The following is a 72,089-nucleotide window of genomic DNA, read 5'->3' as shown; positions in this document are numbered from 1 at the left end:
CCACTCTGCCACCGGCGGGGCACCGCGCCCCGTCGAACCGCAGCCACTCCCGAAGGGTGGAGATGGGCAGAGGGCAGCGTCCCCATCCCCGCGCTCGCGGCAGGAGCAGGCAGAGCGCCGGTAACACCCGCACAAGCTGAGCCGGTCGGTGCCTCCCGTCGGTGCCCCCCATCCATTCTTCTCTCTCCATCCCTTCCGTCCCTCCTTACAGCACCACTCACCGGAGCAGCACAGACAGCGAGAGGCTACCGAGGAGCGCCTGGGTGCCGGCGGGGCAAGAAGCTGCCGCTTTATAGCCTGCGGCGGGGCCGGGCGGGCCGCGGGCCGGGGCAGCCACCTTCTCCTTATTTGGCCGGCTCGGCGCCATGGCGGCGCAGCGCGGCCATGAATGGCGCAAGGCGCGGCGCGGCTGCCCGGCCATCTAAGGCAGGTGCGGAGCGGCGCGGTCCCGCCGCCGCATGGCCAAATAGGGAGCCCCCCGCCGACGTGGTGGGAGGGAAGGCTGGGAGCTGTCCTGAGGCCCTCCGTGGTCACTCCGAGGCAGCGTGAGACACCATGTGTGGCCCGAGGTATCGGGGATCTGCCCTGCCCAGATGGCTCCTCACCGCGGGGCGTCGAAGCCGAGGCACTGAGGCACGGTGTAGGTGGTGGAGGACGTCGAGGGGGTGTCTTTTCCCCCCTCTTTTCGTTTTTGTTTCCAGCAAATACAAAAATCCAGTCTGTCACCTGTGTAGTCGATGACCCATGAGGCTCTTTTGGAAGCAGCAATGGAGGCGTCCCTGCTGCGCGTGGGCAGCATCTGCACTGCCGCGGGAGAGAGCACTGTATGCCGAACTTCTTTTAAACTTTGATTAGCACATGCAGACCAAAATGGGGCTCCTCTCTAATTTGGCTGACAACATCTAAAGCACAAAATGGGAGCTGTTCTTTCACGTTTATGCATATATTGAAATCCGCCATTTTTGCTCTTCTAATGCACACTGAGTTGATAATGCATAGTGATATGCATAAGGCAGAGGAGGAGAGATGGAGATAGCTCAGACAAAAAAAAAAAAAAAAAAAAAGAAGTGTTATTAATGTAATATGGATGTAATATGGCAGTTGTTTTCCTGCTCAGTTGTTGAAACATCCACACTGATAATTTGTTCCAACGCTGGAACCCAGAAAATCTATCTAACTTATTATTATTTTGTTATAGTTAAAAATAGAAATATGGGAGAGGCGTCCCTTAAGTGGGCTTGGCATGGTATGTGAGGCAGAGTCCCAGAGGGACTGCACTGAAACAGCAGCGTCCTTCATCCCTTAGGAGTGCTGTGTGTAATGGCTCAGCATTGGCCTGCAAAAGGCACAGCAGGGATAAGAATGGAGATTGGGGGCAGAAGGCAAAGAGGGAAGAGGTGAAGGAGGGAACCCAGCCAGCGGCATCAACTGCTTCACACAGGTTTAGATTATTGGTGTCACCTCCATCATATGGCTGTACCTTCAGAGAGGTGGGAGAAAAGAGCTTGTGAGTGCATCCCAGCCTGGAAGTGCTTTGCTGTGAGAGCTGTCTGTGCTGTGACTTGGCTCTGACAAAGGGTACAAAGCTGGGAACTGCCACTCATTGCTGAATCATGTCCAAAGGGGGTGTCAGAAGCTCTTAAACTGTATTTATTCTGAAATCAGAGATAGTGGCATCAGTTTCCTCATCTCTAGCACAATTAATGAGGTAGTTAGCTCCACTCCAGCCCTGGTTTGTCTTGAAGTTGTGCCCAGTTATGAACACAACTCTGAAGCAGAGGTAGCAATAAACTTCTTGGCCATTTCTAGCTCCTGCTTTTCTGTAAGTGCTCTGGGGAAACACAGCCTGTTTCAGGTGAGACACTATCTGTGCGTAAAGGTTGTGTGTATTTTCTACATATATATATGTAGGAATATATATATATATTTCTTAGCAACATGAGAAGGGGAGGTGTAGGGCTGTGAAATACACTGACCTAAAAAGGTCATAGCAGGGAAGAACTGTGCGCCAGTGCTACTGCTTTGGGCAATCTTCAGCTCTCAGTCTGTAGGTATAGGTGAAAAATCATCCAGAATTAATGGTAATGGGATAAGGACTCCAAGTGAATATGTATTTATCAAAATTGACATAGTTTAACAAAGAGTTGAAAATATTTTGGTGATAGCAGTGCCTATTTGTGTAAGAATTCATGTATCTATGCCAGAGTGTATAGTATAGCACAGACTATGTGTGCAGAGAGTACCATTTCAAAGAAAAAATCACATGCTGCTTTCAATTAAGAAGAACAAAAGAAGGAAGGAAAGAAAGAAGGAAAGAAGGAAAGAAGGAAAGAAGGAAAGAAAGAAAGAAGGAAAGAAAGAAAGAAAGAAAGAAAGAAAGAAAGAAAGAAAGAAAGAAAGAAAGAAAGAAAGAAAGAAAGAAAGAAAGGAAGGAAGGAAGGAAGGAAGGAAGGAAGAAAGGGAAGGAAGAAAAAGGAAGAAAAAGGAAGAAAAAGAAAAGAAAGAAAGAAAAATAAAGAAAAATAAATAAATAAATAAAGAAAGAAAATAAAGGAAAAGAAAGAAAGAAAAAGAAAGAAAGAAGGAAAAGAAAGAAAGAAAAAATAAAGAAAAATAAAGAAAAATAAAGAAAGAAAAATAAAGAAAAATAAAAAATAAAGAAAGAAAAAAAAGAAAGGAGAAAGAAAGAAAGAAAGAAAGAAAGAAAGAAAGAAAGAAAGAAAGAAAGAAAGAAAGAAAGAAAGAAAGAAAGAAAGAAGGAACATTTTACTCTGTTGTAAGTTGCAACATCTGTTTCTTCTTTTTTTTTTTTTTCTCTAGCACATCTTTTCTACAGAAACCTTACAATGTGAGGGATTGGCCAGCTTCACTAGCACTAGAGATTAGTTTACAGTGTTATCTCAGCTGTTCCTCCATGCAGAGGTGTTACAGTATTTACATAGAAGCTTGCTGCTGATAGCTGCATTGAATTCCTTTCCAATCAGACTCTCCTGTCACATCCTGCATTCCCTTTCGCTCTGAAACTGAGACAGAGTGAGCTCTTGCTGCAAAATCTGCACAAAATAATCTGTATTTTCTTGTTTCCTTTATAACTAAATATCGGCTTTCTCTATGCCTTCCTCAAGTTTTGGATTTCTAATCCTGTAGGACTCACATCCAGGATTCTGATGCACTTCAGAGCTCATCAATCTCTTTTCTTCCTTCTTTCTCTCTCTCTTTACTGCATACTGCAAGGTCAAACAAAAAGGGCAGCACACAATGCACATAAATCCAAAATCGCATCTGCTTCTTCACAGCCTTTGAAAAGTCCCCAGATAAACTTATACCTGTGGCCAAATTCACCTTGTTTTCTGCAACAAAGTGCTAGCAGTGCTTCAATTAAAACAAACAAAGAAGCAAGAACCTACTGAAATGTGTTGCCTGCCATCTGGGGCAAAAACACTCTAGCATCTGACTGGCAATGGTCCCATGTGCTGTATACATTTCTCCTGACACAGCTATTGGCAGCACTGCGGTGACAAAGGAATAAGCAGTAGTGTGGATTGTGCAGGCAAATCTGCAACAAACCTGAGCTGCAAATACCTTGAAACAGCCTGAACACTTGGGAACTGTCTACACAGTGCTATTGGTGTAGCACAAATACTGTCTGTGATACCAAGGCAAAGCTGTGTGTGTTCCCCAGCTAACAAGATACTGCCAGGACTCAAGGAAGCAGAACATGAATAGGTTCTCTCTGCATACTAAATACACAAATAAAAAAAAGTTACATGGTTTTGTGATTCCCCGAAATCCTCTCAATTGCTATTTTTTGGGTTAAAAAACCCAAATGAACAAAACAAACAAAGATGTTTAGCAGAAAGATAAAGCTTTGATTCTTTAAATACTTTGAAGTATCAAACATCACCACCAAAGTCAGATTATTTACAGAGGGTAACACAGAAAATGGAAACGTAGAATGACTCGTTTTTGTTCTTTTTGTATCTGTAGATGTTCCCACAAAAACAATAAACTTTTCATAACACATCAACCATGGCATTATTTTGATTTAAAAGTACAGTGTATATCTTAGAACACAAGACTTTTTTTCTCACTTAAAATCTACTTTTTCCAAATCCAATGAATCATGAGGTATAAAATCTGTCCTAGCACAGAGCTGAATGTTACCTCTCTTAAGCCTCAGGCCAACATAATATTTGGAAGAAATTTTACTTTTTTAGAAGTAAGGCACAAATACCATTCTGACAGGTTTTATTTTGTCCCATGACAGCTGTTTGGAGCAATACATGCTTTAGAAATACAAGAAGCATCACAGTAGTCTTACTGATGGGCAGGAGTCCTGATGAGATGAGAATGTTAAACATACAACATATATCATGAATGCCACTGTCACTACTGAGTCACTGTCACAAAGGAGTTGTGCATGGTTATCTACATCTATGTAGCTATGAATGTGACTGCACGTGGAGATAGACAAAGAGAAGCAAAACATGACAGTTCTGCAGTTGCCAGCAACCTAAAGTTGTTCCCTATTAAACCCCTTATAGTACACTTTTACAATCTGAATTTGAAGCTCCCAAGTGAGAAATCTTTCTCCTCTCATCCTAGATGACAGTCTCCCAGTGTAATAACCATACTGTCAGGCAGACTTCTTGGAAAGTATCTGATGAATTCTCCTTTTTCATTTATGTCCCATTCATGCTAGTTATAGCCCATGGTTCATACTTAATACATTCCCTCAATACCTTCCCTATTGTCTCAGCATTTAAAGCCTTTGCATAGTTGCAGTCTATTGTTATCATCTCTCTGCGTCTCCTTCTCTCACTCACTTGTGTACTGCTGCACATCTATAATTAACCTAAAACATCTCAAGTGTGCTCTGAAATGACAGAGTAATGAGGTGGGCACTGGGAGTGGAAGATGTAGCTAAACCATCATGTTAGGAAGCTGAGAGAAGTAGGCACAGGCAATATCAATAGAGGTGAAAGGAATGTATGCTTACGAGTTTGACCCTCCGCAGTCATTATTTGCCACATGACACTTGCAAAGAACAGCCCAGTCTCTCACCCCCGTTAAATACCCCCTGCAGCAGAAAGAGGGCTCAAGGAGAGCCCAGAGACTCTGCAGACACAAGGCCAGCACAGGAAGAATTTCTCACTTCCAGAAGCACTGTTTTTCTCCCACAAGCTGCAGCATAGTAGGCATGACAGGGGTAGGATGCCAGATTTTTGTGCTGCAAAGGAAGGCTGCTTGGAAGTTAAATGCAGCTCAGGAAAGCTTCTGCAGCATGGACTCCTTAGGCTGTCATTGGCGCTAAGGGACACAGAGCAGTTTAGGAGGACAGAAATATGTCTGGAACACTTCAGCAGTTTCCAGCATCTTTCTATCTTGGTTGCTGATCCTGCGTAGTGTCTCTGAGAGATTACCTGCCTTCCACAAGAATGCTGACAGGCAGTTTCTCTAGCAGGCTCCACATCTCATTTCAGCTGTTTGGCTTTTTAGTTAGAAAAACATCAGACCTAAACACCAGGAAAGATGGGACATGAAGAACACCTGTGTGTCTGTTTGTTCAGTATCACCCCATCATCATTAATGAATGTCTGGCTGTTAGCACAGCACCAACAAATAACAATTCCAAGGGTAATGGCTAGATGTACCAAAGCTGGTTTGAAGATCTTTTATAATAGGTATAATTTAAAAAAACAAACAAACAACAACAACAACAAAAAAAAAAAACCAATGTTCAAGGGTATATTCTACCCAGATAATTTAATTATGTGGTTGTTTCCATTTAAACTATATTCCCTTCTCATATGTGACTAGAAGAACCTCAAATTTGCAGAAAATCCAGCAAGCAGGTGTTTCACTTATAATATCAGTTATGTAGATTAATGCCTACATACTTAAATAGGTCAGAGAAGATCAGTTAAAGACAGAAAAAGAGAGAGAGGAAGAAGAAAGAAAGAGACTCCAGAAATGGCAGCCAAGTACACTTCAGTCTGATTTATTTCTTACTCCACCTTCAGTCTCCTCTACAAGTATACTGCGCTCTTGTTTCTTCGCTATGGTTTCTGCACCTGTCCTGGTCTAAAGAAAGTCATCAGGACTTCATAGCCTGTGTACTGCTTTTCAAATTTAGCATCACAACTGCTACCAGACCAGTGCCATGAACGGAGGCAAATGACCCCTGATACCGATGACCCCGTCTGGTGGCATTTCTAGCACACTGCCATTACCTTTAAATATAATCTATTTTTCTGCTGTGAGCTACTTCAAGTCACAATCACCTATAATGATTTGAGTCAAAGTCAGTTGTTAAGAACTACTCAGACTGTTGCATACTAGGAATTGGATCTTTTTCCTTCTTCGTTGCTTCCCATATTCTCCCTCTTCATGTAGTTTCCTTATTTTACTTATGGTTTACATACATCTCATTTTCTATTTCATCACTCTCCTCATGCAATTCCTGTTTTCATGTGTTATTTGTAAGTCTAATTCAAAAGAAACAAGAAACAGCCTTGTTTCCTTCCCCAGATAACATGTACTTCTAAGAAGATAAAACCTAACACATCTATCTTGTCTTTGCTAGTATATCACCTAGGACTCTCCTTGTTTATAACCCACCCCATTGCTTTGGTGTCACCAATCTTCATGAGCTCTCATTTGAAATCCACTGCAGTGAGTTCAGTAACCTGAAACAAAAAGAACCTGAATCTGCCAGCTGCTGCAAAGCCTCGTGTGCTTTTCCAGATTGTTTCTCAGCTGACTTCTGTTTTTCAGAATCAGAGACAGATGTCTCAGAATTATAGGAAAAGGAGCAATTAAGCAGTCTATTCTAATTGCATTCTAGCAAAGAATTAACTTTTAATGAATTTGTTCTCAGATATGAATACGTAGGGCTCTCTGAATCTGTTGTGTACACAGAAAAACTTAGTCACAATATATCCTAAGAAGTATCATTTTACAAGACTGACAGATTCTACTGTTTTTGTCAGGAATACTGAGATATTTGATGAATATGACAGAAATGTAATGATCCCAATTTACGGTTTTGCAAACTTGTAAAACAATTCATATAAAAATGTGAATTATTAACAAAAGATATAGCTGGACCACACTATGGAGAAAACACCACAGTAGTAGTAGTAGCAGGGAATTAAAAAGCAGGAGTGGAATATGGCTCAGAAGTATTTGGCAAAATTATTTTTCTCCATTAAATAACAAACAAACAAAAGAAACCCAGATATTTCTTTTTAACACGGAAACATTTCACTCAGTTTTTCAAAGAATGTTTTTAAATCAGCTCATCCCATTTTCCTATGGGCTAAAAGAAGAAAAGAAGCAAGGAAGGAAGGAAAGAAGAAAAGGAAGAAGGAAAGGAAAAAAAGAAGGTAGGAAGGAAGGAAAGAAAACAATATATTTAGTTTTCAGAAAAACTGTATCTGAACTATGAACAAAACATTTTAATTGACAGAAACAATACTTTTTTTTCCAAATTCTTTGAGTACTTTCAGAATTTTCAACTTTTAGCAAAATTTATTAGAAAACTATTTTTATCTAACCTTTTTAAAAGAATGAAGAAATTCCCTCACACATAGCAGTTTATTAATCGTAAAACCTTGTCATCAAAATGAAGTTTCTCTGCAATCATGCTGGCCATTAGAATCCCTTGACTACGAAGAGCTAGACAGAAGTTTGCAGGAATGGAAAAAAAAAAAACCTACTTTTTCTTTTTTCTTTTTTTTTTTTTTTCAATAAAGCAGATTTAAAACAGACTTTATGCAATATAAAAACACACACAAGGGTAAACATATTTATTTTGACTATATATCGTGTTGCAAAAGCAAATTTTATCTGCTTTTAACAATTTATTTCTTCTTATGTCCATTTGGAATTGAAAGTGAGAAAGAAATCTTCACTGAAAAATCTAGACTTCCCAGTAAAGACAACAGGTGCATATATTGATTAAATTTTCTAGATTTTCATTAGATATTGGACCAAAACCTGTAATGGTGCCTTCATAATATAGATAACATTTTTGTGAATGTAATGGCTGCGATACTTCTACAAGTTTTTGTGAATGGTGAGTTGTATTTTGTGTTTATAAAGAATGTACAAATCTTTCCAGAAACAGTTTCCTACAATGTGTTAAATATCAGTAATATCTTCATTTCAATCCAAAACTCTCGTAATACATTCCCTACAATTAAAAGCAGTTCATAACAGACTGACATTTGCCATTTTAGCAATAAAATGTGACACAATTACAGTACTAGCATGTGCATAACATACTTTTCAGATCTGTGAGAATGTTTACTGAGCTAGTTCTACTGCATACACACAGGATAAAAAATACTACGGAAACAAAACAGAGTTGAACCAAAATGAAAATAACAAAAACTGTTTTGAACCATTATGAAATGCCTGGTGATGGAAAACATTTGAAGGCTCTAGAAGAGGATTATTTCTAGAGTTTAATAGTTTTCCAAATAATATTCTAGAATAACATTGGGGGAATATTATCTAACAGTATTATTTTAGCTACTGAAGAAAACAAAGCAGGGTCTACTTTATTGATTGATTGATTTGTAAAGAAGCTCTATTTTGGACAAGGCTAAGCATTTACCAAGACATTAATAAGAAGTTTTCACTGTCTCTTACATACATTTCCTTAAACAATCAACACATTTCATTCTTTGCTTAACATGCTTCATTAAAATCGCAGAAATATTTTGTAGCTGTGTTTCTGGAATGCTTGATTTCAAATCTATTAAAATACTTCATTTCAGTTACTGCCATCCTTAACATAGGACGTTAATACATAGTAAATACTTATGCTTGATACCAAGGTGGGAACTGGGCCCGTTTTGTCTTGCATTCAAGTCCCCTTAGCTTTTCATACTGTCTTGCTTATAATAGAATGACACTTAATTTTCCCTGCCATTCAGCTGACTTTGACAAATTTGCAGTGATGCCAATCAAAAATGTGGATTATGTTCTTTGTGTTACTTGTGAGACATATTCCTTCACAGAAAATATTTTGAGAGAAAATATTTGAAAGATGCTATAAAACAAGAGCACTGTGAGACATCACCAGTGTGACAAGAGATACTGAAACACTGAAACAATGAATCACATTTTCAAGTGATCCTCTTGTATGTTTCTCCTGAACAAAATTTCTCTGCTAATATTTTTTTTTTTTTCAATTTATTTACAGACTTATCCCAACTTACTTCTTTTTGAGTTTGACTAGAAAAACATTCAGTGGATCAGCAGGTCAGCCTCATAATTTCTTTCATACTAATTTCTTGATGTTGAGGACAAATTACACAGAATATTTGCATTTCTTCATCCTGACTAATTATACATTTTATTTTAGAATCACATTGTTTGTCTAGTAAATTATTCTTGAGCTATAAATAGACTAAGTAGGTGTTAAGATTGAGTACGACGTGACATTGGAAAAAAGAAAATAATCCTAAACTGTTTAAAAATCAAACATAAATTAGCATTTCATATAAAGATTCTCATTGTGTCCCAAAAGTAAAATTGGAGTTGTAGATAGCAGCAACATACTCTTGCATTTTGAATACCTTTCGGGCATAGCTATAATTTGTGTTTATTGCCATTCTTGCTATAAAGAATGGTCCCGACAGAAACTGTCCTGAATTTGGGAACAAAGATCAATGTAGGTGTGGGGCCAAAACATTAAAAAACCTGAAAGGACTTCTAAAAAAGAAGGTTAGAATTAGAAAGTTAAAATGCATATTTAAATAACAGGTCATCTTCCTAAAATCTAGCAATCCAACATCAGAGAAATACCAGATGGCATCAGTGAAATTCTCATAAGCAAAATTTCACCATTTAGATCAGCTGGGGAGAATGTTGCTGAAAATACAGTTTTAGTCTGTTGTCTGAGGCACAGTAGGTGTTCAGAAGAACAAGTTCATTATGGTGCTTAGGATGCTAACGTCACAGCTGAAAAGAGCACTGAACCTTTATAGAACATCCCAGGAGACTATTCAAGCCTCAGGACTGTAACAAAGGGGGGAAACAGTTGTTTCCTCTCTACCTCCACCTCCTCTTCCTTATCCTGGTGCACCTAAAAAGACAATCCAACAGAAACAATAAGGAATAAGTCCTTTTTAGATTCTCGGGAGAAAATGATGCAGATAATCTCTTCAAGAATTCCAGGTGCTGATTCCCAAATGAGCAGACTATAAATGCTAGCTGCACCAATTGATGCAAACTAGCTACAGAAAAGAATGAGGTTTCAGACGTGTCCCAGGACTTAGTACTAAAGTCATTACTTCAGCTTTTCTCTGGCATGTACCAGTGCTTAAATCATCTTATGTATTGATGACTGCTATAAGAATTACCTACACTATTTACCTTAGTGCTGTACCCCCAGCTTAGTGAAGTGAATTCTAAGTATCCAAACAGAGGAAAGATTGGCATTAACTACAAAAGTTCAGAAAGGTTATTGAGAGAAAGAAAGAAAGAACTGAGAAGAAAACAAGTATACAGAGGTCACACAGTAACATTTGAATTGTTTTCAAAAAGCTTATTTCTATGCAAGAAAAAAAATATATGTCTGCAGACAGATATTTCAGTGTTTTCAACAAAAATTTTGATTTTTATCTAAAGTTTATTTCAATACTTTTTGATTATGTGGAAAGAGAAAAAAATATTCAAGCAATTCTGTTTGTGCTGAGTCAAACACAAAAGTATTCTTTTGTCCTCTCACTTTGAAGGCTCCCTATTGACAGCCCTACATATAGTTTTAGGGATTGAGTTTGCATTTGTTCCTCCTTCACTCTCCGTATTCAGAACACATATGATGGTAAGCCTGAATCATATATTTCCAGCTTTTACCTTAAAGTGCATGTTAGACGTTAAAACTAATTCATACATTTCAGCTATGTACTGTGCCATAGCAGAACTCACAACTTTTCTGTTTAATGATAATGCACAAGGGGAAGTTAAATGTTTCAGAGTACAAAGTTACAAAAAAAAAAAAAAAATCAAATCTCCTTAGTCAGCATTGTTTTTACTCTGATCTTGTCCTCTAACAAAAAAATTCTATGTATCATCACCTAATTTAGCATAAGATGATGCTAGATATTTGAGGCCGATTGAGGACAAGGGTCTTTATGAAACGCTATTCCTGTCCAAGCCTCAGGTTTTCTTGTTTACTAGCTAAGATTCATACCCGGAAACCATCTTCTAAGGGCTCAAACCTCTTGCAGTTCTGATTGAAAGAAACAAATAAAAAAGACTTCAGTTATTGCGAACTTTACAATGTCTTTTTTTTTTTTTTTTTAATTGTAGTAGCTTACTTATAAACATTATATGTAATCCTCTTCTGTTCTGAAAATAGCAAAAGAAATTATCCATCATAATTATATGTCCCTATGTCAAATTGTAAAAGTGTAAATAATGGAAAGATTGGAACTTCTCAACAAATTAGCTGTACTTACATACCTTTGCAGCATACATTCTCTTTCTGGTTTCATTTTCAAAAAGAGCTATATAATTTTGGGACTTTTCAAAATATCCAACCTCAGATATCTCAAATTACGTTTTACATGAAAAGTCTCTGACCAAATAGTTACAGTTTTGGCAAAATTCTCTGTTACTGTCAAGGCCACTTTCCAGATGCCACAGAGATCCATGTCATCAATCAAAACTCTTCAAGCTGCCTTCTAGGTTTTTCACCTTATAACACTTCTGGAAATACATAGAAAAATGTAAAAATCACTATCACAATGTCAGCTGGTCACTATAGTCTATGTAATACCTTTTGAAGGAAGAAATTATACTACCAATGAAAAAAGGATAACAACTGGCAAAAAAAAAAAAAAAAAAGAAAGAAAAAAAAGAAAGAAAGAAAGGAAGGAAGGAAGAAAGAAAGAATAAAGCAGGAGATGCTTCAGTAAGTGTGTTTACAGAAGTTCTTTATTTATCTAATGTACTTGAAAATCAGTGCAGTGAACCCACATCAGCAAAGTTGTTCCACTGAAAAACCGCTGTTCACAGATTAATACAAAGTGAGATCATAGAACAAAAGATCACTGAGGTCTTTTTTAAAGGAAAGATAGTAAGAAAGAACGGAAACATGTAAAAATGAAAAGATACATGCTATAAAGACATCAGAATTTCACATCTCTTACTATTGAATAATGTGTGCTGTAGAATAAAATATTCACAAAAATAAATTTCCAGTTCAGAATCCACTCTTTTCAAGTGTCATAGTCAGACCCATTAGGTGCCTTCCATCCCTTAGGCAGTATTTTCAACCATTTAAGCAGATTTTGACACTCAGCTCAAATCTTGCAATACATACTTAGCTACCTTCTCCATTTACAGTGTCATTACCCATCTTCAAAACAACAGCTGCAACTTGTATTGTAAATTCTCAGTGACAAACTTCTGAATTGTTAAAGTTTCCAGACATCCACAAGAGAAATATACATAGTGAAAAACTTTTAAAAAATAATAAATTATTTAGAACTGGAAAAAAATGTAAGATTCACAGAGTAAATTTTGAAATCTTTAGCACACAGCTGAATGCTTGTTTTACGCAGGGCTGTCTTCAATGCTTAGCAGAGGGGCTTGCCATTACGCACATTCTGAGCACACTGCCTCCCCAGACATGCGCCCTTCAGTAGTACTTCACTTAATTCATCCAGTCCTATTAAAGTAGCAAGAGGAGAAAGGAATCCATGGAGGGCACACAAGGCTATGCTTATGGGCCAGCCAAGAAACAGCAGCACAATGAACCAAAAGGATCCCCATACTATGCAATTGCAGTTCATCATCTGGAACCTAGTGACATTAAAAAAAAAAAAAAAAAAAAAAAAAAAAAAAAAAAGGTAAACTTTGATTGATTGCAAATGTATATAGAAATATCTAGATAGAAATCAACTACTCTATTTTGTTTGGGAAATTTTATTTTGAGGGAGGAAAAAAGATATTTCCAGCCATTTCTTACATTTAACAAAAGTGTAATGTATCAAAAACCAGGTCATGAACATCTCCTGGGAAACATGCTAATGAGGTAAGGAAAATATCAGATTCCTTTCAATGAGTAGTCTTCTGTGTAAGAATGACTTGGATGCAAATACTTAAAATAGCTCTACAAGCTGCAATGTTTTTTTAATGCATGAGAAAATGTGGCTATTAATTAAAAAACTCAATTGAAGTTGAGAACATAATACATTAGATAATCATTAAGTCCAGAAAACGGCTAACCTAAAAAGTTGAGGAACTTTGCAGGTTGTCAACAGGCAACCAAGGGATTACACTGCCTATTGCTAATTCTATGGTTTAATACAAAACAGGTTGCACACCAATGGAACTAGCTTAATTTTTGCATATCATCTGGTCCTTTTCATTTTTATTTGCTAAGCTTTAAGACTATATGTTTGGGTTTTTTTTTGTTGTTTTTTATTATTTTTTTAAAATGGATTCATCAAACCTATTATCCAATAAGACTATTAACAGTTATCTCCCCCAATGGCTGAGAAGTGTTGTGAGCTGTCAGAGCACTTTGTTTCTGCATTGTTCATTTTTTTCAGCAGTCTGGGAAAATACAGATTTAGTTATACATTTGAAAATGCAGTGCAGTCCAAAATACTGCTTAGCATTTCCAGCTAGCCTTGTGAGATATGAAGAAGCTGGATAAACCAAGAAGAAAAAAAAAAAAGGCAATGAAAAAGGTAAATTGACTATAATTAAAACACTGGGCCATTTCTCTTGGTTTTACTTGTAATCATTTTAAAAAATATAAACTGTTTATATACTATGTAAATTCTTTTACAATAAGCATTTACTATGTATGTGTTTATAAAAGGATTGCTAAGCACCGACATATATGTAGGTGACAAAGAGAATATAACCATAAGTTAGGGTAGTGAAAAGTATTATTACTTTGCCTAGTGAGTGATCACTCTGTAGGTGGTAGAGTATTATTGAGTTGGACAGCTTGCTCTAATTCATACTTATACTTACAGATACTATAAAATATATTACAGATACTTATAAAATAAATGAGGAGTGCAGCAACAAGTAGTGCTTTCAAACTGTGAAAGAGTAAGCAATGTCATGAGAAATAACCAAAACAGTTCCATTTACTTAGCAATGTTTTGTTTCAAAAACATTAAAATATAATCAGAAAGGATAAAATAGGACCAGAAATAATGTGCTCTTAAATAAGGTAACTGTAAGTAGACAGAGCTGCTCATCGACTAATTTCATACTAATATTTCATGCTTACTGTGACAACAGCAAGACATAGGACATGATGGCATGCGCTTAGTTGCTGACTTTATGCTACTTCATGATACTGTACTGAAAAGCATATTATTCATTAACAGGAAAGCCAGAAAAATACAGATAACAGCCTTACGTTTAAAGCAAAACTACAGTGCATTAAATGATCAGATTTTCTCTTCCAGGCATTCACTAAAGCAGAAAATCAATATGAGCACATTGTTTGACAAAAGCCCTTTTCCCCGCTTGAACTTGACCAGCCTCTGGTAACTGACATGGCCTTGGCCACTGTCTTCTGTCTTACGTGGAATACAGTGGAGAACAATGCTAAAAATGACAAAACATCTTCCACAAATTCAGGTATTCCTACCAATGCCCTTCCCTCTCACTTCCCGCACCACTTGCCACTTGGGTGAATTTGGTGTGCAAAACCCACAGAGGAGCAGGGCAGGTCCTCAGGGCTGCACATCAGCCGCCTCCTCAAAGCAGAGAATTCTGCTTCACCAAGGCCAACCTGGCTGCTTCCTCACCTGGTGTAGACTTTCTGCTCACAGAGATGGAAATGTGTACACTTTCTCTGCTTAGTCTCTTACCCTCTGCTCCCTTCAGCACCACCTGCTGCCAGCACCCTTGTGACCGTTGGAAATGTAACTGAAAAAGGTTAAAAATATAACTGTATCAGTGCCCAGTAGTTCCCAGTTTTAACACTGCAGGTAAGCCGGCTGAAGCTTTAAACAGCCAGTGAACTTAAGCTGAAGAGCAAATTCAAGTAAAGAAATTGCCCAGGACATAGCCAAACACTAGTATTATATCTTCAATCTCATCTTTGATACACAGGTGCTTAATTTTGTTGCTTTGTTTCTCGCCCAGTACAAAACTAACAGGCAAATCTTCACTGTAAGCACGTAGTCACTGAAATAATCTTGAGAATTAGTGCTCAATCTCCTATCATCTTTCATGAACCAACTAGGTAAACAGCTAATTAAAACTGTCTGCAGACATCTCAGGTGCTAATGTATCCAAGCTGTCCTAAATCTGGCTTCAAGCCAGACAAAGAAGGGAAAATAGTCTGTGGTGTTCCATTGAATGACTTTCCTATTCTGAGCAGATTTTAGTATCTAGATAGCCCACAAAATTTAATAGAAACACGATGAATATGTTCAAGATTTTTCTGAGAGTTACCAAAAAAATCATTCTAGTTGTTTATGTCTCCAAGATAACTGATTTGAAAAGGGTGCTGCACCATGTACTGCATTTTCTTAATCTGCTCTTATCTATGCAATGTAGATTTGGACCTGGGGGAAAGAAAAAAAAAAAAAAAAAAAAAGGCTTTTGAGACTTTGCTCCCACCTAATCCTGTCAGGTTCTATGGGAGACATTGATGTATGTGGCCTAAATTCAGAATTGGAAGCAACAAACTAGGTTACCAGCAGTTTGGCAGTTTAGGCAGATTATCTTAATACATATTTCTACTTACATGGACAGTGCTTTTCACATTACATCTTTCACAGGCATACAGTATCGGGATGTGTCTTTCCCCTCAACTCCCTGTAATGCAACCAGATCGCAAAAATACAGCAGCAAAAAGCAGAGACACTCAGCCAGCTAAAAGTTACTGAGTAGGAAGAAAAAGGTCCAGTGACCAGTAGGCTGTGATCATGAACTCATGCCAGATGATGAAGAGCAGAGGGAAGATTCCTGCTTAGTACTTAACTGGCTGACTTGAGAAAACCAGTTTTTTTCTTGAATGAGTATGAGGAGTTACGAGCAGTAGTTTGTTCTCTACCTTCTTATAGGAGAAAGGCAGCTTAAGGGGGAGACAGGTGCCACAAGGGAAGTTATTTGATGGAAGCAGTTGAGGTTAAGGCTAAAGGCATCCATAACAAATGAATGCACTAATGGAGATCCCAGGATTCTTGCTGTGTTTTTAGCATTGAGTCCCTCCAGTACTCTCATGGAATCACTGTACTCTAGTAATTCTTTTGAAACAGACGGAATAGCTACAGACTGGACCCTGAAATCAGCATTTGAGATTGAGACATCCCATACCCAGATAAAGTTATATTTGTATATAGGTTAACTGAGCATTTCTAGCTATGGCCTAGGAAAAGTAATATGAAAATTCTCGACTCAGTTCCTCATGAGTTTGGATAGAACATGCTCTCCTCTAGTACTCACCTTCATTGGTGGAATTCAGACAGGTTGTTCTCTTAAACCTTCTCCAACATTTACAAGATCATCAACAATAACTTACATTGGTTTTTCATTCCATTATATTCATCTTGGAACACTGTAAGACATCATTACTAAATACAGTAAAACAAATCCGAATAGAAGGTTTTTTTTTAATTTGAATTTTGAATTTGCAGGACAAACCTGCAAATTTACTGATACACAAGATCTCGTGTATTCATATAAATACTGAATTTATATGGAGCATTTAAACCCATGTTTGCTAAGTTCTTCTGTACAGTTAATAAGGGTATGTGTTACAGCTTGGTGTTGCAGAAAGCGACTGTGCATAGGATCAAAAACCAAGCAAAATGAGTCAGAACCAGCAGCAGTCCTTTGTGTCTCATTTCACTGCAGAGCTCAAAATGATAGAGCTGGTGGGTGAACACCACAGGAACAAGGAGCATTCTAGGACAATAGCCCCATCACTGAAGTATCTATGTATGTAGGAACAACGTTTACTCATAGTATGTTAGAGATCAAGAGAGTTGAAAAACAGAGTCTATGAAAACAGAAGTAGAAAAGTCCTTGGCTGTGTAAGCACCGCTTTCCAACAACTAAAATCACCAGTGTGTTATCACCACTCTTTTCATCACAGATCCTTATCACAACTTCATATGAACATCTAGAGCGAAAATTAACCCTATCCCAGCCCAAGCCATGACAAATAGTAAGACAACTCTTCTACACTTGGGCTTTTCTTTTTCCCTAAGTCTTGTTTCAGTGCTCTCACATGTGCCCTCAAGCTAAAGAGGATTACTGGTAAGGCGCTTTCTCCTCTCTCTGACTCAGCATGCAAAACATGGAATTTCTCATTTTAGAAAACATGGTATTTCCCAATAGAACATGATTGCTGCTGCCAAAAATCACTCCCAAAAATAGGGCAAGTCTGTACTGCTGTGGATTAAGGTCAGAAACAGAATCTTAGTGTCTTTGTACTGAGCTTCTCTCAATCCGCTTCTGCTGCCCCTAGACTACTTTCTCTGCAGTAGTTACAATACATTATGTCCCTAATGACTGTCCCATCTAAAAATAAGTGCTCTTGACATACAAGAGATGTCAAACTAGCACAGCAGGATGCTGAAGCGTCTCTGGATGTGTAGCAGGGCTTCTCTTACACTGGACTGTGGCAATTTAGGAATTCACAGTTGATAAATGCAATAAAGGCGGCTTCTTTTTATCTCTTACAAACAGTGCCAAGACTGATATATTCCTGACCCTTATTTGGATCACTAGCTTACTCTTTTATGGTATTCTCTGGAATTGCAAACTTCTAATGTTTCATTAGGCAAACATACACTTTATCTGTATATATATCCTATATATAGCTATGTATATACTTTTTCAGTGACATTATAGATGAACTATATAACTGCCAACAGTCAGCTCAACTTTTCGCTTACACCTACGTTTTCCTAAAAGTTAATTACACATGCATACAGAAACACACTGTTTGTTCTGATACTGTTTGTTTTTCAAGCAAAGAGATAACGCCTGAACTCTGGAAAGTTTCTTACTCATAGCTAAAGTAACTCTTATTTTGCTTTTACCTTTTTTTTCCCAGACATTAACAGTAAAGCAATGGGCTTCTCTGCATTACATTGATGTTATTAGTTGATTCAAAGATCCTCGTCATTTTTCTTTTTTCAAGGTGAATGAAAATCATGATGGAAGCTAAATTAAATGCAACTGTTTTTCTCGATAGCACTATATTACATTACCTCTGATATGGGCTAGATTAAGCTGATTAAAGCCATTCCAGAGCAAGGCCTGGAGAAATAATCTGCCCTTGTTACCTACTATGGGAGGGAGGAAAAGATCATTTTCTCATTCCAATAGTAGTATTTAGTTTTCTGAAACAACTACTTACAGAGAGCAAGTAGCATTACAGCTATTGATTCTTCCTCTTGCATCCATTTTAGGTAATGATTGTGTAGATACATCTACGGGTAAGGAAGAATTTAATTTCTGAGAGCTGAGAATTGTACCTTTTCAGAACCTACATAAAAATTAGGCAAATACATGGACTTAACAGAGGATGCTGAGCTGAAATCCTTTAAGGAAGTTATTTTTAAATTCACAATATTAATAGCTTTATTTTAAAATGTTTTTATTAGTACTACAGCACAGAGATTTTCTTTTGTCTGGTACTTAACCAATCAATCCTGAGAAAAAAGACTCTAAGAAAACTACACTGAAAAGCCATGTAACAGGAAACACGTAAACAGCCTCCAAAACTACCCTGAACACATTAATTTTGTATTGATTGATTCTGCAAGGAGGACTACCATGTTTGGCAAAGGGAACTACACTGCCATATGTCTTAATGGCATTCACAGATTCTTGACTGCTGTGGGTTATGATTCATTTGTTGGCTAGGACATTTACTTTTGTCAGCTTGCTCTACGACTTTCCAAGTGTCATCTAATTTTTGTTTTAATAGAATTGTATGTGTTGTTTATCCAGTAAAGTGAGCAACATCAACTGCATTTTTTTTTTTTTTAAATGTCTGATTTCAAAGAATAAAATGACTCTTCCTGTCAGCAATCTTAACTTCTAGTCCTCATCAGGATACTTTCCTTGAGGACTGATATCCTTTTATGTCTGATGAAACAGCAAAGACCCTTTCTCAGAAGGAGGTGAAGTGGCAGGATGCTTTTTTACCTTTTGGAAAAAGTTAGAACCTTATCCAACACATACAGCAGAATTAATGCAAATTCGGAGCAGGCTAATACATGTCATCATAGGGTAAACTGCTCATTAAGACCTCTAGCTTGGATTCTTTCCCCCCTTGACAAACTTTTAGGCTGTTTTACTTCTTTCTTGCAAAGAAGAGTCAATAAAACACCAAAACTAAACATATTTTGGTGTGAAAAACAAAGTTCATCCTTTACCAAAAATTAAATGCAGAACATTTACAAAAAAAAAAAAAAAAAAGCCACTACACTTAACCTTGTATTCCACAAATACAAAGAACTTTCTAACCACTGCTACATGGTAAACATGACTTCCCACATTTGAAAACACTTTCGCATCACTGAAAAGTGTAAAGTTCAGTACGTGGAAAGTAGCAGCAATGACCTGCTCAACTTAAGTCAACTCAGCAAAACTTTCCATCTCTAGTATAGGCAATGCTTGGTCCTTCAGAAAAGTATGTATTAAGGCTGTAATGTTTTTGCAATTGCTTTTGATTCAGTTGCTTCTGCTCTTGTGCTAGTCAGCAATGAGCTCCATTACAACACTGCTCGCCATTTTAGGGCAACACATTTGATTTTAACATAGCTGTTCCAAGAGGATCCCGTGAGTCAGAAGGGACCAGATACATAGGCTCGCACATGGAACACAGTATTACATAGGCTAGGTGTGCTAATACACCAACAGAAAGATTACACTGCAAACCATATACAAATCTACATCTTTACAGACTCTTCCAGATTTGGTTGCTTTTTCCCTGTAGTATTTATTGATGGAATCCCTGTCAATTAAACCATCAATTTTAGACAAAAACTCCTCCAGAATCCTTTACTAATTTTTTTTCCAAATTATTGCCTGGCTCAGATATTTGTAAAAATGGTTTGGAAAACAGAGATGACAGACGTCAGCTGAGCTTGCCGTATGTTGCTTGAAGGCCTAGTATTATTCTGCCCTGCTTGAACACATGAATGTTACCAAATAAAGCTTACTATCCTAGTATTATACACATTGCTGTTTGTCCTCCAATGGCAAAGAATTTACATTATTTTTCACTCAGAACAAGTAATGAAATAACACAATTTCAGTCAAATAGCAGTAGTTCTTTTTTGTGTGAATAAAAACTTAAAAGAATATTCAAGATCCCTCTGGGTCTGTGCAACCTATTGTAGTGTACCTGCAGGGGAGTTGGACTCAATCTTGAGATCCCTTCTGAAACCTGCAATTCTGTGATAAATATCTTCAAATGTGGTAATAAAAGCTTGTGAGCTAACGAATTTCTGACCAATTTAGTGAAGAAATTCTTCTGGCAACTTCAGAACTGCAACATTTGAAAACCAAGTATTTCCCCTTTGTCAGTAAAGATGTTCCTAGAGCTACCGTTTTGTTTGAAAATTAAATTTGGGAATTCCTAAGCCTTCCTGAACCACTAGATAATTTGCAGTTGACAGATATTCTTAATAAGCTAGGGAAAAAGCTTTCACTGATCAGTTTATGAAAGATGTACATTTAGAAATCACTCCAGAAAACATACTCACCCATTACATTTCTAATATTGATATTACATCTTTTGTGAATCCTGCATGCAAGGAACACCTTTTATTTGCTTTCCTGATGGGGCTTTATCCTGTTGTTCTCTTAAAAATGAAACAGATCTTATTTCAAGATTCTAACTTAAAAAATAATGCTGTTTAGAAGTTGCATCCTTACTTCTTGTGTTAGGGACAATCAAGCAGTAACAGCAGCAGCAGTCAACAATGAAACAGTTCCTACAAGTACCTGGACCTTATGACATCCTGAGAGCTTGCTAAACTCCCAATTCAATAAAACTCTTTCAAAATTTCAAAGTGCCATGGTAATTTCCATTTCTCGAACTTGCAAATAAACAGCTTACTAAACTCAAGCCAAAACCTACAACATCATCTCAGTGTATATAAACACTGTACCAGGTAAAAAATTATCCACTGCAAAATATTAAGCAAACTACATTGTCTGATTAATACTAAATATAGGTAATCAGTGAAGTTTAACAGCTAACTCATGAACTGAATTAAAGGCTTAAGAAAAAAAATCCAAATTTGTGTAAAAGTATCTTTACTAAAAAACTTATGTATATCATTTGTGGTGAACAAACAAATTACATTACTGATACTGACAAGAACTCAGTAGAATGACTGCCAATCATCTTTTTTGCCCAAAAAGCATTCAGTGAAAATAAGGAAACAAGGTTACATCACACATGAAATCATTTAAGAAGAGTCAATGTAAAAATAGCAATCACATTTCTAACTGCATTTTCCCATTTGTTTTCCAGAATAAGTAAGTGAACGAACATCACTTGGATCACTTTTCATTCTCATCCTCAGGTTCACTGTCTTCACTATCACTGTCTCTTCCAGGGTGTTCTGGCATTGTTCGATGTTCATCCACTTCTGATACTTTCAATTCTTCCTTTACCATTTCTTCTTCTACCTTATTTTCTTCTTCTGCATCTTCCTGAATACCCTGCACTTCAACTTCCGCTTCAGACTCTTGAGTTTGTGTAGTTTCAGGCTCTTCAATCATGGCAGGTGGAGGCAGTAAACGCTGTATGATTAAAAAAAGTTTTCAGTTTTTACAACAAATGTATCATTCTGGCATTTATTCCTATTTTAGGAATAACAGAAAAAAAGCTGTTTGTTCACCTTACATTTAGGGCTTTTCATCAGATAAGTTTAACAACTTAAAATTTAGAAGACTTAATCATTTGTAGGCATTTTACTCCTATACAAACAAAATGAACCATCTTGGCTCACACATGAATCTTATTCTTTTTGACTGAAAAGCAAGTGTTAAAACTCAGTACTTCCAACTCAAGGATATCAAACACGTTTCATTATCCCAACAGCCACTCAAGTAATGGGACTACAGTGCTGCTGAAGCAACAAGCTCATTTCTACCATAACCACACCCATTACCATTACAAACTCCTAGATAAGATAGACTCCCTTTTTTATGCCTTCAATAACTTATTCCAGTAATTTCCCTTTGAAGCATCTTATAAAGTCTTATATGTACGTTATCTGTATTTATACAAGTTTCACCCACAGCTCTAAGTGTAGAAAAATGTAAACTCCAGTAACAGATTAGGTAATGCTTAGATATTTTTCACATAATACTTCTGTAAAAGTACTTTAGTGCAAAGTGCACAACCAAGAACATGGTTTGCTAGCAGAAAGCATTACAAATAGCAGTGACAACTACTTTAGACCTGAAAAAAAAAACCAAACAACCAAAAACCCAACAAAATATACAGTAAGCAGAAGATTACGATGAAGCTATTCAACCTCCGGCTCTATAGAAATGCTTATACTTCTGCAGCCTGACATTATCTAATGACATGACAGATACTTCCTTAAAATATTTTAATAAAATAAAAGCTTGATAAATCTCTCAAGGATGGTTGTTTAGTTACATTTTGCTTAAAGGCAACTTGGTTTCACTTGACAAATTAAGTGTTTAATTACGGTAAAGTCTTATCTTCAATTAGATGACATTAATATTACAAGTTTCTGACAAGCATTGGGCCAATCTATGCAATAATTGTGACTACCAGCAGAGATAAGAAAAGCATTTTTTTCACAGACTTTGAAGTTATCACACTGATCTCCATAATCCACTTACTCATTGAAAAAAGAATAATTAAAAGAGCTCTGATTTTGAAACAACAGATATATATATCTATGTATATATATACTCAAAGTATGAAACAAACTCAGATTTTCTTTAATGCAGCTAGATTCATGCTGTGCTTTGAGACTCTACTGTTAAGACCAATGGGAAAAAAAATACAATGATGTAAAAATATCAGAAAGGATAAGGAAAACCTTGTCTGCATTTTTCTTTTTTAACTTCATTTTTTGGCTTCTGCTGCAGTAGTGTGATTCATTGCCACAGCAGGGAACCAGTTTTTTTTCTTTTTTTTTTTTTTTAAACTAATTTTAGCTAGCAACATAAGACTAGGATGCTAAAAAGAATATCTGGTATTAGCAGAAGGTTCAGGTGTACATTCAGTTAAGGAGTCAAACAAACCTCCTTGCATTAGAGAATAGAAACTAGATCTCTCAGACAAGTGGAACCACGCTGATGCTCTTTGTGCAATCAGATAGCATTTCTTTTACATCGGTATTTTCCACCTTCAGAAATTCTTCGGAAGAGCAAAAACCAACAAGGGAGTACCAAGTAAGATCACATTATAAGTAACATGATATACCCAGACATTAAATGGAAGGTGTTCCAGTTCAGGGATAGCATTAAAGACCTCTCCGGTTATGCTGACTGTCAACTATCTCTAGCCATCTACAGATCCAAGTACAGTGACTAAAAGCAGATCTCTATATACTATTTAAACTGTTTTAAAGCTCTGCTTACATACACAATAAGGACTCAAGATCCCTAATGGGTTTTGAATTCTGCTCCAGGGATTAAGCACCGATAAAATTAAGTACAAAAGTGAGAAAGTCTTCTACCACTACTTCTTACACTGTACTATTAAGTGAAGTGCTGAACCAGTGCTGAAAAAAAAAAAAAATTCCTCCAGACTTGCACACACAAGTGCTACGGCTGCTAACCACACTGGATAATGCAGTGAGCTAACTTCATTAAAATGGTTTGAAAGGCATGACCTAGTCTCCCTGTAGGCTGCAGCCATCTCAAGAAAGTATCTATTACAAAACACTATTCCACCAGGCAGCACTTACTGAAATATAACGCACAAGTTTACCTCAATTAAACATTGGGCAAGCTAGTTCCCTGGTATTAACAAAGAACTTTTGTGCCCAGACAGAATCACATCTAGCACTTTTTAACATAAGGGGGTCTTAAATTGCATCCTCAGTTACTTGCTACTGCAAGATTTTAGAGATTTCAATATCCTCACTCTCAGCTTTAAAACCTTCTTGAATTTTGAATGTAACAGTAACAATCTCAAACCACAACAGCACTTCCTGTTACTTACCAAAATAAGTTTTACTTTATATGCATATCTTTGGATAGTTAGAAGATCCTTACCTGTTGGTAGTGGCGTGTACTCTGTATCATGTGCATATACATGTTGTAAACAAAGTTAGCCATTTGAGGCATATTCTTGATAACATGTATTTGGTGAGTAGGTGGTTCCCCATTCTAAAGAAGCACAAAATGTAGAAATTCAGCAAGCAAATAAACACAACCATTATTCAAAAAATTATTTTACTGTATTAGGAAACATACACTGAAGAAATTTTAAAAAATGCTTTCTAAGAAAGAACTAGCAAAATTCTTTTGAAAGGTAGGAAATACAGATCTTGCACTTTTTGGCAAATGAATTTATCATGATCCTGCAGTCCAATGAAGAAATTCAGTTTCAAAAGAGCAGGCTGGGTTCCAATACTTAATCTGTAAAGCACATTTTGGATTCAAGGATGATTTAAATGAAACTTAACTAGTTTCAGCTCAGATTAGTGTCAATGACTGCCAAAGCTCAGCTTCTCCTTGCCTACACTCACACTATTTTTTGCTGTAGAGTGCACCAGTTTCAGAAGAAGGGCTTTCTTCCAAACTTGTCAACAGCACTTTAGACTAGGTAAAGATTTCTAATGGAGTTTTGTACCCCTCTCAAAACTCCAGGTAGCAAAGCAGGTATGCTCCCTCCATTTCTTTTTTGTTTAGCATCCTATTCATTGCGAGTCTTGTGATTAAGTGCTAAAGATCTAGTGCAGTATTACATTTTTTACTCTAGTTCAGCAATGCTTTTGTAATACTGAATTGCTCAGCTGAATGCAATTTAACCTTTAACAAAAACAAATGAGCTTTGTACTTTTTTTTTACTTTTTTTTTTTTTTAACATTTTTGAGAAATGACAGTTTGTTCTATAATAAGAAAAAACACATAAGACACTGCAAAACCTTACATATTTATCCTGAAATAAAAAAAAACAGCATCATTTCCACAGGCAGAACTTACAAAAAAGCAGACAAAACCGACCAGTTACACTGATAAATTAGTTTTGTTGAAAAATCAATTAAAAGCAGCTAGTGTACTACGACTAAGACACTGCAGTTCCATGTCTTGTAGCCCACTCAAAAAAGGCAGGCAAAAAGCACACCATTGACATTCATAGCAGATGTTCCTACCTGTCTTGCTGCTGGAAAACATTCTGTGGGAATTATATGGAGGTGAAGTGGTCTAGCTGTGAGCTGGCTGAAAGCTGGAGTTAGCTCAAAACAGTTCTGAAAGAGTGATACTCTTGCAAAGATATAAAGCCCAAGCCTGGCTCTTGACATGGCAACGACTAATCGTCGGACATCTCTTCAAAACAAGCAAACAAAAAAAAACCCAGTCAAATTAATCATATACTTTTTCACCGATTCCACTGTTTCAATAAAACGTGAATTAAGACTTCAGCATGCTTCTTTTAAGACAAGTATTTTAGTAGATTACTTCGTATTTTCTTAAATTTTTCTTCTACATACTGTTACAACTACTAAAATCTTCTTATAAAAAGGCTTACTATATTGTTAATTATATTAAAATTACCCTTTATTTCTAAAGCCTAGAAAAACAGTTATATTTTACACTGGGAACAAATCACAATAGCCTTTCTGTATCCCTGAATAAGAAAACATAGGTTCTGATATCATCTCACTACTCCTGAATAGACAAGTCTTACTCACCTTACTCCAAAACTGAAGTGCAAACATTTTAGACTACAAATAACACAACTTACAAAGTGTCCAAACACTTCTGACACAAAACAAATAAAGCTCACTTATAGAAAAGTTCATTTATAGAAAGTTTAAGCCTGCATTTATTCAACAAGCATTAATTACATTCCTTCTAAATTAAAATTCAAGTTCAAGAGTACCTACTCAAGACTACCTCCAATAATATAAATTTCTTATAGAGAAATAGTATAGTATATAGAGTATAGTATAGTAATATAGAGTAAAAGATAAAGTGGTTGTGAAGAGGGAAGCAGAGCGCTGTAAAAATAAACCAGGTCTAAACTTCCTTCAATACACAGCATTAAACTTCAGTTCTGCTATGTACTTAAATAGTTGAAACTTTGTGCAATGTACGAGAAACATCTTTCTAATCCAGAAAATGTATGCTTTAGTAATTGTGCAAGAGTTCTTTTCTACATACCTAAGGTGGCCTACAGCTTTGGTACGCACTAATGAAAGGAGAATATAATCATTTTGTTGACCTTGAAATCTGTCCACAGTTGTTACCTAGAGAACAAAAAACAAAACAAAAAACACCACAGGTTAAACCTTTGCCATTTTAACTATAGCATAACATCAAAATTTTAGCACGAACTTCTGACTCAGATTGTAGTAAATGGGAAGAGAGATGAAAATGTTTTTTAGTTAAAGGTGAACTAAAAACAGAATCAAACATCAACTTACTCTTTCTGGGAGATGCTGGGTCTCTAAGTACCACTTCTTTCCTATTTTTACTTAATTCAGACATAACTCTGGGAAGTTAATATCAAAAGTTTGTAGAAAACTATCAAATTTTGTAATATCATATTTTAACCTGTAGACACCAGACTTTGTAATTACATTTCTGTACGCTTTATAATATTCTTCATTATGTATTTTACCAAATCCAAACCATATCCATTCTAGGTGAATCTATTTATTTTATTTTTTAAAAGGAGGACAAAATATATGACAAAGAAAAGAATTTTTCTGTCTCATATAGTCCATGACATATCAAATTTGACTGATTTCGCAGTTTCCTTGTACGACTAGTTTCAAACAGGCAAACAAGATGATAGGACTCTGAAATTCCATAAAATGTATTTTGATAAATACATGCTATACATGTACATTAGTCAATGCATACTCGCATAAAAAGCAGGGAATGTATTTAATCAGTTCTACACTATGATAATCATGAAAAAACAGAATCACTTCAATGCCTAGTATATTTTCTAAGTCACCTTGTTTGGCCGTCCAATCAATGGATTATTTCCACAACGCTGGTTAATGACATCTCGGATCAGATGTTTCTGTCCATTGTATGTTGTTAGGATACTTATCCTGTCTGCAGGATAACCAAGCAGGCACATATACATGAAAAGTGCCACAACATATTCTGCTTCACCAAGATTCTGAAAGGACAGAGAAAAAGAAAGTTACTTATTTGTAAGTTTGATAGGCATTCACTGATGCTTTCTAGTATCTACAAGAAGTACTATTTTACTTGTTAAAATCTAAATATTCTCAGCCATAAAATATATTAATATTTACTTATTTGAAAAATTTAAATGATTTTCAGTGTCTTAAATATTCACACCTAAACGTATTTCTATACCTACAGCTGTCTGCCCAAAGGAATGTCATCTTATTACAGTATTACAGAACTCAACAAGTGCCAATACACAGAAAAGCTCCTCTCTTATGTAAAACTGTGGAACTATAATTTGTTAAGTATTAAAAGTTGATAGTGTAGAGATGTTAGTATTTTATTTTATTTCAATTCAGTAATAAAATTGAAGAATTTAAAAACAAAGAAATGAAAAAAGAGCACTTGCTTAGCACTAGTTTAATAAGGCCCCAAAAAAGTAAACAAAAGTTATAATTAATCACTCTCCAGTATGCTAAAAGCAAGAACTAATTGAACTAAAATAATTAAACTTCTTTCAACTTCTTTTTTTTTTTTCCTCTACACTTAAAATAATAGTCCCAGATCATTCTTCTGGCTATTGGAAAGCTTCATTATTTTATGAATGCAGTTCTCTGCATTCTTATATACAGATTAAATCAAAACACTGACTCTTCAAACTTAAGTATGCATCACAGAGCAAACTTCGATATTTTAGACAGTGGAATTCTACCATTTATTTCACTGTCGTGACAGTACAGCAGAACTAAACATCTTTAATTTGCCACAGGCCAAAATGTTTCATAATGAATTACATACCAAATCTCTATCCCCCAATGACTTTGAGCAAATGGACATAGCAAGAAGAGTCATTCACTTGGAGCAAAAGGGCATAACAAATTATCATCCTTTTCAACATTCAAATTGATTACAAAGAGAAAAAAAAATCATGTATATACACAACCAAAAATCTGAGAACATAACTATCAGCTTACAATGTTTTGATTCATTTCAGATTCAATAAAACATATCTAGATTAAATAAAGTATTCAGTATTTCTCTTACCTGATAGAAATAAGGATTGGGTTCAGACTCTCCCACACCATTGAAGTCTTCTACATTTATAAGTTGGAAGTCATATAAAAACCCAGCATTGGCTGTTCTGAACTCTGGCATAAGTTGCACGTGAGGCAGATTACCCAGATTTTTATAACGCCAGTTGTAGAGATTACATAAACTGCCCGAAAAATACACAAGCAGTTAACAGGGGTTTTTGAACTCAACACTCAACATATTATTATTGCTATTACTATTTTAGTTTTTGATTTTTGTCCGGTTCGCAGAAAACTCAAACAACTGCTGAATTGAAAGAAACACAGTATACTCCATTTTTCAAATTGAAAACAAAAGACATGAACGTTCTAATAGTAAAGCTTTCAGAAAGGATTTTGGCAGTGTTCTTCAAATGATGCAGCTATCACAAACTTTGTTTGTGCTAACTTGTCTCTTAGTCTAATCTGAAACCAATGGCACAAAACAGCTAAATCATCATTTTGCACAGACTCCTGTCTTAACAACCCAAATTCTCCAATACTGTAAGTGTGCTTTTTCAATTCTTAACTTGGCAGCAGACAGACATGCAGTTTTATTTCACTCACCTCGCTCTTGCTCTTCCTTGTGCATCCAAATCAACAGTCGGCACTCCAACACGAACAAACCGCGTGAAGAGGGACTGCTCCATGTTGGAGTATTTTTGAAAAGCCATGTTCTTAATGACTGGTGGCAGCTGGTGATGGTCACCAATCATAATCCACCGCTTCAAACGACTGAATCCATCCTGAGGGTTCTAAAATCAGTTAAAACAACTGTAAGTACTACAATATAATCAAGGCATTCAATTAAAACACATGAATAGTCAAGTGGCTGTCTCATAGGGCAAAGGCTATTTCAGCATTTGTTCTTAAGCAACACTGAATTGAAATTGTTTAAAGACAACTACTACATTCTTCCCAGTCTCTATTTCCTGCTTTTCAAGTGTTTTTGAGTTTGTATGTTTCTCCAATTTACCTCTGGAATCCTCTTTCTTCTGAAAGCTCTTCAGTATGTTAACTGTATCTTTCCCAGATATCTGTGATCCTTTGCACGCCTGTATTATGTACTGATAGAGTGAATGAAGGACCATTTTAATAGATAAAGTAAATGGACATGTGGGAAACGCTACCCAAGAATCAGAATCCTGAAGATTTTTGCCTGCCAGCTCTACAGTTCATATCGTTCCTCTAATACTTCCCCCAGGAGAACTACTTGAGAGAGTCTGAAGTTCCTTTTCTTGACACTTGAAGAGCTCTGAAGCCCTCTCTAATCAGGGTGCAAGGAAGGAAAACTGAACTCTGTCCACCTCATCAAGACAGAGGATACCCTAGTAAGAAAGTAAGAGGATGAAAATTATTTTCAGTTGCTAATAGAAACATTTAATTTCTTTTTCTCAAAAAAAAAAAAAAGGAAAAGTTACTGATTTGGAGAAATTCAAGTATTCCATACAATAATTTGCTCTTATCAGTAGTGTCAAGCTCAGACAGCAAAGAGCTCTCCAAATAATTTTGGAGCACCTCCTATGATGGAGCAATGGCATTGATAGACAAAGCGAATGCAACTGATGACACCTACTTGGACTTCTGCAAGGCCATTGACGTGGTCCCCCACCACATCCTTATCTCTAAATTGGAGAGATACAGATTTAAAGAGTGGACTATTAAGTAGATAAGGAATTGGTTGGAAGGACACAGCCAGAGGGGTGTGGTCATTGGTTTTATGTCCAGGTGGAGGTCAGTTATGAGTAGTGTCCCCCCTAGGGGCCTGTTCTGGGCCCAGTACTCTTTAACATCTTTATCAGTGACAAAGAACACGAGACATCAATCTGAGTGGTGCAGCAGATACAGCAGAAGGAAGGGATGCCATCTACCTTGACAAACTTCAAAGCTGGGCCCATGTGAACCTAACAAAGTTCAACAAAGCAAGTGCACTTTGGTCAGGGTAATCCTTGCTGAGATGCAATTACTGGACCTGGTAGATAAAAAACTTAACATGAACCAGCAGTATGTGATTGCAGCCCAGAAAGCCCACTGTATTCCAGTCTGCATCAGAAGAGGGATGGCTAGCTGTGACAGGAAAGTGATTTCCCCCTCTGCCTTTGTGAGGCCCCATCTGGAGTATTGTAACCAGTTTTGAGGCCCCCAACACAGGAAAGAGGGTTCAGATTAGGGCTACAAAGATGATCAGATGCCTGGAGCACCTTTCCTATGAAGACAGGCTGAAGGAACTGGAATTGTTCAGCCTACAGAAGAGAAGGCTACAAGGTGACCTCATTGCAGCGTTCCAGTACCTAAAGCAAGCCTACAAACAGGAGGGGAATCAACTCATTACAAGAATAGATAATGGCAGGACAAGAGGAAACAGTTCTAAAGCTGAAGGAGGAAAGATTTAGGTTGGATATCCGGGGGAAGTTCTTTACCAAGGGTAGGTGAGGTGGTGGAATTGGCTGCCCAGAGAGATTGTGGATGCCCCATCCCTGGAGGTGTTCAAGGCCAAGTTGGATGGGGCCCTGGCCAGCCTGGTCTAGTATTAGATATGGAGGTTGGCAGCCCCACCTGTGGCAGGGGGGTTGGAGCTTGATGATCCTTGAGGTCCATTCCAACACAAGCCACTCAATGATTCTATGATCAACAAAAACCACGGTAAAAGCCATGCAGGATTTAATCATTTGTTATACAGCACCTCAGTAGCATTCAATACAGGACTGCTAAAAGGCAAAAACAACATCATAGAGTAAATGTTAAATGGTCTTCAGACAGATTTAAATAACCTGAATCTCTAAAGACCAACTTCCATGAGAAGTCACCTAAACTACAACTTATGCCTATATTCCCTTCTAGCAGTTAAAAGCACCTAACTAAGCAAAAAAATCTCCTTGTTTGCAAGAAGCCTCATTCAATTTGTTTGCTCCCCAGACACTCCCAAAATAACAGAAATCTATGTTCCTGCTCAGAGTTCAGGCCATTTAAGGTCTATGCGTTAAATAATTAGTTACCTATCTGCTCTGAGTTATCAAAACATGGCAGCCTTTACCACATCAAAAAGGTGATAAAATGCAGCGTTAATGTTTCCCAATCTGAAGAAGCTTACAGTTAGATATCAATTGAGCTGGTAAAGCCCAATTTTAAGCTTAAAGCATGATTCTTGGACGTGTACACTGTCTTGTGCACTAGGCTTACAATGAATTAACCCCTTCTAACTGTATTTGATACTCTATTGTTAAGGAGCTATGCAAAAAATTATGAGCTATTATTAAAATATAGAAATATTTCATGGAGATTCTGTTAAAATTCTAGAAGAATTTAAATCGTTCCTTTTCAATGAAAACCATCAGCTTCAAACAAAACTTCCAGAAAAGAATCTCACTTTTAGAAAATGAGCAAACACAGACTCTGTATTTTTCAGAAATGCACTAGAGTAAGAATCAAGTGAACAACATAGGCTCTTAGTTTCACTAGTTTCCCACCTATCATTTTCTGCTCAGCAGCTAAAGAGTTCCTGAGAGAATCCACACTTTACTTCCAATGGTGAAATTTTATTTCATGACAATTTGAGATACAGAGAAAACTAGAAAGCTGTCACGTGCAAGAAGTACAGCTTTTTTTTTTCCTGAATGCCTACAGCTTTTAAAAGAAGGAAGTGATGCATCTCAAGCTGAGGTCACTAAAAGCAATCCCAGAACTAGAACAGAAATCTTCACCTGAGGCACAACAAATTCAAAGACAGACTAACTAAACAATCAGAGTAAATGTTTTTAGGAAAAGATATTTATTGAATCAAAGAATACCCAGAGTTGGAAAGGGACCTTTGAAGGAAATCTTTGTACAACTCCCTTGCAATGAACAGGGACATCCATAGCTAGGTCAAGATTGCCCAGAAACTGGTCCAGCCTTGCCTTGAAAGTCTCCAAGAACTAAGCATCCACACGTCTCTGGACACTCAACTGTAACCGTAGCAGCATTAGCCCTCTATCACAACAACCCCTTACCATCACAAAGGTAGGGGACAAGACTTTCATTCAACTGTATCACATACACGTTACTTTATCTACCAATTCTAGGTTTGACAAATAATACAAGCTACAGATGATTCCAAGCTAGACATTTACCAATGCAGCCAGACAAAAGTTGCTTAATTACTGGTCAAAAGTAGACTAGAAAGAACTAGTTTCTATTACTCCCCTCCCATCCACCTGCGGCGGTGTTGTAACATCAGTTAAAATACCTAATTTCTACCAGGCTCTAGTTTTCCTGAAAGTTGTAGGTAACAGACATCCACTTAATCTCTCAATTTTTAACTACAACCAGCCAAACAAACTGGCGGGCGAGATGATAGAGAGCAATTATATAGGCCTTATGTTCTTGGGAAACAGTTAAAACAGTTATTTCATAATAATTGAAAATTTAAAAAACTGATAAAATTATTAAAGATTTAACAACAGCTATGAAATGGCGAAGAATAAAAGTAAAAGAATGACAAACCAAGGTACCAGTTCACTCACATTTCTTCACGTTTTGAAAGTGAAACCCTGACAGTCACAGACACTCAGGGTAAAATACAGTATACACAATTAATGAAGAAAAACGTGAAAGTTCTTAGCATCTGCAAAATGGGAAATACCAGTTCTGTTACCTTCCACACAAGATACTTTCCTTTATAATATTCTATATTGTTCAAGAACATGGGCTTCCAATTTTCATTTTTTTGCAGCATGCTTTATAATACAAGTCTAACCTGTAACAGGAGAGGTATAAAGGTTTCTATCTCCAGAATCTGTGCAGACTCTTCCATTAAGATGTTGTCATACTGAGAAAGAAAAAGTACATAGAAGTCCATCAGTCAAATAATACAAGTTAACACTGTTATTCAATCTACCAAAAGGAAACAGTTGCTTAATTAGGGAATTAAAAGTTCTGCTGGTTTGTTTGTTTTTCCTAAGTAGGACAGTTACACAGCCAGATTTTACTTTATAGGCAAAACACCAGTAGACTAAAATCAGTTTCAGAGAGTGAAATCTCATTATATCAACGGCAAACTTATCCATACCAATCAATCCTTAGATCTAGAAACAACCTGCATCTGAACTACATTATATTCTTTCTATATGCCATAACTCATCCTCAAGGGAAAAGCTTTCTGCAGTGAGGCAAAGTTGATATTCTTGTAGAGAAAAGTTGTACTTCCGTGATCCAGTGCATTGTAGGAGAAAAACACTGAAAGAGTTGAGGGAATTTGTCCATTTTTGTCAGAAATCTGCAGTAAATGAATCTCAGTGGTTAACACTGCAGAGCAAAAAAAGCGTTGCAACACGGCTCTTCTCAAATTGTTCATTTTTAAAGTAAGCAATGCTGTAACAAAAGCGTCTTTCCCAGTTCATCCTTTCTTTTATTACCTACTCATATAAGGGCAGGTCATTTAATATGACAAAACTTTTTTTTTTTTTTTTAAATATGCATGCACTTTCAAGCATTTCAATATGTGCAACTTGAAAATGTTACCATCTTTAACTTCTAGTTCTGTTATTAAAAGTTTTCTTCAAAAAATTACTATTGGAAACATACTGGTGAAAATATGCAACTCAAAATAATACAGTCACTTAGATCTAGGACAGATGAAAGATCTAAACAAGGTGGTTTGGGGGAGGGAGAGGAAGTGACAACATGATAGACAAGAACAACAACAAAATCTAAAAAACATTATTAGTGTTACTATTACAAATATAATTACTTTGAAGCCTAATTCAACCAGGTCATGTCGTTTCAGAGCGGCATGGGTACAAGTCATAGCAATGATTTTTGCTTCTTTCACCAACAGGTATTTGGATCTATCCAGGCCACTGCGGAGAAGTTCAAATGCTCTGAATTCCTGTGGTAGAAAAGAGAACTGAATTGAGAGAAAATATATATACAAACGTATAAAACGCATATAAAATGGGTGCTTCCTAAGCTCAAAATAAAACAGATTAGACTCTTGTCCTTATTGCAAAATATGTCTAAATTACTTGGAGGGAGAAATGCTCACCAGGATGCCCTTCAAGCTAAATAAGTTGCCTAGAGGTATACACTACTTCTAGGAATTAGGACAAATAAGAATTTTAGAACTTTGTGAAGTTTCTTTAGGATTTACTAGAATTATTTATCTTTAACAGATACAAGTCTTACCTCAAGTTGAGTGAAGATTTTCTTTAGATGTCTAAAACACCCTTCAGCAATCTCCATATCTTCTTCATAGGATCTGCCTCTGAAAATTGGTTGAGGAGCATTTGCAAAGTACTTATGAAAGGGAAAGAAACTGGACACATCTGTAACATCTGGTAATTTTCCACCTTTAACTTTCACTTTGCTGATATATTCTTCCCAACGAGACATTACCTATGGCAAAAAAAAGCGTCATACAGATGTGTTTTTTCACTCGATATGCGTCATCTTGTACACATAGTTAAAATGTTATTTTATTAAATCAATTCTCTTAAATAACTTTTAACCACAAAACCTACATGTCTAAACTAGCATTTAATCTTAACACAAATCAGGATGTTCGAGGCTTTACTCTTTCATTCCCAGCTCTTCCACCTCTTCCACACTTCTCATGAAGAACTGTTCCAGCGTAAATTCTTCCCACAGAGTACAGTCCTACAGAAAAAGGCTTCTTGCCAGGAGCCTGCTCCAGCATAGTCTCTCTATGGGCTCCAGCTTCCCTAAGGACACATCCACTTGTTGCAGTGTGGAGATCTGCTCTACTGTAGTCCTCCACAGGCTGTAAAGGCACAAACTACTTCACCATGGTCTTCTTCTCCAAGGCTCCAGAGGAACTTCTGCTTTGGCACCTACAGCCTCTCCTCCTTCCCCTTTTTATTCTGATCTTGGTGTCTATGAGGCTGTTTCTCTGATGTTATCTCCCATCTTGATATTTTCTTAATTATCTCTACTTAAAATACTTTTATTTAAATACTAAGATGGATTCTTTCAGGAAGAAATTAAAATAGAAGACGAACTTGATCAGTGCTTCTATCCTAGTACATACCAACTCCTTTAATGTCTGGAACCATGCTACTGCTAACCCAAAATAACTTCTCTCAAAACTTATATGGTGTGAACATTTCTTCCTAAGTACCACTCTACGAGTCTCCATAAGCCACGTTACTTGCTTAAGACAACTCTGTGTCTACACCAAACAGAAATGAGGGGTAGACATATACCGAAAATCACTGTTCTGTAGACTATGCATCTGATTTCAAACACAAAAGCTTTCTTTAGGAGCATTAAGTAGCAGCTGTAATGTTTGTCCAAAATATAAAGCACCCCACAGCTTTTCATAATTGAAGGGAAAACTCCGGGTTAGAAATCTTGCCACTAGTAATAAAGCGTGTTAGCCTTTTAATATGAGCCAGCAGGCAGGAATTAAAACAATAGCAATATAAATAAAGAGGGCTTTAGACATCTTATATTTTGAACCACTAAAGAAAATGGTTTTTTTTTGAAACTTGATTCTGAAAAATTCTCCAATTTTCATAGTGTGTTTCATAACACACTGAGGTCATACAGTCTCTGTAAAGTATTTCAGTCCTTACTTGGTATAAGAAAAAGTGGCCAGCTGTTTCACAAGTGTAAGAAACATCTCCTGGGACACCAAGACTCTCTTGCAATCGCCCAACTTCTCGCAGGAGTTCAAGTCTTCGAGCCAGAACATAATTCACTCTTCCATACCTACAAAAGTGAATTAAGGTTTTACCTATTTTGTATACAGATTTATTTAATTCCAAACTGGTTTATATAAGTATCAAAAAGAGAGATCACAAACACTTCTCCCAAAACCACAACTATGAGGGCTGCTCCAAAAGTAATGCTTCCTATTTTAGAATAGTAGATCACAACATCAGCAGAGGATGCTGGTGGTGTGGTGTGCTGTATGTTGTAAAACGTGCATGTGTATATGTAAGTCTATGGATAATTACAAGTGGAACCAAACTGATAACCCAAGCTCTTGTGCAAGTCTAACTTTTTTTGGCAATATACAAAGTACCTTGCAATAATGCTCAGCCTACCATAATAGACAGGTCTGTATCCATACACAGGAGGACACTGCTCTACTCAATGCTGCTCAGGAAAAACTTTTTATTACCAATGATATGGTGACTTACTCCATACACTCTGTTTTTTCTTACCTAATTCATTCCCATTTTTCCCCCCTTACAAATCCCCTTCCCTAATCTACGCACTTTTTCCCTAAGAGAAGCAGCACAAGAACGAATAACAACAAAAAAAAATGTATCACATTTTCTTAGTAAGATACCAAATGTTAAAACCTGTTGTAATGAGAGAAATAAAAGAAAATCCCTGGGATCTCAGTGGGTTTTACTGTCTTATTTACAACAGTTTAAAAATTTAAAACTGATGATTTCAATTTACAAATACACAACTGAATATGGTATTGTTCACAACCGGAATAAACAAGTTTCTCAGGAACTGTGACAGTTAAAAGCCTTCTACTGTTAGATCTTCTTTTTCCTTCAGCAAAACTAATCCATCATTATTACAAGTGACTGTAATGTTTTTTTTTCCACGCTTCCAGATGTTCTATTATTTTTCATAATTCAATAAGAACCCCCTGCTTCATTCATTCATTAAGATAGGAATTTTCTTTAGCTCAGATCCTCTTTATTCTTAAGTGACAGTGCCAGTTTAAACAGTTCCTCTCCACCTTATGTTCTTAAAACTCCCAGTATTGCTGTGCCTGCAGAGGGAGCAAAAAGCGAACAAGAAACTTGCAAGTAGTCGAAATTCTTCAAGTACCATGCCCTCTAGAACAGCATGACACAGAAAAAAAAACACGCTGAAGCAACATTAGAAGAAAAAGAAAAAAAAAAACACAACAAAAGGTACATGGGAAATAAACTTCTCCCTGTAGTACATTCCTCACCACACCACTCCTCAAACTGCCAGAGCCCAGTAATTTGCAGTAGTGACCTGTAAGTCTAGAATTACTCTGAAAGCAAATGAGAATAGACAATAATAGAAAATTTCATTTAATTGTGAGCATTACACTTTCAGGAAAGTAGAAACCATAGATTTTACTAAAATACATATCTACCATGGTATCATTTTACTAAGATTTTGGTTACCAAATTTCTGGAAAAAAAAAAAAAGAAAAAGATTATGTTCAATCATTCAAATCTGAAAAAAATCTCAAAGATTTCTTTTGCTAAATGAATCTCAATAACGTGTACATGATTAACTTCCCATGACTATATAAAATTTTTACTACATCTTTTGGAAGTTATAGGTATTGCTATAAAATCAAGTATTAGACAATCCGGTTATTTCACAGAATCACAAGGTTGGAAACGACCTGCAAGATCATCTAGTCCAACCATTCTCCCATCACCATTGCTACCACAAGTACTAAACCATATCTTGTAGCTCCTCATTCTGATGCCTCCTGAACACTGCCAGGGATGGCGACTCAACCACCTCCCTGGGCAGCCATTCCAATGCCTGACCTCTCTCTGAGAGAAAAAATTTTTCCTTATGTCTAACCTAAACCTCCCCTGGTACAACTTGTGGCTGAAGCACAAGCTCTGTATCACAATACAGAATCACTGAGGTTGGAAAAGACCTCTGGGATCCCCAAGTCCAACTCCAGCTCTTCACTATTTCCATTGCATGACCCTTATATCTCCTGCTTGCATTTATGAATGCTTGTAATCCCACTGATGTCAACTGGACTGGCATGTAACGTAGAGCATAGAAGCACTTACAAGAATAGGTTCTTAATTCTTTGTACTGATGCACAATTGATAGCTTGCCTTACAGATGCATTCTTCAAAATATATTACCAATAAAATAAGTAATTTTAGTACTATTTAATATTCTGAAAAACTGGAAGCACAAAGTTTCTACTGTATGTGCATACAATATTCAGCAACAAGTAGAGGTGATATATTTGCACAAAAATTTCTAACTACAAAAAACTTTATTAAACTTTTCCCATAAAACAGATTAACTTTATAAAATACATGCGTGCCTAGAACATTGTATACTACTCTTACTGAAGCAGCTGAATTTGCGAACAAGTAACTGCCAGATTTGCCTTCAAATTCTCAAGAGAATACTTTTGCTACTGAATAAGAATCAAAATTACTTCATTCTGTTCTGAAAGTAAAACTGCATTATTGGGATTCAACACTATGAAAAACGTGCCAAGCCGCTCCTTGCACATTTACAACACACATCTTGGCTATAATACTTACATAAACTATCATTAGCACCTTCTTTCTTACCTGCTGAAATCTTTCTCTGTCTCTAATTCCTCTTCTCCATGACCCAGGCGCAGAAGGTGGCGCTCATCAATGTCTAGAGCCATGATTTTTTCAAACAGCTGGTTCAAGGCCTAAAGATTGACAAGAACAGGAGAAAAGGTAGTTTTTAGAAGCTACTGTAGAGAAAACCAAAGAATGACTGGTAAACCAGCTAAGAAATAATGCGTATTATGGTATAATGAAAGCCAAAGAAAACATGAAGTTAATGCTTAAGTTTGATTGTGTTAATCTTGACAATGACAACAGAGACATCAGTCTACTGAAACTTCTCTTCACATGCTTAACAGATTTTCATTTATTATTCTGATTAAATCACTTAGTTAAAAAAACCCAAAAACCTGGTTGATAAAGCTACCAGTTTAAAATATTTTCTTAAAGAATTACATTTTGCAAACATAAGGTTAGGTTCTTTTAATTACCTTGAACCAATTTTGTCATTTAATTTTTACTGTAAATTAGAAGAGAGCAATCTGGTACTGATTGGCAGGAACCGTGACTATTCCATACGGATAAATGAATTTTGCTAAACTTCAGGGTGAGCTAAACTCTTAAACTCATCAGCTCTCTAACGCTTAGTATTAACTGTACAAAGTTTTAAGTACAGGGTCACCAAAGTATGAAACTAAGAATGAAGTACAAGTGGAGCCTGCTCATATTTAATTCAACTGGAAATCATGCAAACACATTAAAGTATGGTACTAAGATACAACTCATTAGCTAAAGTCAATTCTGGCATGCATATGTTTGTGTCTGTAAAACTGTGCATACACTTTTTTCCCCTCCAAAAACACTTCCTAATTTCAAATCTCCTAAACAGTTAAATACCCTGAAAATCTCTGCTAAATATCTTAGAGTTACCTGAAATTCATAAATTTCATCTCACACTTTAGAAATGGCAAAACTACTCACCAGTTATCATAAGTTTATACTTCTAAGAGAAAACTGAGGCTTTAAACCTACTGATTTCAACATTTGCTGCTCTTCTTGATTTTAACCATAGGAAAATTTCTAGGATGCATTACTATCACCTTACCTGATTAGAATGGGTAACTATAAGAGTTCGTTGTTCTGGGAAATTATGATAGAGATTGGATATTATCTGGACTGCAACATCAGTTTTCCCTGTACCAGGTGGACCTACTACCTAAAAACAAAATAAAAAAATAAAGAAGTGAAATACAAAAAAGGCACTCAACATAGTACTCCACAGGACAGAAATTTAGCCTACCAGGAAGAGCAGAGCAAGCTCACAAGACTTCCTAAGAGAAAAAAAAACAAGACAATTCGGCCTCAAGACATGCTACAACAAGAAAACATAATTAAAAAATAACAACATACGGTAAAGAATAGAAAACAGACTTCACTCTTTTCACTTACTCAAAAAATTTATAACTAATGATATAATACCAATAATTAATGTTTTCATAGCCTCAATTAGACCATCAACTTTAATAAATTTTATACATAAGACATTTTAGGTATTATAAATTACTTCAAAATATTTTTTTCAGTAGAAGAAAGAATAGCAGGTGTCACACATCTACAAATAAAATTTACAAACTGCAAAAAATCATGCTTGTTTTATTCAGACAGATCTCATTAATTGTTAGACTTTAAAATAAGTAGGATTGTATTTCTCAATCATATTTGACAGAAACAAGTGACAAAGACAAAAAATAAAGCACAGGTTTATACTGTTTAACTGTAGCCTGCTTAGACTCTCTCCACAAAATATCACAGATGTTTTAATTAAAAAAAACACATTCATATTAACAAAAATGGGTTTGTCACTGTTTTTCCCTTTGGACAACCAGACTCCACTCTGTGACTCCTTTTCAAAAAAATTAACAAATGATTTTTTAGCAGTAAACTTAGAATTCTCTAAAAACCTTCTTCTCAAAGATTTATGCAAGGTAATAGAGTATTAGGTGTAGTACATTATCATTTCAAAACCTCCTCAAACATGACACATGCAACATTATACAGTTGCATTAAAAAGTCATTTATATTCAACTAATATTAAGTGATAATAAAAAACAGTATGCAACGCTATTTAAAATACAATCAAAAAAGACACTAGGTGATGGAAATATAATCTTCCCCTTGGTCCTGGTATTTTGTGTTAATTACATAGTCAATAATGGTAATAAAGACTAATTTCTGTCTTCTTTCTGTTGACAGTAATACTGAAATAAAACAGTACTCCTATTCATTCTTGTGTGTATTCTTAAACAAATACTCAAAAAAAAAAAAAAACAAAAAACCTACCCTGTAGCATTGTTAAAAAATCAAATTTAAATTTATCACTGTGGCATTTTTTACAGCACTCAAAAAAGATTTTTCATTTATGAATAAACCTTAAAATCAGTACCCTATCAGGAAACAGAAAGTTCTGCTGTGCTGTAATAGAGAACATACCACACTCAAAAACACTGAACTCAGGAACTTTTATGTACAGTTCAAGACAACACTAGTTTCAGCATATCTAGTCAGGCAATGACAAAAGGCATACAACAATTCTACTGAAATTTAGTTTTCCCTTTGAGCTGCATTTTTTGTGCTATCTATGTAGTGTCTAGAGAGCAGTAAAAACATGAGAAAATGGAGAAGGAAAAATATGTACAAATGAATACTACTACTACTACTACTACAAAAAATAACCAAAAAACAAAAAACAAAAAACCCCAATCAAACCTAAGAACTAGCATTAATGCCCATGTAGTCCAAGAAGAGATTAACAGCATCAAACAGAGAAGTCACACAAGTACTCCACTGAGAAATCACTACCAGGATAGTCTGTACATCACTGGAATACAGGCACTTGTAGTCAGGTAAGCCTTGGAGACTGCTGCAGATTTTCACTTATCAAAAATTACTTTTCCAACAAATCTACAATTCTGATTTTTTTTTTTTTTTAACTCCTTATATCTATAAGTCAGCAAGGTATAAGGGATAGTACATTAAATTTCACAGGACAGTAGAAGAAAACTCCATAGGGACAACTCAATAACTTTCATTTCTTTTAATGAAGCTAGAACAAAATAAAACTGATATAAGTAATTTAAAATGGTTTAAAAATGGCAGACATGGCAAAAGCTAGAAGTTTAAAATTATAAATCTGACCAATAAAAAAAAAAATTCAGTTGTGGAGTAAAGTCTTCAGTCATTAAGAGAGGATTCAGCCAAATACAGAAATCAAATACGAAATATTCATATATTTTTTTCTCTTTTTCTAAGTTATTAATAAGTAAGAACTCTCAGAGAGGCTACAGAAAAAGGCATTATGGGTGTTTCATTGAATGTACCTAGAAGCTAGAATCAAACAAACACGATAAGTTTAAAATATTCTTACCATAGTTAGTCCAGGTTGCATTCCTGCACGTATAGCTTCAATCTGAGTATGGGTAAATTGAATAGTATTGCTGTAACAAAGCAAGAAAAAAGGTCAGAAAAAACACAGAGTTTGCCAACAGTTTCAGTAATTTTTTTAAAAAAACAACTGCTTTAATTTAATTGGCTACACATTTCTCCAGAACTGCATGTCTCTAAACAAGACAGTAAATTATATTGGCCAAATTACTACAAAATCACACAGCTAAAACAAACTCATTAGTTACTATTTGCTGAGAGTGTTGTAAAATTATTAGCTATAATTCTCCTTTTTACTTCTTGAGTAATACAGTGACATGTTGAAATACCAAGTTAAATGACTACTAGATTACCTGGATATAGAGAAAACTGAACTACTTTTTTCTCCCTTCAGTAAGGCAATCTGACACAGGCCTGTCAAAAATTCACTTCCAGGACTCCTATACTACAAGCAAGAAGAGTTCTACTGAGGCCAACTCTACTCTGCATGCTTTAAGTGCACACCTAAAGCACTTACTTGAAGTAGGTGCAGATCTAAGTTTAAACACTTAAGCAATATCAAGAGTTTTATAAGTAAGTACATAGATTTACTTTTAGTTGATCACAGCAAGTTATTGCTGAAACTATCATTTTGCAATTGATAAAGGAAATTACAGAAGTCCCGGTAGGATTAGAAACCTGTTACTTCAATAAATAGTCCAAATGTGATCAGCACTAGCAGATCCACCAGACAAGGAAGATAGGAAGTTTTCCAAAGAGCTGCTAATTTCCTCCTTGTCTGACACATTCACACCCTTGCAGATATTATAACTAGGAGTGGATGTTACGCTCCACTCCAGTCTTCCCCTACCCCACCTCCAACATGTGAACAGTTCAAAACCTTCAAAAGACTCTTAAGTCATATGTTTAATAGAGGTATATGTATGCACAGGTACAAGACAAACAACTTATAAAATATTGTACAACAGCAGAACTATTGTACTTCTCACTGCTTTTAACACAAATTATTGAAAACAAATGGAAACTTCCACTGGAAGCTTCATTCATGCAAGAAAGTCTTCAAATTTTAGTGTTATGATAAAAATAAGTATTTTGCATACCTCTAAAAGAATATTCAGTCAGTACTGTTCTTTCCTATGCTCTCAACAGTTATAAAAGTCATTAGAAAAGTGGAGAAAACAAGGGCTGCTACGTGAAGTGTCACATTTTCAATACTAAAATTTAAAAGTCTTGACAATACTAAAAGCCAGTATTTCTCGTAATACTTTTCTATGTTTTTTTTGTTTGTTTGTTTTTGTTTTTTTAAATAGAGGTGATAAAAACACCAAGGAAATACTCCTATATTCAACTCTTTTGGTAATGAAATCACAATTACATTTTAAAAAAAAGTGTGTTTAGTTATGAAAATGAACTGTTAGCACTTTTAACCAAATTCACATACATCTATTACCGTTTTGGTTGATTATATGGATAAGGTCCCCTGTTTGGAATGATGTGAGGCTCTACAATCAGTGTTTTCACTTCTTCAGATTTTTCTTCATTCCCATCCTCTTTTCTTTTCTTTCCTTTACCTCCTGTTATTGGGAAAGTTATCCTGTAACATATGATTCAAATCTAAGTTTCAAAACATGCACCAGACTGTCTCACAAGCTTATACAGAAAGTTTTTGTCACTGTTGAGACAAACTATCATAATACAGATTCAGACAAAGTATAGATGAGGACAAGAGAAATGAATAAAAATAAATTGATTAAGCAGACTAAGAAAGTATATTTGACAAGAAGTACATCAAAAGTACATCAAAAGTGTACTTTACATAGCTTGAAAAGACAGGAGCGGTGCTTTAAGACAAGTGGAAGAATGCTGATGGCAAAGAGTTCAAAAATGAAACTGGAAGGGACAGGAGTCAAGATAGAAAAGAAAGCCACTGGCACTGTCTGGTCAGCTGTAATAACCTGATTTTGTTCTGGAACTGATGGACACCTTAACAAAATGTGTAAATGTTCTAAAGAGTTTCAATGCAAGGACTTTCATCCTCCCCCTTCAACTTTATTTTTATAGTAAATGTTATCAAGCATCTATAATTTAATTCAGCAAGAAATTATGGAGGAGGAATTTAAATAGCAATCCAATCATGATACAACAATGGAGACATTTATAGCATCAATAATGTTTTTGTCTCTTTATAAGACAAATACAGCAATACCTCTTCATATAGAAAAAAAACGTGAAAGTTAATAATAGTTCACTACAGGAAACCGCATGTGGTGTATACATATGACAGTAGTTTGAAGGAATTCCATATAAATGACATACTGTTATTGCCTTTTCCACATATACTCTACATGCAAATGTTTGAAAAAAGCTGTTAAAGCTATGTACACTGAGAAATTCAGTTGCACAAGTATAAAAAAGCCAACAACGAGAGACATCACTTTTTCAAAACTTCCAAACATTAATCACTAATGTCCTGGGCTGGACAATGACACCACTGAAACAAAGTACGTAAATCTCATTTAGTGGTCAGAAAGGTATGCATCTTCTTTCACAAATAATTTCTAAAATAAAGCAAGCGTAATAGCATATCAAACCTGATTTTTTTTTTTCTGAACGGTATTTCCTCTTTTATGACTTTTATGGATGACGAAATTGCTGGACTTACTTTGCTTTAATGTGATCTAAAAACTATTTAACTTAAAAATTACTAGGTTGAACTTGAAGAGACCAGATACCAATAGAGGAGTGAATAGTACATGCCTTTATTCTATTTTACACTGTTCCTTTCCCCATAAATTCAAAAGGGTAGTTTACAGGCAATGCTGTACTATAGTTATATATACAAATATTTATATATATGTAATGCTATGTAACTAAGTCTTGATATTAACATATGAATATATTTTCCTAAAAGAAAGAGCACCTCCCTTCAACCAATGAACTCAACTCCATCTGACAATGCACTGCAGCAAGAATAACAGGCCACGACTATTTGAAATCTTGAGATTACCTGAAGGGAGGTACTTGTAGTTCAGGATTGTCAACAGTCACTTTAATATTGTACCCAGGAAAGCTAGCTTTTAAGTGATCAATGGACAGGAAGGTGTCATTAAAATCTAGAGATGCAATCTGATTTGGCATTTTTGAATAGTGTGCACTACTTGGGTCTCCATATCCAAGAATGATGTCATGTAGCCAGTCGGGAACTACACAATCTGTGTTCATCAAATTTCTAATAGTTTCCAGAACAGCCTGAAAATTGGTAAAAAAAAAAAAAAAAGGGAGAAAGAAGATTGGAGAATGACTTTTTAACTAAGTAAATATGACACACTAAAGACTAATAAAGTTATTCTAAGATACTAGCATCTATCAGTCATCCACTTACAGCTGTTTGGTTAGTTACAGTCTATATCTGTACATTGCATATATTAAAAATAATTAAAAAAAAGAAAATACAAACACCAGTGTCAAACTACAAAAATCCTAAACTGTTCTCTTGAGATAGCAAAGAGTACCATAATTACCAGTAAAGTTTTCATTCTAGAACACTCAGAGAAGGAGAACAACAAAAGCATAATCCAAATATCTTTAAAGAAAATAAATAGCGTCTGATATGATCCTGCAGTCCTAATTTTACAATAAGTTACCAGTTCACGTCAATAGCTACAAATATTTCTGCTCTGTATTCCTCTCCAGGACTCTCAGACCATCCTGTTCATAGTAGAAGTTCTGCATGTCTACAGAATAGGCACACAAGCAGGGCTTATATTCCACATATTCCCCTGCCTTTAAAGGCCAAATAGAACTACACTGTAGGCCACCTGGTGAAAGACTAAAATTATAAACTAACGTTTCATTTTCTTCTTATTGCTCAATTTGAGTTAGGTTCTGATTTTCAGTTATTCTAACACTTAGCTGTAAAGAGGAAATTATCACTTGCTGAACTGATCTAACTCCATTTGAAAAGCTCACCCCATGCAATTAAAATGAGTAAGTTTCAGTAATCCTTAGGATAACAGCTCACCTGTATGGCTTAAGTGTTGATGAGTGGTACCTTACCTTGAAATTGTTTTCTTTTGGTTTTCTTCTCATTATTATATTAAAAGTCTCGTATACATCTTCTGCTCCATTTTGAATTGTATTGGTCATGTCTTGTTGATACTGGTTTGGGTCCAGAAATACTCTGTATGTTCTGCAATCGCCTTTAAGTCTTGGTTTGGGTTCAGGTCCTGCCCGTAATGAAACAGTAAAATAAGAATTTAATATAGCACAAAAGCAGATTAGTACTCAAATAAGACATCTATTATCCTTCTTGAAGCAGATTTTAGACACATTCATATAATGTTACTTTATGGATGGTATTGTTTCATGTTTTTCATCGCATTTCTACAAGAGTTTCAGAATATATCCTAAATCCTAAAACTGAAGCGTGCTAAATGCCATTTCATTATATCAACTTGTATAAGAGGTAAACAAACAACCTCTTAAGGACTGCTCATCAACTTTGTTTGTTTTTCAATTAAATAATAACTCATTGAGTACCACTCAAAAGAGAAGCAAGTGAATGATTAAGCTGTTAACAAAAGCCAATCAATCAAAACAAAACAAAAAAAACCCAAAAACCATATTTCAAAGAAGATTGGTGTACCATACCCTCTTCAATAACACGTCCCTTCTCATCCAACATGCCCTGGATTTCACAGCCTCTAACATACACAAGGCCAGTCTGCTCAACAAAAGGTCGTCTTCGGTCAAACTTAGTGCCATAAGGTTGTGTGGGACGTACCGTAACCAAAAAACAGACATCATGTTTCCGTAGACCTGATTCCAAAAAGGAACATTCAGTGAATTGATAAAATGCCATTTTCAACTCCCATTCTTTAAAAATATACACAATAAAATATCTGACTTTTTAATTTAAAAAACATGCTTACTTAGACCATAATGTATTCAATTTCAAAATACGCCTTTAACTCTGAAGATACAAAACCATAGGAAATGGTTTTCTTTTCCACTACTCTTACACACTAAAATCTGCTACGATCTCACATACAAAAAGAAGAAACAATTTCTTTCATAACAACAAGCTTCTGCATACTTAGACTATTGCACTTCCAATAACCTTATTTAAGTTACACAACCTAGATATATTTAATTGTATTTGAAAGGTAAATTAATCTATTCTCATTGCCTTCTTCTGGACTACTTCCGAATTATTTTCTAAAAATATAAGTGGAGTGCCTTGAACTAGGCACAAAATTCCAAACAAAGTCAGGGTAGAAGGCCACTTACTCGTGCCATTTGCCATATTCCAGTTTATAAATCTCGGTATGACCTGATAAAGTGTTTTTCCCTCAGTAGTAGCATATTGAACTCAAACTCTTTTCCCCATGCACAGCTACTGCCTAATAAATTATTTTCAAAACATGCACTTGGGCAGCAAATTTTCTTGCTTAAGTTTAGTATTTTCTACTCACCTCTCTAAAATTACGCTCTACTTTTAAAAGGGCAGTTCTCCAATTCATTATCATTTTGAACATCAGACCCTTCTTCCAGTACATCTATCCAATTCACACATTTTGCCAAAATTTAATAAATATACACAGTACTCCCTTATATAATTAACAGAAACTCCAAACAAAGTTAAGAAAAAAATCCTTCCAGATCTTAATGGATCATCATCTTCTGAGGCAGATACTTCTCTTGTGGTTCACTGAATACTGTTATCCCTCTCAAGTTTAATAGAATCATGGAATTACTCAGGTTGGAAAAGACCTTTAAGATCATCAAGTCCAACCTCATCCTAACTATACTACCCTAACAACTCACCACTAAATCATGTCCCTGAGCACCACATCCAGACAGTTTTTAAACACATTCAGTGATGGTGACACAACCACCTCCCTGGGGAGCCAATTCCAATGCTTAACAATCCTTTGTGTACAGAAGCTTTTCCTGATATCTGACCTAAGCCTTCCTTGGCGCAACTTGAGGCTATTTCCCCTTATCCTGTCACCTGTCACCAGGGAGAAGACACCAGCCTCACTCTCACTGCAATCAGCTTTCAGGTACTTGAAGAAGGTATATGAAGGTAATTGAATAAGGTCATCAAGACCATCAAGACAATTATTTATCTGCTCTTCACTTCAGTCTTGATTCAGCAGTAGTTTTAAAATTTACCTACCTTAAAGCATTACTGCTTTCGAACTTCCAGAGGCTACACTAACATTAAAAAATGCTATATCTATCTACTTACATTGGTAAAAAAGAGCCATAGAAAAGATATTAGCTACTGGAATATTGCCGTAATCTAACAATATTTAGGACAGAATACGTTACTGAATAGCAGAGTTTTACTATCATCAATTAAATACTTATTTTACTATATTTATCTTTCTTTTTCATGTATAAATGGAAAACTCTGGAAAAATGAAACTACACTAGAGGCAAATGCTAGCTTTTTGGAATATGCCTTGATGCTAATCCTATTAACTAGATTAATAATGGAATAGAAAAATGTATCTGAGTCATTTAACCATACAACCTAATCTTGAAGTGCTTAAAAGTATATAAAATTATTTCGAAGCAAAAGCAGGCTAAGAAAATACATTACAATTTTACTGACAAATATGGACCTAATAGATAAAGAGATGAATGGTAAAGGAGTGCTAGCTACTTACTATAAACCTTATCAAAGCATGAGAAGACTGTTTTCAAAATAATTATAAATTAATAACTATAATTTCTATCATTCTTATAACGGAAAATACAAAGACATTAAGTATAAAAATGATAGGTTACTATCAGAGAACGCTGTTTACACTGAAGGCTTCCATGAAGAAATAGACCAAATAGAAGGAAGGGATGCCATCCAATGGGACCTGGACAAACTTGAAAAGTGAGCCCAGAAGAACCTAATGAGATATCAAGGCCAAGTTAAAGGTGTTGCACTTGGGTTCATGGCAATATCACATATGCAAACATGCTAGGAAAAGAACCCACTGAGAGTAGCCTTGCAGCGAGGGATGAAAAGTGGTGGATGAAAAGCTTGGTGTGAGCTTACAGTGTGCAAATATAAGCCCAAAAGGCCAAGAGTATCCCAGGTCGTATCAAAAGAAGGGTGGCCAGTAGGTGAGGGAGGTGATTATCCCCCTCTACTCAGACCTCGCAAGGCCCCCCATCTGGAGTAGTGTGTTCAAGTCTGGGTTGCCCAGCAAAAGAGAGACATGGCGCTGTTGGAGCAGGTCCAGATGAGGGCCAGAAAGATAATCAGAGGAGTGGAGCTGCTCTTCAAATGAAGAAAGGTTGAAGGAGCTGGGCTTATTCAGCTTAGACAAGAGAAGGCTCCAGGAAGATTTCATTGTGGCACTCTAGTACTTAAACAGAGAGATACTGACTTTTTACACAGTTTGATAGTGTTAGAACAAGGCAGAATGGTTTTAAACTAAAAGAGGGGAGATTTAGGTTAGAAGTTAGGAGGAAATTCTTTACTCAGAGGGTGGTGCGGCACAGGAGCAGGTTACCCAGCAAAGCTGGGGAGAGCCAATCCCTGGAGGCATTCATGGCCAGGTTGGATGGGTCCTGGGCAGTCTTATCCAGTGAGTGGCAACTCCACACACAGCATAGGGATTGGAACTGGATCACCTTTAAAGTCCCTTTCACACCAAGGCATTCTATGATTCAGATAATATATCAAAAGATAGGAAAATGTTGATAATGAAACTGCAGAACAGCTTTTTTAAAACACTGCAAGTTCTGGGGACTTGCCCCAAGTTCTATACAAATTCTTTAAAAGCTCTGCAAGCACATGTAAGAAGCTGGATGCCTTATTACGTTAAGGCTGAAGATCACTTTGTTGTCATTAAAACTGGTTACTCTGATAAAAACTTCTGGAAATTTTAAAAATCTGCCATTAAGTGCCTTCAGGATAGTGAAGTCTGCTTCCATCCTCCATGTGACAGTAACAATCCTAACATTACTAGTAAGGAAATATTTTTTTTATCTGTTTGTTTATTGCATGCTCCAGCTTTAGCATTTGTGCTATGTGACCTGTAATCACATCGTGTAGCTCCAGCACATTTCACTAACGTTTCTCTACAAAAGAAGAGGAAGTGACATTTACTGATAATCCAAGTACAAGTGCACGCTACTATGCCACTTGCCAACACAGTCAAGTAAAGTTCAATTCCTCAAGCAAAGAAGTGTCGCTTGCAGATACTCTGAAAAAACATTATTTGGTATAGTCAGCACTTCCTAAATACATTCAAATATACTGAATACTACTAATATACGCGCACTTAAATTAAATCAAAATCTGTACCCTTCATCTTTCACATAATGCTTGAGGTTGGAAGGGGTCTCTGCAAGTTACCTGGTCCAACTATCCTGCTAAAGCAAGGCCACCCAGAGCAGGTTGCCCAGGACCACATCCAGGTGGCTTCTAAAGATTTCTATAGAAGAGACTGCACAAGCAATCTAGGCAAACCGTGACAGTGCTCTGCGATCTGTACAGTAAATAAGTGCTTACTGTGTTTTTATTAGAGAGATTTCACATTCTCTGCCACTTTTGCAATAAGACATGGTTAGCACGCATGTTAATTTCAAATGCTAAATTATCTTTTCATTTTGCCTCTAAGGTGTAGAATTTCAGTGTTACCAACTGAATAACATCACAGTGAAATGATAAATATTCTGTCCCCAGTGTAAGTGTAAATATTTCAATAATCTTAATTTTGCATTCAGAAAAGGTTAAATTTCTTAGAATTGGAACTTCAATAACATTCTTCTGGAGCATACTAAGATAGAAAAGCCTACCACAGACAAAATCTTTCTTACAAATAAAATCAAGGCAAAGGACATTTTGATAAGCAGTTGTTTTGAGCACCTTATTTTACAGAACATGACAAGTACCTTCCCATTCATCTTTGATGCTATCTCTAACATTCAAATTAATTGTGACATCTGCTCGTACTCGCATGGGCCAGTTTTCACCAATATTGGGCTTTGCAACCTCCACCACTGTGAAAGACACAATGGGCTGTGCCATCCTAGCCCATCCACCAAAGACCACACCTCCATATTCTGACAGCCTAAAAAACAAACCAAACAAACAAAATATAAGAAATCAGTTTTGTTAGTTGTTATCCAATAACTGATTTGGTTTTTAGAGTATGAAAAAATTCACCTCAAAGTCAACTCAAAGAAAAAGGTCTTAATTTTACATGCTACTGAATTGGACTCACGTAATCCTGTATTTTTTTAAAACTGTTTAACATGAACTGATTTTTTTTTTTTTAATATATTTCAAGGTATGAGGGCAACATATGCCAGTGTTATTAATAAAACTGAAGACAGAGAGAGAAAAAAAAGTAACAAGAAGCAAATACTGAGTATAAGAGATGCCACACCAAACGATCCCCTTGATATATAAACAGGATCAAAATATGACAGATTCAAGAACAGGCTATAAAATACTTTATATAATGAAAGAACTAGAGGCAGTGTTTCTGTATTTCATAAATGTTCAGGACCTTTAGAAAACCACCACATAATTGATAATACCACAAACACTGTTTGTTAACATCCAATATCTAGCATCAAGTCTTTCAAGGTAAGACTACAGGTATACATAGGAACTCATTCTTGCAACATCATCCCACAGAACAGAAACACCTTGTGTAACAGGTAAGCACAAAACATAGCATCTTATAACAATTTAAAATACATTAGTAGGCATTTAGTATACACACAACATCAGTAATTCATTCTCAAATGCACTTTGTTTACAATTGAAGCTGAGTTGACTGGTTCAGGTCATTTAACAAATATTACCATGGTTTCATCCTACTGACGCTATCTTCAATGTCCTGTCTGATCTCATAAGTCGACTCTAAGCGAAACAGATTGAAGTTCCTTAGCAAGTAATCGTGAAGAGTCAGAAACTGTAGATTCAGTTTGGGAAGTGCAAGACAGCCTAAAGAAGGGCAGGAAAAGTGTTATTTGATGAATAAAAAAAAGAAAATGAATATTTTGATTCTACATGGATTACAAATACATAAACACATTATTCTACAACTGCTGGAATTATAGGAGATCCCAAGGATTTCTCTTTTTGTAGATATACTTCACTAACAAATGCACATTTCCATTCTTTCCTCCCCTAAATTTTCAAGTTCTCTCTAGATGAACCTGCACAAGATTAAAACAATTTTCATCCTTCTGACAGAAGAATTTAGCTGTCTTAAAGAACACAGAAAAGAAATATGATACTGGAAAATACACTGAGTTTAAAAATGGAAAGTGTAAGCTGAAGTTGAGAGAAGAACAAAAAATATTTGTAATCACCTCACAGTAATAGAAATGCTTCTCAAGAGTGCTGCCAACACACAGATAGCAAAATGTTTCAAACAATCTCTGTTTCTTGCCAAAATGACATTTTGCATTACATTTTACATTAATAAAAATTCTATAAAGGATTATTTAAAATTTACAGAACACCACAGAAACAGCTGTAATGAGATGCTTCACTCCATTTCCTCCTTTCAAAAGCAGTAATATTTAGTGATTAGTGTATGTTTACATACTTTTTAAAAATATACTTACATATATTTATTTTTTATATTGTATATATATATATGTGTGTGCGCGTGAATATAATATCTGTGATTAGTATATACACACACAGCATGTATATCGAGGTGACTCCTGTACTGGTACATCAACTGCTGAGAATGGCATATCTGTTACAGACTATAAGTAAAGTGGCTTTGCATAAACACAAACCTTTAGATTTTTATTTAAAGTACTGTATTCACTAAAAGATGCCTTATCATTGCATGAACTCTGAAGACAGAACAAGCACAGGCTCCCTTTTTGGGCACTTACTGTTCCTTTCAGCCTTTAATAAATTGCTAATCATACCTTCTCCAGAATAATATTCAGTTGGGACAATATTTTCATCCCAAATAATCTTCTCCGTGGGATAAAGAGGCATCTGATTGAGTTGCTGAATTTGAGATATTCGTCTCTCATGACGGGAAACCTAAAGGATGCATTTGAAATTTCTGTAAATCAAAACACGAAAATAAAGCTATCTTTAAAACATATGCATTAATCCAGAAAAATGCTGGTGGTCACTTGCCATGTCCTCTGTTTTAAGAACCTCTTTGTTCTTTTTTCCTCCAACACAACTAAATCCACATAATGATACTGAAAGATGAGTAAGCATGTATTCCAAGTATCAATTATTCAAAGAATCATCTGGGTTCTCAACTGATGAAAAATGTTTGCTTGTTTGTTTTTGTTTGATTTGTATTGTTTTGCACTGCACGCATTTTCAGTAGCTGACTGAAACACTAGTCATCCAGTACTAGCTAATCTTAATTTCCCCTTTCAGAGAAAAAAATCCACCCAACACTACTATAGAGTAAACTGGACAAATATCTGTTTATGGTATCAATAAGCATCATATTACTACCACCTACATCTTATAAAATCATGCAAAATTTTTGAAGAAGTAATCACAAAAAAATTATGAAAGATACAAAAAGATTAGATTACTAAAGTAAGAGTTATAAATTTAATAGTAAAAAAAAAGACCATCTTGTGCAATAACTGGCATTACAAATAGGCTTGAGGAACCAGACACTGAACAGGTTTAGCAGACTTTTTTTGTTTGTTTTGTTTTAAGAAAAACAACAACAGTAACAACCAAAACAGGCAATTAAATAAACAACAATTTTCCCCAAAGAGCTCAAAACTGTTGCTGAGACCCTGCTTATTGACTCTCTTAATTATGCTGAATATACATTACATATACTAGTTTCTTAGGAAACATTTTCAACATTTCAAGATTTTCAAATACTTAATTTGTATCTTTTTGAGCTCCATCTTATTATCCAAATTATTGTTATAATGCTGCTGTGGTTCCCAGGTGTTTTACCAAGGTCCTGAACAGCTGTTATAGGACAGCGCAGGTGCTAAATTACATGAACGATGGTTTTACCAGCAGCTCTAGTAGAAACTCCTTCTCGTAGCTGGTATCATTCCCTTCTGGAAGGGAAGGCAGCAAGCAGAGGTACGATGCCACCTGGTGGAGTACATTTGAGCTGCAACAGTGCAAAATAAAAGAATACCATTTTTAATTAATAATTACATTGAAGTCTGAGAGAGATTATGTTTTGGTTTTTTTAATTAAAGAAGTTCAAATGTGAAGTTTCTTTAAAGTACTAGAATTTAAAATCACTGTAGCAGTAATTAACTTACAGTAATTGAAGTCTAATTTTTAAAAGAGGCTAGCTATTTTCCAGAAGTCTACTGCTTTTCGTGCTTATTAGTGAAATAAAACAATTTTTCTAATGCTGGAACTCCAGTAATTCACTACTAGTTTGTACCATTCTACTGTACTAATGGACCCAAACTCTCAATTTCTCCATATTTTCAATGGATACAAAGGCACCAAAAAAAAAAAAGTATACATATTAACTAATTTTACTGACATGAGAAATCAGAGAAAAAATGGCTAGATTTTTGTTAAATGAAAACACACTGAGAACAAAGAATATCAATTTTATGTTAAACATAATTCTGATTACTTACCTGAGTGGTCCAAATAACTTCACCAGTGCATCACGAGTATCTACTGCAGCTACATTTGAGAGCGCAAAGTCATATAACTCCGGGAAGTGTGCAAAGGCTGCTCTCTATAAAAGATCCACCCCAAAGAAATGGAACATAAGCACATTAATGAGACAATTTCATCACAGTCTAAGCATTTATACAAACTACAGTCTTTTCGTATTTCTAGTATCCTGCAGACAACTTTAGGATAGAAATAAAAAACAGTTACAATCTCCATTTTTCTTAGCACCACCTATTTAGTATTTCTGTGTTTCTGATGTGTAGTAGGCAGAGAGAATGATGCAGAGAGAGCGGCAACACTGATGTATTGTTTTTCTGATAGAGCTCATATTAGTACTTGTTCTATCATTAAAACAAAAACGTAAGAGACAGACATGTAGACTTTTAGTCAACACGGAAAAGCTTTATTTTCACCATGCTTCCTTGATTTTTTTGTTAAATCTGATGTGATAAATCCTAACAATTACCTTTATATACAACAGATGATGAGAACCTTCATTTTTTGTCTCCTATGTACCAAGGTCTACTACTATCACACATGTACTGGTCTTGATGAAATGGTGCCACCTACTGCATAACAGAATCAAGTTCCCTTCTAAATAGATTTTATATGAGCAGTTCACCTTAATCTCAAAAGTGGTGTTGTCCTACTAGAGTGCATTATTTTGTTGCAGTCACATCCATAAATCAAAAGCTTCCAAATGGCATAACGAATCAAATTACAACTATTCCTGATAATGAAAATGAATAATAAAAGGTATGCTTTGGGAAATACTCTAATTTGTATACACAACAGTTATAACAGCAAAACTACATCCCTGCCCTCCTGCAAACACTTTACCTGTAAAGAAGTAATTCTGTCATAGTGAATCGTTGTCATCTCATTCTCTGTCAAAGCATTTCCAGTTTGATCATTGATTTCAAAGCCAGTGTAGAATTTAAGCATATCTAAAAGCTGAGACATCATGCATATGGTTAAGTGAATTAACAATACCTCTACTGCAAGTGTAAACACTATTTAACACAATGCACAAACAGTAGTTTGTCAAAGTACTTAAAGAAATGAATCAGCGAGTAACATCCAAGCTTAGCTGATGCATAAAACAGTGTTGAAATACAGCCACAGAAATTACAGCAAGGCCTTTTTAAAACAACAATACAACCTTTTTAATACATCAATACTAGAAATTAAGTATATTGCATTGACCTAGCCAGAGGTTCAGTGAGACAACAAATCCAATTTATGGCTTTCTGCTATCAAAAGGGAAAAGTCTTGCTCACTCTATCCCACTCTGATGCCCACCCTAGAACTCTTCGTACTTTTCAATGACAGGATGCAGCTTAAAAGAAGAAAATTAAACCAATGCGCTTCAGGCTTTCTGTTCCATCAACAAAGACCCTAGGAGAAGACTGAAAAAACACTAGAGATGGGAGACAGTAAGCAGCAAAAAAGGCAGATGAAAAGAAGAGATCTTCAGATCCTGCTGTAAACAACTGACTGTCTATGGCTAAATAAAGCGAAGGAGATTAGTCATAAACAGCACCATTGTAGAATTGTCTGAGGTTAAAATGAAGGAGAGAATGCACTGGTAACATCTTCTGTTACACCTGGGATAAGACAGTCCACAAATTGCACCACTTTCTAGGTTCTACTTTTCAAAAATGCACAAAAAACGTCAGGAACATAAAAGCAGGCACATATAGGTATAGAGAAGAAAAGACTACTGCCTGAAAGACTTCAATGAACATGTAGTTTGCATCCATCAGAAATATTCATAAAAATCTGCCTTAACAACCAAATGTAAAGTAAAACAACTGCAATATTAAGAATTGCAGAATGAAAAAAAAAACTTATTTCACCTGGCAGAAGAGATGACCCTCCTTCTCTCTCTTGGCAAGACTTGACAGGTAACAGTGAACAACAAGATGGGAGTCATCCAACACTGTATTAAACCAGCGTCGTGTGGGAAGCAAAGCCTGTGGTAAATAGTATCATATTAGTACAAACAATTCTTCAAAATTAAAGAAATCTTGGTTTCTCAATTTCTCCCCATTACAAGAAGGTAGACAATTACAGATCGTTGCAGTTACTTATCTAAAACCCTAACAGAGGTCCTCATACGAAGGCAGCATTTGTGTGCCAAGACACTGGTTTTATGCAGGTAGGCTGCTATGAACTTCCACAAGTCTGGCAATGAGGCATAAGCTCATCATGAGTGAGGTTACACCCTATTAGCAATAAAAGTAAATTAAATAAAGCAACTGTTCCACCAGTAGCATTTACATAATCCTTGTGTGCTACAAACGCATAACATCAAACTGCTGCAATACTATTTTAAATGTGCATGTTCTACACTGATTTCAATCGTCTTGTTTTGTTTTTATATTAAGCTTGAGCTTCTCAGAACTGAGAACTCCATTTTTTCTATCTACAGTATTGTATCTTCCATTATTCATAAAATATGCACAGTAGTTCTAATATTTTTCAGTTTTATTAATAATATCAAGCTTACAAAAGCTGAGACCACATTTTCAATGAAAACTGTTCAAGCTGCTTTACAAATGAACTTAAGCTGTTTAAAAATGAATTGTTCTGAGCGGAATGTACAGATGAATTTAGAAAGTCAAAAGACATCAACATGACACTGAGAACTAAAGATTTTACAGTAGAAAATGTTAATTGCCACATACAATCACCACCAAAAAAAACCAAACTAAATCAACAAAAGAACTTTCTAAGAAACTGTTCCTTCTGACTTATCAAATCACTAAGTTTTTATTTTAGAGTACAAACTTAGAAATAGGTACCTCATTATAGCTAAAAAAAAGACATTAAAACAATACATGCCACAGAGGCAAACAGACTTGAATTTACAGCTAATTTCTCATATGCTTGTTTTTGTCATTTAAACAGGCTTCATAAACTTTCTGAATTCCAACCCTCCTTTAACACTTAATGACAACATTAAATGCACTGCCTCTAAGTGGTTTGGCCAGAAACAAGGTTTAAGCTTAAAATCAAATATATCAATCCCTTATGAAAATGTATTATGTCCGTAGGACAACAACCTCTAATTTAAAGGCTTTTTCTTCTATTGCAGCTATAAGCACAGGCTACTTAAGGAATTTAGTAGAGGACAGTTAACTTATGTGAGTTCAAGAGTAAGTCATTTAAAATCCCCTGTGCTTAACATTTCAGCAAACTGTCCTATTCCAGAACGTCTTCTCAAGCTGAAATTACTTTAAGTTGTTACTCATGTGAGAACGTATCAATTAATATCTTATTTTTTATCCTGGAACTGCAAAGCTTTAAACTGTCCCATTTTCTCAGTATCTGCAGATAAATTTCAGAAAACCTCACTTGGCCTCCTACTATTATTCTGAACCAAACTCAGATCACCAGAACTGTTCCTTGTAAATAACAAGTTCTAGTCAAATAAAAATACCTTGCAGTTCAGAACTACACATGCCTTTTGGGATTATAATCTTCAACACAAAAGATACTTTACGTAGCCTATGGTGCTTTGAAAGGAAGCTTCCTAGATTAATCCTAATGGATTAAAGCTTCACACATTTTCCTCAATTGCTGAAATTATTACTGATCTCATTAGGAGTCTTCATAGAGCAACCTAGGATCTTAGACTTCTCTAATCATTTCTAAATCAGATAAATGCTCCATCAAGTTCCAGTGTAGCTGCACTGCTACAACCTCTTATTTACAGCTAGAAAACCACTACTAAGCAACCTCATACACAGCTGTGACATAACTACCTGTTAACTGGAGTAAGTCTAAAATGACAATTTTATGGTACAAAAATGTAGAAAGCACACCTAGAAACAGGCTGAAAGAAATCAATTTACCTCAAGATCGATCATGAGTTCAATGAATCTCTCACAATAATGAACTTTGTCCATAGAAATAGGACCTAGATAGGAATAAAATATTTATAATTGATCCACACCACAATATATTTTTAAACATCTAAAATGTTGCTAGTACACCAGTATGAGCTTCTAACAAGATATCAAACTAACCAGCACATTCTTCCCTTTTTCCTCAAACAATCCTTTCCTTCACTGTGAACCAGAAAATAGTTGGATATAAGAAATAAAAGAAACTAGACTTCTAGAAGTGAATTTATCCACTGAAAAACACAAACAATATGCCACACAAAAATGCTTACTTTCACATGACACCAGGCCTGCTACATTTCTTAAAAACTTTTCATGTCAAGTTCTAAAAATATATATATACACGCGCACATATATATATATATATATACATACATTATATACATACATATATATATATATGTTGATTACCTTTTAAAACTGCAGTCAAATCAGCAAAAGGCTGTCACAAAATTCAAAGGTACTGAATGCTGCATTAAATCAGCCTATTTGTTTTGCATCCTGAAGGGTCAAATGGTCTAACAGTGTATATAGTCAGGTAAAGTGTAGTATCTTTCAAACATATTAGGCCCACGAAGATCTCTTTCCACATCTCACCTTCCCAAGAACGTCTTTTCAGCTAAAATACTTCTGGTACACACGTGGCACATGTGGTCAACTGGCTGAAAGTCCTTACTGACTGTCCAACTGCCTGTTATATTTCCTTGGAAATACTCAAGTCTAACTGGACAAGTCTTGAGCAACCTCCTCTAACTAACTAACCGTGCTTTGATCAAGGGGTCAGACTACGTAACATTGAAGGGTCCCTTCCAATCTCAACTACTCTGCAACCCTGTGAAAACATTTAAATGAAGCACTCTTAAGAAAAAAATTACTTAAAAAAAAAAAAAAGAGAAATAAGATTGGTGTGAAGATCTACAAAGCATGAAAAAAAAATTATCCAAGAACCAGTACTTTTCACCAGTGCTTGACCCACTGAAACTTCACAAAATGTATCATCAAGGGCTGCACTGTACAATGCCAAAAGCAGAGTGTATAGTTTATGTGGACTGCTGAGAGGCTAAAAGAATTGAGTCAGAACACAATACGAAATCTGCTTTAATGAATGTTTATGTCCAAAAGCCTTCACCATACTTTTAAAGCAAGTCTTTATAAAACCAATCTTTGCACAACTGGGAAGATGGATAGGTTAGGTATCTTTTTTGAAAAAGCCTTGATACTCAGAAATTCTTCTTACAGCTCACATAAAACTTAGCAAGTTTTAGCTCTTAAGTACAAAAGCAGAATTCTAGGATATGATGTTACCTGAACTGTGCTTGGATTATAAGCAGTTTATTTATTTGTAAAAATGCTACTACCTTTCTGTAGAAACACTCTTTCTGTTCTCCATCAGGCAAGCATATAATTTTTTCTTGCCTATATGACTTCTTATAAATCAAGAGCAGTCAAATTTTACTGCATGTAACTTCACTTATGTTTCTGTTCTCACCATAAATCAACATTACTGACAGAATATGATATTACTGACAGGCTCATGACATGCATTTGTAACAACTCATACAGGTACGCTTTGAAATATTTTAATATTGTAAGGATGATGTAAGTACAGAATTAAGAGTATCACTATCCAAAAATATATTTTTAAGTCCACACTGAACCTAAATAGAAGATGTTCAAAGTAGCTTTCCACTATTTCATTTTTAAAGCATATGTAAATACAAATACTAACTTTGACATGAAATCCATGCACACAGGCTTATTACCAAAACCCCATATAGACAAGGTCTCCAACCTCAGGCTGGTATCCTAAGTAGTTACTCTTCAATACAAGAAAAGAATTTAAGATGCATTATCACATAACAAAATAACACAAGAACCAGAGTTACCTGAGACAGGTATTGATTTTAGCACAGAAATGAATTTCTGAATGAGCTGTGAAAGAAATCTTCTCTCTCGATATGCTCTAAAATCAAATAGAGGACAAAAGAATTAATATTCCTGAAATGAAGACTAGAAATATCTTCCACAAGTACGAAGTTAGCTGCTTTCAGACATACATAATGGTAACGATTTGTTTTGAGTCATACCTAAGTTCTTTAGATGATAAATTTTCTTTGACTCAGGCCAACAGATTAGCAGAATCTGTTTTTAACTTACAGAAAAAATGGATTAACAACCCATACTTCTACTGACTAAAAGAGAAGTATGATATCACCTACACTTTACCATATTATAATACAAAAATTATTCAAACATTTAGCTTTTGTAAAATACACCCAAGTTTATTTAAGCACTTTAATTCACATAAGAGTGAAGTCCTTGCTTAAGTCATGAAAAAAATACATGAGCAACTATACAAAACAATACTCTTATATAGCCCTTATGCACTGGCTCTACAATTCGTAATCCTAAACTCACTGATCAAATAAAATGTTAGCTTCTGTAACATTAATTTACATGAAGATTGCTGGAAAACAAAATAGCTTCCAAAAGAGAAAACATGATCAATCCTTATATGTGATCTTTACATGTTGTTGTTCTTTTTTAAATTATGGATATTATTATTATAACAACTTCACTTAGTTGAATTACAATGGTCAATACATTGGCCATTGGATTTAACTGGAAAAAAAATCTGTTGTAACATACTGCATTCTTGCCTCCTCGCTCATTTTCTCATCATTTTTCTTAATTAGATTCCAGAATTTTCTTAGTTTTGGTGTCTTTTTCAGCTCTTGCTCCAGTCGTTTCTGAAAAGGTAAAAGAGTCTTTCTTACAACAAGAAAAGCAAATACGAAGTAGTATTTCAGAAAAATGTCTACAGAAGTCACTGGCACACATCTACACTATCCATCTTGTTAAACCTTATTCCCTCAGTAGCAACACATACACTCTTCCCAGTCAGCTTTTTGGTATTCCTTGCTTTCCTATTCCACTGCTTCCCACTTCCACATAGCAGGTCAATTTCCCAGTCCTAATATTATCATGTCCTAGCCTACAAACCATACCTCAAAAAAGCAATAATCAATAAAGCTTAGATTTTTGGAGGGAAAAAAAACATATAACTGCAAATGAACATGGAAATTTGCAACAGGAAAGAGTTTTACCAAGCACACAAAAATACAGATGCACTGTAATGCAGACCACTTCAAATACTGGACAATCACCACATAACTCACACTGCAGAACTTGCATTTTGCCTAGAAGATTACATTATTATGCTTACAGGTTGTAGAGCCATCCACATTGGTAAGGAAATGAGCTGCTGCACCTGACCTCTTATCAAATCCACTTCCTGTCAGAAAGGTAGAGATAAAAAAGCATTTTTAAGGACGTTTATACTTTCTGATGTACCTATCTTGCAAGTATAATCTTGCAAAATAATCAATGGACATTACGATCTGAATGTATGCTGATGTATTAGATTTCACAACTTCCTAACAGGAAACTACACAGCATCACTCCCCAGTAACTCTTAGAACTGTTCACTGCTTGTGTAGACCTTGATTTTGATTAATACATCTTGCGTCCAATATATACATTGACAAGAGAGATAACAGAAACATGTTTCAAATAACATGCATGTTGTTTTTCTTTTCCTCTCTACACTTGCAAATTAGAATCTACAATTGTGTCCAGCTTTTACTACAGAGTAAGAATAATCTGGTCAAATAGTTCCTTAGGACTAACATATAAAAAGTGAAGACAAGTGTAACCCAAAATCTCTTTTCAAAGATGAAAAAAATCTGTCATCTCTCTCAGTAATAAAAATCATAACATGCAGCAATACGTTAATAAAAATAGTTTTATGCAATTTTGCAACCAAACTACAAGAGACCTGTAGTAAGGAATTCATTTAAGGGTGAAACATATTTTTTAGTCAAAATATTTTCAAGCACCATTTGAAATGTAACTGAATATATGCCTCTAAATTCATTACTTCAAATTCTGAGTCTCTTACAACTTTGTGTGTAGAGAGAAACCAAGCAAGTGTCAAAAAGAAGGGTAAATGCCATCCAACATCACCATCATCTCTAAAAGAAAATTCTGTCTCCTAAAGAACTGCTAAAACCAAACTGCTGCTAATATGGCAGAACCACACCATAAGTGTTAGAGTAAGAGTTATACTTAACATACCAAACTATTGAAACAATGATCAAGGAAAAGTAGGAGAACTGTCTGTTCATGTAGAGAGAATTCGTCGTCATCCTCAACCAGTGATGCTTCCAGGATGCATTTGAAAAAGAAGGGAAAGTGCTCTGACTTCTTTTTGAATGTCTAGGAACAGAAAAGAAAGTTAATCCTGAGTCAAGGTGATACAAATTTCAAACTTCATTCACATAGCATAACTTGAGATCTCCAGATTCATTCAAATGCATAAAAGGAAGAATTTTTCTTTCTGACATCTATTTTCACCAGGCAACACAAACACAGTCTTAATGATATCCTCCTGATCAGGGATTCCCCAGTATGTGGGAGAACTCTTAAAGGGACTACTGCATTACATTTGCCCTCTAACACACGTGATACATAGGACACAGACCATGAAAAGTGGACCACTTGTAGAAACACAAAAATATTTCTAAAGCTACTACTCATCAAAACAATACACAGAAGTAACATAAGTTTAAAATTTCATGCAATATAGCTTCTCTGCGTGTGACAGACTTTTTCAAGTGCCAAAAAAGTAAAGTGCCACTGATATAAGGCAGCAGAACAAAAGACTCATGCACAGAAAAAAATAATCAGATGATCTTTCATCCATGTGCTGCTTTCTCAGAGAACTCACGCTATATAATACGAAATACTCCAGCTGACGTACCATTTACTTTAAACACTGCAAGCTTTGCTACTTTCCATCAGTATAAGAGAACACACTGCAAAAACTGCAACTTCTGTGTAAAAGTCAATTGTGTAATTGTAATTGGTTACCTCCCACGCAGGGACATTCTCTCTGAACTTCTCGTTCACCATACAGCAGATTGACATTAAGTATGCCTTACTGGACACCTCTGGAGAATAATTCATCCATAGGTAATTTTCAAGGTACTGGCTTTGAAAAGACAAAGAATATGTCATTAGTTGCTGCCACCCACATAATCTGTCACTCATACAAAAAAGCAATTATCCACAGGCGAGGTTGGTTTGTCATCTTTAAAGTTACTGAGCAGTTCCTGAAGCTAAATCTCAATCAGGTCACTTCAGTAAACTTGGTAATGGCAGATTCACGTAACCGCTACAAGAGACAGATGATTTTCTCATCAGGATGACAAACTGATAAGTGGGGTTGAAAAATGCCTTAAGTACCCACAGCTGAATGCATAATCAGAAAAAGAATTCATACTGATTATCTAGAAGGAAAAGAAATTCACTTAACTGAAGAACGTCACACGCAGCACTTCCTAGCATAAGATTCAAAGGACAACTACTATGTAGCACTATCTAAATAATTATATAACCATTACTTATTAAGTGAATTCAAGAAAATTGAAAAAATTACTGGACCCTGGGAAATAGCAGCTACCCAGCAACAGGCATTGCTTCTTCATTAAGATGGTACCTTCCTCATAGAAGAATCTCTTAAAACTAGCTTAGAGATGAGAAGCAATTTGAACACAGAACTGCCTCCCTCTTCTAGCTACCCCCTGAAGCTATGCAGGATAGCTATTCCCAAGGAGAAAAATCTCTAAATCCATTATTTTCAACAGCGTATTTGCACCTTATGCCTTCATAAATTCTTGCTTGTTGTTGTTGTTGTTGCTCACTTGTTCTCATCTTAATGCTGGCTCTAACATTCTTTTTGCCCTTTCATGAGCCCGTTCAGTTTTACTTATTTATTTTCTTCAATAATTTGGGTAAGACAAGTACCAGGAACAGTGAGAAGAAGAAAAAAAAGGAAACAAAACAGCAAGGGTTTGTACGTATATATAAGTAGGAGCAGAAGTCTCATTAAAGGTTATATAAGGATTTACACTTCCTGGTGCCTTATTCCCCAGATGATGTGTAGCATCAGATAAAGAAAATGAGAACTTCAGACACACAATATGGGATGTATACTGCTTCCCAGGAGCTTAAATCTGCCAGGAGAAGGAAATTCCTCCACCCTCCTGCAAATCCAGAGGGAGTTCCATACTTCATTCCATCCAGCAACTCCAATAAACTTCCAATATGTTTTAATAAAAATATTTTTATGCTCCCAAGTGAGGACAAATCTATGTAAGTACGAATGGAAAAATCTCATGTGTGTAAAGGCAAGAGAGCCTGAGGGACTGACAAAATAAAGAAAAAAGAGAACATGACTTACAGGATAAATGGTAGCAGATGCAGATATACAACAAAAAGTACTTAAATCACATTACAAACTTATAATATTATGAATTTTCACAAAAATGACTGAAACAGTAATTCCACGGTATTGCTCTGTCAAGCCCAAAATGACAGCTTATATCTTCTCTTGAGCCTTTTCTAACAAGGAAGCGGGAAACAATAAAAAAAAAAGTATCCTATTTTTCAAGCTAATGGTACCACTTACATATTTCAGCCTTTTTGAGCAAAATCAACCCTAACCAAAAACCATCTAATTCTGCCTGCTCATAAGACTTGAGAAAGAAACAGAGGAAATAAGTATACTAACTTCAAGCAGATTAACTGCTCTGCATTTGTTTTGCCATCTTTATGAATTTCTACAGAAAAGAAACTTAAAATTTTACTCCATTTAGTTTACCTGAATTCCAGAAGCATTATCTTTCTAATTGCAAACCTAAAAATGAAAAAAAGTAATCAATTAGCATAGCAAAAAAAGTCTTCTGTGCACAGCTGTACAAAAAAATGGTTATTTCCCCCCCTTATTTTGTTACATGCAGTAAGTCCATCCAGATCTTCAACTATGGGGACACCATTTTCCTACAGTCTTGAAGACATAAATTGGTAGAAGCTGACAGCATGCTCTGGAAAATTATGACTATATGCTAATTCAGTTTGTAAGAGTGTTGCTTCTGAGTTAATGAAAATGCAAGTTTGCTCTGATTCTGCATGGCAATTTTAGATTACTTTCATAAAGCAATTATATACAATATTGCTTTCAAAATTCAAATTTGTCCTTCCAATTTTGAGCTTCCAATTTCTATTGTTACCACCCTTTCACACAGCTGTAAAAGAAGAACTCTTCTTTTTCCCCGTCTCCCTCATTCAACATTAAAATTCAATGAAATAAATTTCTTGCCTTAAATCTGGTTACAAAAACTAAGGAAAAAAGAAAATAAATAAACAAATACATAAATAAAAAGCAAAAAGCCAGAGTCACTACAATTAACAATAAAGAGACCAGCCTTCTATAATCATCACAAGAAACAAATCACAATACACTGCCAGATCAAACAAGAGCTGCCCAACACTCATATACAAGGAGTACAAGCTCATGGACTTCCTTTTTGTAACATGTGAACTTTGAAATAACATAATAATTATAATTATACTGCAATTCATTTATGTCATTCCCATCTGCTTTCAATATATGAATGTATTTTAAAGCACTCTGTGAAGCATCAGAAATAACTGCAATACACATAATGTTGAAATGGTTGTCTTTAACAGAAAGTGACCAGTGTACTTACTTTGATTTGACAATTTCTTTTGCATATACATCTTCAATAACCTATGGGTAAGAACAATTTAAAAATTATACTTCATAAAATTATTGAAAATGCATTCCTCTATTTTATGCATTCCATTCAATGCATTCATATATTTTACATGCATTAGTTATTACCCTCTGATTAGCCATAATTGATTAAAAGTATCATACCAAATACATCTCAGCTCTGGTCAGACCAAAGGCTTCAGAGATAAAGAAGAAATTACCTAAGTCTCACTCAGAGTTTTATATAAAAGTCAAAATGATATGCAAGTCTTTTTCACCATTAATCTCTGTCTTACTGCTGAATTTAAAACAGTCCTGAAGAGCCTGTATCAACCTGGTTATCAATTGTTGCTGTGTTTTTTAAACAGCATCAAACCAAAACCAGCCATTCTTATCCAGCTTTTCCACCAGGAATAAAAGAATCTGCTCTACCTGCTGCAATATGCACACTTTGACATCGCATCATAAAGACTTCTAATTCAACTGCTTCTCTTCGTCCCAGTTCTAGCAATCACATACAAATCCTATCACCAACATACTACAAAGATCAAGCAGAGGCAGAAAAGGGAGATTAAACCAAATAACAGCAAGGGAAAAAAACATTAAAAGATCCTACACTACAGGATGCCAACACAGAACCAAACAAATACAGCTAAGTTTTAAGCGTTAAAACCAAAGATGTCAATCACAACAGTAATAAAGCTTTCCAATCTAAACCCTCAAAAGAAACTTTTAATAAGCATTATCATTCAGTTATACTTATCCTTCACCCTTCATTAATTTATAAGAGTACCCCCATCCCCAAGATCATTTAACTCACAAATTCTTGGCTAAAATAAACCACCCAAACAGGATGCAAAAGAACTGCACTGCTGTAGCACATTTTCATGACAGTGCCTCTATTTTTTATACAAAAAAAAAAAAAAAAAAAAAAAGATAACCTATAACTATAGTGTGGTAAGTGATCATCTTTCAAGCAGTCTTCCACAGCCTTTTATGAAATAGGCATCATCAGAGGTTAGTGTGTCAGAAAAGGGTTGGTCATCACCCCACTACAATTCCAATGGAAGTATTTACCTTTGAATCAAAAGACAGTTTTTTCTTCGCATGGGGAGCCCAATATTTATTTGCTAACTGTATGGAGAAACAAACAAACATGGTAAGCATATACACTTTCTCGTAATGACAATGACAGCTCTACAACAGACCCACCACGTTTTATTACACTAGTTTCTAAGTAACTACAATGTTTGTAGAATAGTGCTTTTCACTGCTAAAGTTTCGACACCTACACGTTTTTGAACAGAAGTGCAGTTTTCTGTATTAGTTTTAGATGCAGAGGCTGCTATATAACAAACACTTTTTGTTGTTGCTGTTCATAAGCTCCCTCTAGCAAACCCCTCAGAGCTACACCACATCCTTTCAGGGGATGCAAAGGATTACGCTCCCCTTGAGACAGCTGACAAGACGCAAAGACAGCTCACCAAGACCTGCTATCTTATGGCTGCGCGCTGCAGCCTTAAGGCCCACGCCGCAGTCAGATTCCCGAGGACGGGAAGGCCCCGTCCCGGCACGGCCAGCCCACCTGTGTGACGAACTCCGCGTTAATCTGCGACACGGTGGGTGCTACGATCTTCTTCGGCGGCGTCGCGGAGGTCGCCGGCGCCGCCATCACGCCTCGAGCTCCAAGCAGCGCGGCAGCCTCAGCGGCCCGTGCTGCAGGGAACGGAAGGGAACGGAAAGGCGCCGCGTCGCGAAGCGGTTCCGGGTTGCGGGGCGGGCACTAAAGTGGCATCCATGGCGGCGGCGGCGGCGCCACCTGCCGTACCCTCCCCTTCCTGCAGGCAAGGCTGGAGCGAGGGGAGCCTAACCGTTAGCGTTTTGTTGGTGGGAGCGCCTGCTGCGGCCCAGGCGCTGCGGATCCCCGCTCTCGTTGTTACCGCACAGGCAGCACCCAGGGCCACGCACAGCTGCCTGCTAGGTACAGCCAACCCATGGAGCGGAGGAGAAGCAAAGTTAAAGGCAAAATTTAATGCTTACAGAACATATCAGCAACTTGGCAGTTATTTAGAACAGTTAGCTTATTCAGTTCGGTAAACAGATTAATTAAGGAGGAAATTATCAGAATCCCTAGAGGAGTTCCAGCGCTTTGTGTCTGTGCTCATTATCCAGCGCCTGCCAGTTTAAACGCTTTAAACTTCCAGGCAGACACCATTGAAGTCAGTTTGAATGTGACCTCCTTTGTTTTGATATCAAGGTGATTGCCATTTCATTTCTTCAAGCAGAGGTTAAACTAAATATTCTTTTTGAAGTTGAATTAGAATGTTCAATGGGAATGGGAAAAAAGTAATGACAGTACCTTGAATAGGATCAGAGGATGGCTGTATTCAGATAAATATGCTTCCTTCGTGCCTTCGCTTTGAAAGTTCCAGAAAAGCTAAGTTTTCTATGTGGAAACTAGTAAAACAAAGAAGTTACAAAAGTACTGGTAACAACTTGTCTGAGCAGTAAGGGCTGAGCACTGCCTTGTCTGATGACTGAAGCCTTCAGAGAGACCTGCAATTAATGACAACATGTAAATGCAAAGCAATTAAAATACGCTTACACCATTGTACCCTATCTGATGCTTAAGCTGTGATAAAAGTAAGCAAAATAAGATAAGAGGGCTGCTCCAAAAGTAATGCCTCCTATTTTACCATGTTGGTCCACAATTCCAGAGGCAGATGTTGATGGTATGGCAGCAGAGGTTGAACTTTCCCTCCAATACTCCATTACATTTTGTTGCTGTGTAACAGATGGCAGCAGACATGGAAATGAGTATGAAGCAAAGGTATGTCACTGAATTCCTCCATGTTAGAAAAATGGCACCTCTTGACATTCATTGACACTTAATGAATGTTTATGGAGACCAAACAGTGGATATGAGCACAGTGAGGCAGTGAGCGGTGTGTTTCGGCAGTGGTGACAGCAATGTGAAAGACAAACCACATTTCAGAGGGTCATGCAGATTTTTATAAGCATGGCATGCAGGATTTTGTTCATCAAGATTGTACATCAGTTTTGCTTTCAAGCCTCAAGAGCTGAACCTTTGAAGAGGAGTTGTGAGACCAGGCATGATACCCACAGTTTTTATATATGTACCCATCTATAACTCTCACTCCTGGTCACAGCTGTGTTAACGCTAGTCTTTTGAATGCTATGCTCACTTTTCTCCAGAGTGGAGGCATGTCTATCACTTTCCACCCCAAACTGCTTTGTTGTTAAGGGAAAAATAATACCCTGTACCCCATCTTCCACAAAGCTTTCTGTGAAGTTACCCACCTTTCTGTCCTCATTGACTTAATGCATCTAGAAAATCAAATATTCTTTCTTAAAAAAAAAAATAAAAAATCTGTCAGTTCATTCATGAAGACATATACTTTTTAAAAAGCCATGCATTTGAGTAGATGCTTAAAATGACTTCAAAATGTTATGTATTTTTAGGCTGCATATAGTTCTGGTCAATTTATAAGAATCAAAGCAGCACTGATTACATAGCTCTTCTTGCTTTAGACCCTTACCCTTCCATATTATTGCAGCCAAAACAAAAAAACGCTTTTCTTCTTTATTTGTAAAGTATACAAGTCAAGGTCATAAATAAGCTATCCATTTGTTTATTTATTTATTATATCAATGATATTCTCCCAGATACAGTATCTGTGGGTCAGGAAATATCTAGTGATAATCAGCATGGATTCAGTCTATGTTTTATCTTGTATTTTAGATTTTTTGGGTTCTACCTAGAGGCACATAAATGATTAGTTTATAGTGCTGAAACTTCAAAAAACTCATTATCACAGAAGAACATAATGGCACTATACACTTTGCCCATAAAAGAGAAGGAGGAATGTATTTTTTGACATAATATTACATAGTGATTTAAGAGTGACTTAACAAGATTCAAGATAGCTGGGTACACTTGATTACTTACTGCATAAACAGTAGGGTTAAACAAACACACAGGAGGCCCTCCCATTGAGTCACAAGTTTCAGAGTGGACCCCCTTGCTTCCTAACCTCCTTGAACCAGGCAGATAAGGAGCCTAGGTGTGTCTGGATCCACTCCTAGTCCTAGACTTGGTCAATAGTTTGTGTCTAAGGGATTTTATGTACACAATCAATCAAAGATTTAATCTTAGCAAAATTAACAAAGCATATGATCACATATGATTGTAGTGAATCTATCAAAGCCTAAACCAAACTATTAGTCACTTACCAAGGATCTGTACTGACAAGATGTCTTGACATCAACATGTAAGGGGTGTCTGTGCAGATGTAGCCTTGAGAGGCATCCCTGCTCAAGGGGGAGTCCTATTGTGCATTCAGCTGCCACATAGGCAAACTCCTGGGGCTCTTGAGCTGCTCACTATTTATGGGATGATTGTCTCATAGTCATACTTTGTTTTTTTAAAAAAGGCACATGCTCAAGTAGCCCTCAGCTGTTGAGCCAGGTGTCTGTTATCAGTTCATTAAGCCTGCTCAGTTTGAGACAGATTTGTGATGGTTAATCTGTTTTTTATGAGTGCTGTCAGTATTGTTACTCATTGTTTCCTGTGCAAGGCAAGACCAGAGTAGGGAGTTGGGAGAAAGAAGGGAGGTTGGGGGGGGAGGAAGCACACCATCACATTCATCCATAAATGTTTATAGTACTGTGTCTTTTAAGATTGTTATGCTAGGGTCTATAATGAGATGTGACTTAATTCACAGGAAGCTGCTGATGTTTTGATTCTTTAAAACAATTCAGTAGTTTGATGACACTTATGTAATAAATTTGTGGGCTTGTATCTTAGCTATGAGGCTAATTTGGTATACATATATTATTTAACCTCTAATTAGCAATGCAAGAACATTATAAATTTGCAAAGTGCTTTGAATTTCGTATGTATTATGTAAGGAGTAAATATCATTCTTAATTCACTTTTAGTGGGAAAGAATCTCAGTAATATACACACATCATGTCATGTTTGAATTACAGCCTGTTTTTACTGTAAGTCATACTAATATAGTAGTCTAGAGAGAATCCATGCCTGTGGAATTTTCCTAAATGGAAATATCTAAGGGTAAGAATCCATGACCATCCCACTTGTGGGGATGCAATATATATACAGACTAGAATTTCTTCTAGTTAAACTAGATTCAGCAGCTACATATTCTAATTCAAAAATTGTTTCACTTTTTGCTGTTGCTCTTTCAAACAAATACAGGAGTTAAACCTTTTAATCTTCTTTCAGTTCTTTGAAATAAAAAAACCCTGCATGAAGGAATACAGATTCTGTATGGATAACACGTATCTAACAGTGGGAAAGCTTTGTTCCAAAGAATATAATAAACATCAGCACTTCCCTCAGGTTGCAGTGTCATTACTCTACCCTTCAGAAAGGAGTTGGATTCGATGATCGTTATGGGTCCCTTCCAACTCAGAATATTCTATGATTCTCTGAAGACCAGAAACCCCCTGTGTCTCTTAGTTGTTGAAGTAATTGAAAAAAAAAGTATTCATTATATTTGCTTTCAGATATTAAAAAAATAAATAAATCAGAAAAGCCTCTCAAAATAGATCACAGGAATCTTTCAGCTTCTAAGAAGTTGAGGCACAATATTAGGGGCTATTCATTTCATTAATCTTTCACAGTAGAGAATATTCGCATAGACTAAATATTCAGTCTGTTCATTATAATTTTAATTCAATCATATTATAATTTTAAGTGTATTCTTCTAATCCAAGAGTTTGTCACTATGTTCATCTCAGTAAATATGTGTA

The 72,089-nt window shown here is 36.0% G+C and overlaps 2 protein-coding genes across 2 annotated transcripts in view; both read right to left on the bottom strand.

Annotated features, from left to right (window-relative positions):
* The window catches only part of ACTC1 (actin alpha cardiac muscle 1), a 4,699-nt gene extending 4,320 nt beyond the window's left edge, over positions 1 to 379 (bottom strand). Inside the window, exon 1 of the mRNA XM_031593746.2 lies at positions 222 to 379. The gene's annotated coding sequence lies outside the window, so the exon portion shown is untranslated. The remainder of the gene's footprint in view (positions 1 to 221) is intronic.
* A 20,660-nt stretch (positions 380 to 21,039) lies between these two features.
* AQR (aquarius intron-binding spliceosomal factor) lies at positions 21,040 to 68,076 on the bottom strand. The gene is made up of 35 exons (XM_031593745.2): positions 67,876 to 68,076; positions 67,368 to 67,424; positions 66,265 to 66,305; positions 65,376 to 65,411; positions 63,584 to 63,704; positions 62,789 to 62,929; positions 61,878 to 61,946; positions 61,301 to 61,401; positions 60,538 to 60,614; positions 58,601 to 58,665; positions 56,600 to 56,716; positions 55,581 to 55,694; positions 54,698 to 54,801; positions 54,105 to 54,207; positions 53,021 to 53,141; positions 51,932 to 52,073; positions 51,011 to 51,189; positions 46,754 to 46,921; positions 46,160 to 46,329; positions 45,111 to 45,352; positions 43,554 to 43,697; positions 42,087 to 42,156; positions 39,768 to 39,878; positions 38,696 to 38,805; positions 35,987 to 36,122; positions 34,578 to 34,787; positions 34,144 to 34,281; positions 33,151 to 33,222; positions 28,983 to 29,170; positions 28,390 to 28,561; positions 27,161 to 27,331; positions 26,359 to 26,444; positions 25,347 to 25,521; positions 24,244 to 24,357; positions 21,040 to 21,780 (listed from the first exon to the last, which is right to left on the bottom strand). Exons 1-35 carry the CDS (start codon positions 67,960 to 67,962, stop codon positions 21,538 to 21,540), a joined length of 4,395 nt encoding a protein of 1,464 aa, XP_031449605.2. The 5' UTR covers positions 67,963 to 68,076; the 3' UTR covers positions 21,040 to 21,537.
* Positions 68,077 to 72,089: the final 4,013 nt, after the last annotated feature.

This window comes from Phasianus colchicus, chromosome 5 (genome assembly GCF_987193195.1).
Source record: "Phasianus colchicus chromosome 5, bPhaCol1.hap1.1, whole genome shotgun sequence".
Taxonomy (NCBI): domain Eukaryota; kingdom Metazoa; phylum Chordata; class Aves; order Galliformes; family Phasianidae; genus Phasianus; species Phasianus colchicus.
The sequence above is the reverse complement of the archived record's forward strand: the minus strand, read 5'-3'. Positions and strand labels throughout refer to the sequence as shown.

Coding starts and splice junctions, on each gene's coding strand:
- AQR (XM_031593745.2), bottom strand. CDS start 67,962: ATGGCGGCGCCGGCGACCTCCGCGACGCCGCCGAAGAAGATCGTAGCA. Junction 61,402..61,877: donor TGTGGATGGCTCTACAACCT/GTAAGCATAATA, acceptor TTACCTTTTCAG/AAACGACTGGAGCAAGAGCT. Junction 33,223..34,143: donor TGGTTGAATTAGGCTTCAAA/GTAATTATATTT, acceptor TTTCTTTCTCAG/TATGACAACATCTTAATGGA.